Source organism: Perca fluviatilis, chromosome 3, assembly GCF_010015445.1.
Source record: "Perca fluviatilis chromosome 3, GENO_Pfluv_1.0, whole genome shotgun sequence".
Taxonomy (NCBI): Eukaryota; Metazoa; Chordata; class Actinopteri; order Perciformes; family Percidae; genus Perca; species Perca fluviatilis.
In genome coordinates this window covers 10,253,024-10,325,112 of record NC_053114.1, presented here as the reverse complement: position 1 = coordinate 10,325,112, position 72,089 = coordinate 10,253,024, and the positions used below count along the sequence as shown (strand labels likewise).

The 72,089-nt window shown below is 41.3% G+C and overlaps 1 protein-coding gene across 1 annotated transcript; it reads left to right on the top strand.

Annotated features, from left to right (window-relative positions):
• Window positions 1-32,188: 32,188 nt before the first annotated feature.
• snrpa1 (small nuclear ribonucleoprotein polypeptide A') lies at window positions 32,189-65,882 on the top strand. The gene is made up of 9 exons (XM_039795220.1): window positions 32,189-32,398; window positions 34,568-34,715; window positions 42,374-42,452; window positions 43,898-43,944; window positions 50,127-50,229; window positions 50,506-50,585; window positions 51,068-51,143; window positions 65,182-65,275; window positions 65,608-65,882. Exons 1-9 carry the CDS (start codon window positions 32,317-32,319, stop codon window positions 65,760-65,762), a joined length of 864 nt encoding a protein of 287 aa, XP_039651154.1. The 5' UTR covers window positions 32,189-32,316; the 3' UTR covers window positions 65,763-65,882.
• The last annotated feature ends 6,207 nt before the right edge of the window (window positions 65,883-72,089 follow it).

Here is a 72,089-nt window from a genome sequence, read left to right as displayed (position 1 = left end):
AAAGAAGTGTATCGTCCAAATGTCCAAAAATAGAGAAATCCAAAATAGAGCAATCCACAAAAGAAAATCCAACAAAAAGAAATCCGCCTCAGGTTTTCTTTAGTACTTAGTTCAGTTTTAGAGCACAACAAGTAATTGGTCAGTTCCAATACAGTCTTGAAGTCTGCTCGTGGTGCACAGCAATAAACACAAATAAAGACACTTTCAAGGTAAAGTAAAAAGGTTTGTTGACTTACAACGTTTATACCAGTCAGTCAGTCAAGTAGTCAGTGCAGTCAGTCCGTGAATCCAGTCCGGAGTTTAGCAGGAGTTTTGAGTGAAGACTGCTGTCGGTGAGCTGCTGAGAGGTGAAAGTGAAGTGATCCGGAGTTTTAAGGTAGGCCGTTCGTTGATGAGCTGTCAGTGGCGAACAACGTTTTTAAGGGATTAAAACGACCTTAACTGAATCTGCCGCGCAACTGAGCTGTAGCTCCGCTGACCCTGTACACTGCTTCCCCTCCGACACGTTCCACTCAATCCCGCAACCAGGAAGTGCTCTCTGTCTCCTCCCTCTCAAAAACACCGGGGCTCATCATCTGTTTAAGGGGCGGTCCCACTGCACAGCTGATTGAAACTTTTAAAGTTGTCACAGCTTGAAATGATAAATAACCGAACGCATTTTTTCCTCTTTACATTTTGTGAATTCATGATTATTCTGCGGGCCAGACTAAAAGCTTTGGCGGCGGGCAGCCAGTTGACGTTGGCTGCTCTACAGCGACACTAGCGGCTGGCTGACCAAATCGCTCTTCCTGCAACGTGAACGGGGGTAAACACGGGGGATTTGAATGGGACTTATGTATCGATACTCGCGGCTTAAAAATCGATACTTTCTTGGGGGAAAAAATATCGATTTATATCGCAGAATCGATAAAATTGCTCAGCCTTATGTGTCCAGACGTTCCTTGGTTTTCTTCAGCTACTATAGACGTTTTGTCGAGGGGTTAGCTAGCTGGCTGCCGACCTTCACAAAGTTTGCTAATTTGGCAGGGAAGAAAAAATAAGCTTAAAGGGGTGATAGAATGATTATATAGGGTATTTTACACTGTTCCTTAAGGTCTCCTAATGGGGTATGTAACATTGGTTGGGCTGAAAATTGCCCGAATGATATTTTATTAGGCCCTTAACTACCCTGTGAATATGGCTCTATTTGGAACAAGAGCTTTTCTTCCAAATATGGTATGCTGATGAATATTCAGAATTCATCAGCAAACTACATAGAAACACATGGGAGACTCGACAGCAGGTCTCATTGCAAAGTTATACATTGTTTATCGGGCTATTTCGTTATTAAATTCACTTCTGATACTTTTTTAAGCGAGAAATCAACTATATAAAGCTCAAATATGGGCCGTTTTACGAAAATTGATGGCTAATTGCAAATTTGGTAAGACTGTGTGTCGGAGTTTAGCCACTGGTGCTGCCTCGCGCCGCCCCGCCGGTGCTGCCAGCCTGCCTTCCTTCACAGACCCCGGCCTGCTATGAGTGCTTGGAGCTCTGTCGCCCAGCCCACAGCAGGGACTACTAACACACGCTGCCCTGACAGAGCTCCAGGGCCTTCAACTCCACTCTCTTCCTGCTAGCTAAATGGCCCGTTGTGTGAGAGTGAGCTCCGTCCAGCGAGCTTGTTACACCAGCAATCTGTTACCTCATGTTACACACATGTCACGCCACTTATACAAAATCTAACTAAAGGTCTTATAAAGCTAACAACGGTGTCCGATTTCAAGTTAAAGAATATTTGTGAAGACAAAGTGTTTTAGGCTGCGACTGTCCCTTCAATCCTAGCTATGTGTAGCTACAAACCACGGATAGTTAGCTTCCTTTTCGCCTTAATTCCGATTATATTACAGTTTGAATTTCGTACGCCACTTACACAACATCTAACTATATGTCTTATAAAGCTAACAACGGTGTCCGATTTCAATTTAATGAATATTTGTGAAGACAAAGTGTTTCGTTAGCTGTGACTGTCCCTTCAATCCTAGCTACAAATCACGGATAGTTAGCTTTCCTTTTCGCCTATTCGATTATATTACAGTTTGAATTTCCGACCGCCACTTACACAACATCTAACTAAAGGTCTTATAAAGCTAACAACGGTGTCCGATTTCAAGTTAATGAATATTTGTGAATTCCAGAGGAATTCTAAGAGGAGGCTAGCTAGCTCTCATTGATAGAGCTACATCCAGCCGCAGGCGCTATCAATGAGACTCGCGGACAAGCGGCGTTTATTTCCCCAATCGTTTGTTTAAATAACTCAACACATTATAATTACACACATTTAAAAGAGTAACTGGAACCTGTGGTAACAGATTGCTGGTGTAACAAGCTCGCTGACCGTGCTCTCACTCACACATACCGGGCATTTAGCTAGCAGGAAGAGGGGAGCTGCAGGCCCTGGAGCTCTGTCAGAGCCGCAGCGTTTAGTGGTCCATTAGCGGTGTTACCGGTGACTCTGCGCGGGTATGGCTGCCAGCCGTAACGGAGCTCACAGCAGGCCGGGCGGCGAGGCAACAACCCAGGCAGCACCGGCTGCTTAATTCCGACCCACAGTTGGACAAAATTTGCAATTAGCCATCCATTTTTGTAAAACAGCCCATATCTGAGCTTTACATAGTTGATTTCTCGCATAAAAAAGTTTCAGAAGTGAATTTTGTAATGGAATAGCAGAGATCTGCGTGACCTAGCTAGATTCAGAAGACTACCTGATCTCAGGTCAGTTGTGTATGTAAATGTTGGGGCGTGACTGTTCTCTTAAGGTTCCGGATTTTGAGATGCTTACGCAAGCAACTCAGCTTTGTTGAGATTCGCCCGTTTTCAGCGGCAGTTTCAAAATATGAGATTTTCATAGTAAAGGGGTGTCAATGGGATTTTGAGCTTCTATGTATGTCCTCTTTACCCACTGAACTGTCGTTATTCAACTATGGCAGGGTAAAATCGGTTTTGCATTCTATCACCCCTTTAAATGGTTCCACTTGAGGTCAAGGAAAATATTCATGATGCAAATATAATGGTCTCATGACAGCCAATGTAAAAACCAAACACTTATGACAGTTTATTGTAATGTTAACACATAAAGCTAAAGCTTTCTTTAAGTTTCATAATTAGGCCTGCCATGACATATTTCTGACAGGTTATGATGTCTAGGTTATTGTCAAGTTGTCATTACAAAGACATTGACAGGGTATTGTCTTGCTTATGTCAAGTTAACGGAACAAACATCAAACATCACAAATACCACAAAAATCTCAAACATTGCTAACTTAACTTTAAAAGTGTCATAATTTTCTGAATGACATTTAATGGCAATAGTCATAAAGATTCATAAAGACTCCTTCATGTTATGTGCTTTTATTGCTGATGACATATAGTTGCAAATTGTAATGTTTTGCATCCAGAGAACAGGTCGGTAAAGTCGATTGTTTTTGTCAGCACATCTGGTCCTGTGTCAGAATCAGCTTCTGAGTGTGAGCTTGAACTTTTTTCTCCATTTCTTATAGAGGGTGTTGTGTCCTTAACTGGGCATGGTGAAAAAGTTTCAGTAACTATTCTGAGGGACACAGCAATCGTTCATTTTGAGTGATGTGTTGTCTCTCTCTAATGAGTCTGCTGTGGATTTTGGCATGCAGTATCTGGGGGCGCCTTTGCATACTGTGATCCTTGTTGAATCAGATCTGATGACGGGTCCAGTGACTGTGAGGGTTCGCCCCTGTTTTCCAGTTAAGGGAATAGACTTTATTCTGGGAAATGATTTGGCTGGGGGTAAGGTGCTGGTTAAGCCTGAAGTGACCACAGTTTTTGTGATATCTGAGTCTACAGATACACTGGCTCGAAACTATCCTGGTGTGTTTTCTGCCGGTGCTGTAACCCGTGCCATGTCAATGTCTCAAGTTAGGAGTGAAGATGGAATAATATGTCTGCCTGTTTTTTTGCCACTGGGGAGTTAGACCTATCTTTTCCACCTCCGCCACTTCTGCCTGTTAACTTATCAAAAGCATATATAAGCGTATAGGATGGTGAAGTCAGTAAAGTGAACATTGGTGATGTGACTATGGCACGTGAACAGCTGGTGGGTGAGCTTTTTGAACAGGTTATTGTTGACTGTGTTGGTCCTCTTCCTTGTAGCAAATCAGGTAATACATTTCTGTTAACTATCATGTGTGCAAGAACACATTTCCCCGAAGCTATAACCATACATAACATAACTGCTCCTATTGTGATGAAAGTGTTGGTCAAGTTTCCTCTTTGTTTGGGTTGCCTAAGGTTATTCAAATTGACCAAGGCTCAAACTTCTCAAGCAGCTTACAACAGGTCACATTGACTCGAGTGTGTAACATCCTAAGTCCTAGGACGGACTTGAGCGATTTTATCAGACACTCAGATACTGCTTGCAGTTTAAAATACACTGGGATGATGGAGTTCATTTGATGCTGTTTACAGCAAGAGATGTTCAGGAATCCTTAAGTTAAGTTTCTCTCAAATGGTTTTTACTCATTGTGTGGGTGGCCCATTGAAGCTGTTAAAAGAAAAACGTCTGGGTGAAGCGGAGCCCCAGAAATTGCTGGACTATGCGTGTTGTTTTCATTTTAAGTTGCGTTGTGTTTGTGAGTTAGCAAAGGTTAAGAAAGTAGGTTAAGTGACTGTGATTATCTTATTGCTACTCCAGACCGGAATCATAGGCTGTAAAATCTTGTAAATATCTGATAAATCTGACTGGTTATGCATTTTCTTTTAGAATAAAATGTGAAATAAACATTATCATGTAGCTGATGCCTTACAATTGTAATAATGTTGTATTGTTGGTGAGGTATATATTTTTTTCTCTTGTAAATAAAATAAAAAAAATAATAGTCACTAATTTAGGGTGGGGGTGTTATGCGCTTCCCGCCCTGCTCTCTTCTTCCTCTCTGTTCATCTCAGGTGTTCCTGATTCCTGATTGTCAGTGTGGCCCGCCCCTGTATATAAGGAAGGCTGGGAGACAGGGATGGGGTCTCTGAGACTGAAGCAGCTCTGATCACCGTTGTCTTCCATTGTGTTAATATTGTTTGAGGATGGAGGTCTGGTAATCTAGTTTTCACCGCTTTGTTTCTGTTAGTTAGTCACTACTCTTTAGTTTGGGGGGGGGTTCTGGGTCCGATGGCCCTTGACGGGTTGGCTCCGGCTTCTTCCCTTGTTTTGTTCTTTTTGGCCAGACCTCCAGTCTCCCATAGTTTTGGTTTAATCATAATATTTAAGTTAGGAATAAACTTTAATTTACTTTAACTAATCCTCGGGTTTGGTGTCATTCGATATGTTCACGGTCAGATTTATGTTGTTTGTTTGCTGTGGTCGTAACATATTTGGGGGTCATGTCAGTCTTATGCAAACTGTTTTAAATGAATCTACTGGATATCAAAACTAAATTGCAATTCTCTGCTAGATCTAAGATGATTTTAATTCCAAAGGAGCGGAAGCCGTGCGGTGAGTTGTGACATTTTAAACATTTTGGGTAGGTTTTCTCTTTCAGACTGGCTAAGATAAAGAACATTTAATTTTGCATAGTTGAAAACAGAAAATGTACCATATCGATCTAATAATTTACTAGGTGCAGGAAAGAATACGTTTTAAAAACGGAACAATACAGGGATTTAATTTTCATAGTTACCTTAAATGTTCGGCCAGGTTCACGTTCTTTTATGAACAACCCTGCGTTGTTTTTGAAACAAACATTTCTTACGGTTTTTTCCTGATTACTAACATGCATTGTTCAAAATTTAAGTCATATTGTCAAAACTTTTTACACAGTCCGCTAAACAGGAGGCTATGGGGACCAAATTGTGAATCTTTTTTCATTGCTTTCACACAAAAGGCATTCATTGACCACATTTACCTTTTAACTCTTTTCTCATTCACTCCACCACCTTCAAAACACGATATATATGTAGCACATTGTTCAAATGCTAACACACTGCTTTCAAAACTGTTAAAAGCTGGTGTGCATTTGTAATGGAATTGGTATAGTGGTTTCCTTTGTATGTTATTTCCCGCCCCCTACTGGTGATTGTAAGTAGCTGCACTAAAGAGGAAGTGAGGTAACCGTTAGAGAATAGGAGGAGGAAGTGATGTTTAGAAAGTTCCTTTTTCCCATGGCTTCATAGAGGGAGCATCACAGTGTACAAATCCACTTAATCCTGTGCCTTAAAGTCCACAAACCGGCTTCATCCTTTTACAAAATAAGTGATATTTTCCTTAATTAAATCCTGCCAAACACAACAACCTGCCTGTTCCTTGGAGGATATAATGCTGGAGAATATAATGTTAAGCTAGCTGTATAGCTGAAGAATACGTTGCCTGCAACAACCTTTAGTGAGGACAGCATAGTAAAAGGATGACCACCTACTGTGGGAGTTTAAGAAGGATTTCATGATAGACAAGCTACACTGTACTCAGGGCTGGACTGGGACAAAAAATTGGCCCTGGCATTTTTGGCCCAGGCGGCCCACACCCACCGTGTTTGGTCAGACACATTCCCTGCAGACAGTCCTCTTTAAATATGCGTGCATTCTATGATATGAGTTGCCTAGTGTTCTGCGTTCATGTGATCATTTTGGATCCTTCAAGAGGGGTCTAAAGACTTATCTGTTGATTTTACACTTAAATAATGAATTCATTCTTAGAGTTATGATTTGTATATTTATGGTATTTTTATTATTTGTTATTGATATTTGATATTGTATTGCCATTATTGTTATATTACTATTTTGCTTAATATTGGCTTAGCAACTTTAAAACAGTTTACTGTTAATTTTAACTATTGTAAGATTCACATTTTGTCGCTTTGGACATAAGTGTCTGCTAAATACTATAACCATAACTACAACCATAACCCTTCCCAAAAGCTACAATAAAGCTGAGAGTAGTACAGTAGGCCTATATGCCCTGGAAAAGAGCACCAATACAAGAGAAGCTAATTGAGCCATTCAAGGAACACTGATGCTTGTATCAACACTGATTTTATAGATCACACAGACTTTCCAGCTACCCAACAGGCCAACCGCTAGCATTTTCAATGTAAGCTTAAACAGTTAGGTTACCTGACAACCACTAACTTTAATGTTACTGCCAAACTGCTTGTTATCGTTATGATGTGCACACCCACACACACACACCCACACCACACACACACACACACACACACACACAGTTCCTGTTAATTTGCCTACTCACCTACGTCGTCATCTACTCTCTCTTCCATCTTTTTCCTCACTTGCATGGCCCTGTATCGGTCAATCTCCTCCTCCTCGGCTTCTTCGTGTCACGTCATGATGCTGTTTCTGCTTCTCTGTATAGCCAGCCATCTCTCCTCCTCCTCGACTTCAGGTAATGCTGATGTTGAAGCAGCTACTACAGCCCCAAACGTCAGAAATTTTGGCACATTTTGAAGAATCCGCCTGTAGATTTTTAATCTTTTTCTCCTGTAATTTCTCTGCACCTCCCTTGCACTTTAGTGGTCGTTTGTCCATTTTAACGTGGATGCTAAACTTCCAGCATAACTATTTTACAGCTCGTGTCTCACGGCTGGGAGGCGTGGCCATAGTGGGAATCATAAATTTGCGGCCCAGAGTGGGGGTTCCTGGATTTGATTGGGTCAGGCCAGTGCCAATAAAGAAAGTTAACCAATGGGCCGCTGTGAGTTCTTTATGGGCTGGCCTGGCCATAAAATAAAAAAGGCCTATTTATATCGGTGATTCGGCCCAAAAGTGCGTCGGCCCACCGGGAAAATGCCCGGTATGCCAGATGGCCAGTCCCCAGACAGCAAACAGTCATTGAAACTATGTTAAATCAACATTCCGTTGTCAACATTAAGTCATTGAAACATCAAATTCTGATGTTGATTCAACATCATTTTGCACCCTGTTTTAATATTGAAACAACGTTGAAATCCTGTCCATACAACGGAATTTCAATGGTATTTCAATTATCAGGAATATTGAAACAATGTTGAAATTTCAACTGAACTAAGGATCAACGTGATTTCAATGGAATTTCAATCATTATTAAGCCATAGAAAAGTATTGCTAGGCATACGAAAATGTAATGCCCTAAATTAAATAGCCTATAATGAATATCCTGCTTTATCTACAGCCAGGATGTTAAAAAGTGATGGAACATTTGAAAGCTTTTATGCCTATAGCCTAGCCTAAAACACTGACCACACCACACTGTTTAAGGTAAAAACAAATTCATTTTATTAGCCTCTTATTTCATTATTTGTCCTCTTTAGCATAGTTACAGTTCATGGTCCTCTGACGTCTGACTGCTTTGTCGTCCAGTCCATCCTGCCCGGTCTGACGCATAGCGCAGCAACTGTTGCACAGCCTGGGCAAAAGTAAATTGGGTGACAGCGGCTGTCCCCATCTGCTGTGTAAGAGCATCTGAAACAGAAAATACAAGCACAATGCAAAAAATTGCCTTTAAGTTAAACAGAATACCCACATATACACACTTGGAAACAAATTTACTAGGCCTAGTATTTTTCAATGATCAGATATAAGGCAATTTGTCCAGTGTTGTAGGCTAGCCTATCATGTTTTCCATAAATTCAAATCACTTTTCAAAATTGAAGGTTACCTTTTTACTTGCTTCAGTCCCTCCGGCAGGTGATCTCTTTTCTTCCCTCTCCGCCTGGCATTTTCCTCTCTACAAACACATTACAACACAATTAGAGCAACAAATACTGTCACATCCTTGCCAAACATCAGTTCAAAATGGATTTTTAGGCTAAGACTAGCGCTAGCTAACGTTAGCTAGCATTAGCTAACATGACCGAATTCAAAAGTTGTCCTCAGCAAAATCCAAAAGCTATAATGCAACTACAAATGGAAATTCAGTCATATCCAATAATTTCCTTGCCAAAACATTTCCAACTTCATCTGTACCATATTCTAAGACTGTTACTGCTAGCTAACGCTAGCTAATGTTAGCTAACGCTAGCGAATGTTAGCTAACGCTACCTAACGTTAGCTAACGCTAGCTAACATTAGCTATTTTTAAAAGTTGTCTGATGCAGAATCCAAAAGCATGATGGACACTAACCATCATGTTAACGAGTAACAGTATTTGATTTAGTACAATTCATTCATATCGAACATTACATATTAAGCAAGCTTACCTGATCGTATTCGCCCCAAGAGTCCAGAAATGAGATGTGTTCGGTGCAGTACGTTGGTCTACCACCCGATGATCTCTCGGTCAACCAAAAATCAATGGCTTTTCAATCATATTTCCCGGTCAACTATATATCAATGCTTTTTCAATCATATTTCCCGGTCAACTATATATCAATGCATTTTCAATCATATTTCCCGGTCAACTATATATCAATGCATTTTCAATCATATTTCCCGGTCAACTATATATCAATGCATTTTCAATCATATTTCCCGGTCAACTATATTTCGATGGCTTTTCAACAACAGGTCGTTTCCCGGTCAACTCTAAATCAATGACTTTTCAACACATTGGCAATATCGCCCAGTAAACCAAATATCAATGCTTAAAGAGCAATGTGCAGGTTGGACACCCCTATACAGCATAGTGTATATTAATGATAAACAACTATATTTTCAAAACTGGAGGAATATATAACCGCCATAAACGATATTTTGAGATAAAATTGTGATAAAATAACTTCCGCATCTATCTATCACACGGAAGTGACGTAACGCGAGGGAGTCTGGTCAAGTTCATGCTCAAATTACAATGGACGTGGATGAAGAAACCGAGCTCTCCAACGTTGGCGAGCATGCCTATGATGGCACACAGGCCTATAATTATGAGCCTCCTAGAAGAGATAGAGGTCAGGGGGAGATTAGGGGGGAGATCAGGGGGAGGAACAATGGGCAGAAGAGAGAAGTAGAGTTGTGAACCAGTGGCGAATAGGGCAAGTGACTTTGTGAGTTACTGTGTAGTATGGTGGCTAACTCTGGTTCATCTAGGCTAGTACATTTGTGTTATACAAAAAATCTGCTTCAGCAAACATACTTTCGACCATGTTTTAGATTAAACATACATGTAGATTGTCTTAATTTAAGCCAGCAACGTTTTGTCTTGTGATATTCTACAACCTAAGATTTTAACGCTCAGACAGCTGTGGAGTCCATCAGAGCCATGGATGTATTAAGAGAAGCAGGTTAGCACTAGCACATAGTCGTTTTGTTGGCTAGGTGTTTAGTGCGGACATTGTGAGGCTATGGCGTCGGCGGTGGACAGCATGTGTTGTCGAGAGGTGGATGCCTACTGGGCACTAGTTGAGGGTTTAGTCCCGGCCACGGACATTACCTGCCTGACGCTCCATCCCGGCTTTGATGCCTGCTGCCTCAACCCGTTCTCGCTGCAGGTATACCTCAACTTCAGGCAGGAGTATGGCCCTCTCCAAGCCAACAGACCAGAGTATGTTTAGACGAGACTAATTTATAACACTATTATATTATACACTTCTATTATAGTCGTCAGTTTTGTAAACAAATAAACTGTATCAAAAATAATTAATGTACTCTTAAATGGCATAGTAAGATGGCGCCGCTGTGTGTGTCTCGCCGCTTACCTGTGCTGGAATTTTTATTGATTTGCCTGCTTTTACTAATTGTAACTGGAAATGTGTCACCGCTGCTGGTATATGACCGCCTGACTCTTTTAAGTATTCGCAATTCTGTGGAAAAAGTGCCGATCTACAGCTCAGATGGACAGTCAACCATGCCGCCGCCTTTCCTGGCGTCCATTCCGGCCTATCTATGGCGTCAGCCCGGCCTTCGGCTCCACAACAAAGAGGCGGAGTTCGTGTAAGGCTCAGAGCTTACCTGGCATCACCCTACACACGCGATCCGGGCCATCCGTGTCTCGGGTTCTCCGCGGAGTTCATAGCCTGCAATCGGCGGTGTTCTCTGGTACATAGTTACCGATGGCTCCAGTTGACGGTCCCGGATTCCGAATACAAATTTCCCCGCCGGTGGAGCAGGATGCGCTCCAGGCGAGGCTGCGTTCATGGGAATCTCCGCCCACCTCGTCGTGCTTCTCAACAGACTGAGCGGCTCAATTCGCATGGCGCTAATCAACACCAGATCACTCACAAACAAGACTTTTATCCTCAATGACTTTTTAAAGACCAATGCTCTGGACTTTCTTCTGTTGGCCGAAACCTGGCTGAAACCAGGTAATGACAGCGCTCTCGGAGCTCCTCCCCCAGCTGTTCTTTCCTCAACTCTCCGCGAGCGTCAGGTCGAGGTGGGGGGCTGGCCACGCTCTTCAAGGATGAGTACAGATGCAGATTGTTACCTGCACTCTGTTACAATAGTTTCGAACTTCAGCTGTTTGTGGCTGACTTGGATTCTCCTGTGTTGTGTGCAGTTATTTATCGCCCACCAAAACACAACAAGGATTTTATATGTGAGTTTTCGGAGTTTTTAGCTGATGTTGTTCCAAAGTACGACAAGCTCCTGGTTTGTGGGGACTTCAATATTCATGTGTGTTGCCCCTCTAACCCACTTGCTAATGATTTTAAATCACTTTTAATCTCTTTTGGTCTTAATCAGTGTGTGAAAGGGCCGACACATAATCTTGGACACACCCTGGACCTCATTATTACTTATGGGCTTTCAGTTTCACTAAGTGAAATAAAAGAAACTGGCATCTCAGATCATTTCCCCATCAGGTTTTGAGATCAGTGTACCACCACCTGCTAGTAAGCCTGTCTCCTCAGCTTCTGAAGCGCGCTGCATCACCTCCTCTTCAGCTGGAGAGTTTGCTTTGGCATTCTGGGGCTCACAGTTCTGTGTTATGAATGGTCTGGTATCTCCCTCTTATCCAGATAACATTCTCTCTGTGTTTCCACTCCACGTGCACTGAAATTTTAGACTCTATTGCCCCTGTCCGGACTAAATCTATTAAACCTAAGGCTGACCCTTGGCTAAATGACTCCACAAGGGCCCTTAGGCAACACTGCAGGCAAGCTGAACGAAGATGGAAGGACAATTTGCAAGTATCACTGGGTTTATTAAGAGACAGTCTAGCCACATACCAGAAGGCTGTGAAGGTGGCAAAGATGCAACATCTCTCTTCCGTAATAGCTAGCAGTTGCCATGAACCCAGAGTGTTATTTAATACTATTAACTCTGTTGTAAATCCATGCACCTCTGATCCGACAGAGGTTTCAACTAGTACCTGTGAGAAGTTTCTCTTTTATTTTATTGACAAAGTTGCATCGGTCAGGCAAAATGCCAGTGTTAGTTTTAATGTGTTTGTACCTGCTGCTCCTATGCATTCTGCTGTGTTTGAGGAATTTCAGCCAGTTTCTCTGACATTGCTTTCTGAGATCGTGCAACACATGAAACCTACCCACTGTCCGTTAGACATTGTTCCCGCCAGGATAGTGAAGGAGGTTTTTAATGACACCATTGGGCCGAGTCTACTCACTTTTTTAATTCTTAGTCTTAGTCTTAGTTTAGGTTCTGTCCCGGCTGCCTTTAAACATGCTGTGGTCAGGCCCCTACTTAAGAAGCCTAATCTTGACCCTACAGTGTTGACCAATTTTAGACCAGTCTCCCATCTGCCTTTTCTGTCAAAGGTTTTGGAAAAAGTTGTTTATATACAGTTACAAGCCTTTTTGCAACTGAACTGTGTGTTTGAAAAATTTCAATCTGGTTTTAGATCACGTCACAGCACTGAGTCTGCACTGCTTAGAGTGCACAATGATATTGCCCTGTCTGTAGATTCTGGGAATCCGACTGTTTTAGTGCTATTGGACCTCACAGCGGCGTTTGATACGGTAGACCATGCCGTCCTCTCTCGCCTTGATCAGTACGTAGGCATCCGAGGCTCGGCACTTCAGTGGTTTAGCTCCTATTTGGCGAATAGGAGCTTTTCTGTTATGATTGGTGACTGTTCCTCGTCAACCACTCCTCTCTCTTGTGGGGTACCCCAGGGTTCAATTCTTGGCCCAATCCTGTTTTCTTTATATATATTGCCGTTAGGGGCTATAATAGGAAAGCACAACTTATCTTTTCACTGTTATGCAGATGATTTGCAAATTTATTTGCCTATCAAACCAAATGACCGTGTCGCATTAGACTCCCTGCTTAGTTGTATCAATGACATTAAGTTGTGGCTGTCACAAAACTTTCTAAACTTGAACGATAAAAGATAAAACGGAGTGTATCATCTTCAGTACTTCAGGCACGACAAACCGTCCATCCTTGAGTTTTGGAGCACTGGCTTCATATTTTAAGCCAGCTGTCAGAAATTTGAATGCAACATGAAGTTTGACAAACAAATCAGCAATGTTGTTAGAATGAGCTTTTTCCAGCTCCGTCTCCTGGCTAAAGTTAAGCCATTCCTTAACAGGCATGATCTAGAAAAAGCGATCCATGCTTTTATTAGTTCAAGGTTGGATTATTGTAATGCTCTCTATGTTGGTTTGAATCAAACCTCCATCTCACGTCTTCAACTTGTGCAAAATACTGCTGCTCGCTTTTTAACAAATACATCTAGACATGCACACATCACTCCCGTTCTTTTCACCCTACATTGGCTCCCTGTGCGTTTTAGAATAGATTTTAAGATTTTATTTTTTGTTTTTAAGGCCCTTAATGGCCTAGCCCCGGAGTACCTATCCGAGATTTTAACCCTGCGTGAGCACAGCCGGTCTTTGCGGTCTTCTAACCAACTGGTTTTAGAAGTCCCAAGGTCAAGGTACAAACAATGGGGTGATCAGGCTTTTGCGGTTGCTGCCCGAGACTCTGGAACAAGTTACCCCCTGATATTCGCACAATTACAGATGTTGCTCTTTTTAGGTCTAAACTCAAAACCTACCTGTTTAGAATGGCTTTTAATACGCAGTAGTGGTGTGACAATTTCCTCTTTCTGTTTCTAAGTAACCTTTTTATGATTTTATTGTTTTCTACATTTCATTCTTCTTATTGCAACATATGTTGTCTATTCTTAGCTCAAGATGTGAAGCACTTTGGATACCTGTTGGTTGTTTTAAAGCGCTATACAAATAAATTTTGATTGATTGATTGATTTTGACAAATAAATTTTGATGTACATACTGTAACTACTTATATATAGCCATATTCTACTGCTCTTCATACTATTCCTCCTGCACATACAGTACACTTATTCTTACGTTACCGTTTCTGCACTACAATGGTACTGATACCACACTGCACATACCTGTCTATATGGTTCATACTGAATATCCATATTTATTCAGTTTTTCTTATAATATATTCTGTTAATACCCTGCATATATATCAATATTCTTACTACTATGTTACTCCTACTACATTGCATATATCTGTACATGTTCATTACTTACACTTACTTATACATATTTGATTTTGTTTCACTTCTGGTTGGACGCAAACTGCATTTTTTTGTCTTTGTACTTGTACTCTGCACAATGACAATAAAGTATAATCTAATCTAATGTGCTTCATTGATGTTGAGGGATTAGCAGATTTTTAAACTCTGATGTGCATACATACCTTTATGGAATAGAATAACTGAAAATGTTACATCAAATAAGTCTATCACTCTTGATCATATTGACTGTTAACAGGATTATCAATATCAACATTGCACCCATATCATTCTCCAGGCAATTCCGATACACAGCCTACAGGCAGGTAGTCTGATAGACATATGGGTTTCTGGGCAGGGAGATCAGGAAGGTGATACCAGCTTGTGTTGTGGCCGCAATCAGGAGGCAGTTTCCAAAGGAAGGGAGGCAATCAATAAATATATTTTCTTTTCACAAAATGAACACAATCACAAAGTGTCTTGTTGTATAAAATGTATTCATAATTTAATTGATAGTAACTAGGAGTGTTGGGCAAGTTACTTCCAAAATGTAGTTCATTATAGATTACTAGTTATTGTCATTTCAGAGTAATTAGTTATATTACAGTCTCTGAATTGTAATGCTTTACACTACCTTTGCATTACTTTAGTTTGACTTTGCAGGTAGCTTGTGAATTTCACCACCAGATCAATAAAGTCTCATCTTTGTCAACTTTAATACATCATAACAAGAGTTCTCTCAAGACACTTTACAAATAGAGTAGGTATAATTTACACTATAATTTGGAGATGTTACACTATAATTTACAGGGACCCAACAATTCTAGTAATTCCCCCAAGAGCAAGCATTCAGTGTGACAGTGGCGAGGAAAACCTCCCTCTCAGGAAGAAACCTGGGACAGACCCAGGCTCTTGGTAGGCGGTGTCTGACGGTGCCGGTTGGGGGTGTGATGAACAGTGGCAATAACAGTCACAATAAAGATAATTGAACTACGAGTATAAATAGTAGTTGCAGTAGTTCATGGTGTAGCAGGACGTGCATAGCAGGACCACGGCGACAGCTGCAGCCATGATTTAGGGGCCACCCTAGTCCAAGGAAAACTGCTAGGCGAAAAAAAATAAATAAATAAAAGAGTTGCACAACATCACATAGTCAGTGGTCACAACACATACAACCTAATACAGTCCAGTATGAAATGTCTTCTTCCTACCATTAGAAGTAAATGTTTATGTGTCATATACAGCTAATGATAGATACAAGTTACACTACCTGATGAGCTTTGCAGACATCTGATGTTGCACTGTGACCCATGACGAAGCACTAATGGCCCAGGATCCTGTAGAGAGAAGCCCTCTGTCAGGTGCATCTATCCCTTCATTACTGGCTGCACGCTCTGCCAAAATCTGAAAAACACGGAGGTTCAAAATCACTCACAAAAATAGGATACAAGCTTAGTTACCAACTGGATCAGTAATAATAAAAAAAGAGAAATAAAACCAAAGCAGCTCTGACGTGTCAAAACCTATAGTGGCAAAATCTAGGAGATTTCAGCATATTGATTAATATATCATTTTGGACTTTGTAAATTACCAGAGAGTAGCCTACTGGGATACAAAATTGTGCGGGAGAATGGTCTGAATTGAAATGCAGGGGAAACTGGAGTTTTGTGCTAGCTAGCTGCCTGCCAACAGCTCATAGCTAGCTTAATAAAATGCGGGGGAAACGGGGGTGTTTGTGCTAGTTAGCTGCATGCCAACAGCTCATAGCTAGCTTAATAAAATGCGGGGGAAACGGGGGTGTTTGTGCTAGCTAGCTGCATGCCAACAGCTCACAGCTAGCTTAATAAAATGATCGGGAAACGGGGGTGTTTGGGCTAGCTAGCTGCCAACAGCTCACAGCTAGCTTAATAAAATGCGGGGAAAACGGGGTGTTTGGGCTACCTAGCTGCCAACAGCTCACAGCTAGCTTAATAAAATGAGGGGAAAACGGGGGTGTTTGGGCTAGCTAGCTGCCAACAGCTCATAGCTAGCTTAATGCAAACTGCATTGATTTCAAGGCAGACAATTACGAAAACCTGTTCTAAAGCTCAGTCTCTCCCTCTCTCTGTATACTGAAGCCCTGATGCTAGGATTTTGCAGTCAGCGCATTTTTAATCCAGATGAGGGAATGAATTCAGACGCAATTTTAGCTACTCCTGTCATCAAATCATCAGCTACCAAATGTTTGCTAATGCAATAGCCAAGCTAACATGTATGTTACTAGTTGGATGGTGGATTGCCCAATACATACACGCTCAAATCACTTCTTTATTCTGAAATTATTAGACTAAAACATTACGAAATCAGCCAAATTAAGAGTTACAAGAATTAAAAGTAAGACTTACTCTGCTAGGAGCTCTTTTTCGGTGCAGGAATTTCTGCAAGTGCTAGCACTTGGTCCTCCAGTCTTGCCCGCGCCAGATTCAGGTGAAAGCTTTGATGGTGGTGGACTTGATTCCATCGAGTGCACCGAGGGAACAGCATCGGTAATAAGCCTCACATTATCTTTACTCCAAAATCCCATCCGAGACTCCAACAAATCTCCAGGTCTATAACTCTCCGGAGTGAAATGAGCACCACAAACGACCGAGTGTGGTGACAGACGCGGCAGTGAAGTCTGCTCACTTCACCTGCACAAAACGCACCCAAAAACGAAAAACCTTGCTTTTCCTACAAGGAAAATTATGTACACGATTTCCTGACAGGCTGGACTTTGTGCAACCAGCACAAACACAATAATTTACCATTATGACTTACATAAACTTTCTCTATAGCTCTCTCTCTCTCTCACCACTGTAGAGTGAGAAGAAACCTATTGTTTACCTCTGCCTACGTCATATGACGCGTTGCTAGCGGGAAAGGCTATTTCAGAGCCTAGCTTAAAAATGGGCACCCTTTCATCAAAGTTTCTGCTTTAGGGTTTGTGTAACATAGCAATTTCTACTTATGTGTTTTTAAAAGACCTCTTCAGACAACATTAAGTATTAATTCAGTTATGAATTCAACCTGCACATTGCTCTTTAATCAATCATAAAGATAACTACAGATCAATGTTGTTCCAATGTTGTTGCCATCAACATTAATAACGTTAGGTTTCATCGATATTGTAATGGTGATTCAACATTTATTTTGCATTGAAATTTCAATATCAACCATAATGATGATTCCGATGGAAAATCTATATTTATTCAATGTTGGGTTGCTGTCTGGGCGGATCCAGCCCTGACTGCACTTCATCATCATGGCAACCACAGTTAAGTCAGTAGAGGTTTCCGGTGAAGACAAAGTAAAAGGCTCACAAGATGGTAGTGAATTGGGCTCAGTCCTCTCCCACAATCACTCCAGAAAGTCAAGCTCTAGAGTCAGCTTAGAAGCAGCAAGAGCCCGTGCCAAAGCAGAAGCAGCCAAAGCTAGGCAGGCCTTCACATAAAAGGAGAGTGAACTCAAAATTGAGAAAGCTAGGCTGGAAGCCAGCATTGATCGCATCAATCTACAGCGAGAAGCTGAAGCTGCCCATGCAGAAGCTGTAGTTCTGGAGACAGCAGCAGCAGCAGATATAGATGGAATTGACCAGATTGAAAAACTTGAGTTCTTGTCCCTTCAAGAGAGTGCACAAAAAAGAACTGATGACTATGTTACCCACCACGCACTGCAGCCCTTTGCACAGGGATCTAAAGATAAGGATGATCATTACCCCTCACTTCCAGCACTCACAAATCAACCATTCACCGAGACAGCAAGAGAGGAGAGGGAAGTTAATCCCCCCTTACTTTCAGTACACACACCCCATCAAGACTACACTGCTAAGAGTGAGGCCCAGTCACATATCATCAATAGGAGACCGATGTACCAACGCAGGGACACAAAGCCGCCTCACACAGATGTACCACAGTAGACAAATGATGTCAAGCATAGTGCTCTCCCCATCAAGCCATCATGTTCAGCCAACACAAATCATGACACTACAACAGCTGATCTTGCCAAGTTTCTCGCTAAGAACCAGCTGGTTTCCTCAGGTTTGACTAAGTTTGATGACCTACCTGAACATTACCAAGCCTGGAGAGAGACTTTCATCAACACAATTGAAAACCTTGAGGTGTCAGCAAGTGAAGAGATGGATTTGCTAATCAAATGGTTGGGTAAGGAGTCAAGTGAGCAGGCACTCAGAATTAGGTCTGTAAATGTCAGACAACCATCTCTTGGTCTCAAAATGGTTTGGGAGAGATTGAATAAAACATATGGATCTCCAGAAGCAATAGAGAGAGCTCCGTTTAGTAAAATAGAGAACTTTCCCAGGATTCAAAATAGAGACAGTAAAAACTCCAAGAGCTGGCAGATCTACTGATAGAATTAGATGTTGCCAAGACAGATGGGTACTTGCCAGGGCTAGCTTACCTTGACACAGCAAGGGGAGTCCAGCCCATTGTTGAGAAGCTGCCCTTCTATCTCCAAGACAGGTGGATGTCTCACGGGTCCAAATACAAGAGAGACTATGGTGTTGCCTTTCCTCCTTTCTGCTTCTTCAAAGGGTTCATCTGCAGGGAAGCTGAAGAGAGAAACGACCCCAGCTTTAACCTGCCCACTCTCTCTACAACCTCTTACAAGAGAGAGAAGCAAGGTCAAAATAAACCTGTCTCTGTGCATAAAACAAGCATATCATCATCAGATAGAGTATCTAAAACAGAAAATCATGACAGACAATGCCCAATGCATAACAAACCCCATTCACTGAAGAAATGCAGAGGGTTCAGGAAAATGAGCCTTGATGACAGAAATTCTTGAAAGAGAACAATAAATGCTTTCACTGCTGTGCTTCTACTAATCACCAGGCAAAATCTTGTGAAACACCCATCAAATGTACGGAGTGTGACAGCGATAGACACCTTTCTGCTCTTCACCCTGGTCCTGCTCCTCAGTCACAGCCCGGTTCTTCCCCTTCATCAGAGAACAGCGGGGAGAGAGAGGACACAGGGCAGTTAGATGTCACATCCAGGTGTACCAAGGTATGTGGTGAGGGATTTAAAGTCAAATCCTGCTCAAAGATCTGCCTCGTAAATGTGTACCCCAACGGTCATCGCAATCTACAGAGAAAAATGTATGCCATTTTAGATGACCAGAACAACGTGTCATTGGCTAGATCAGAGTTTTTCAACATGTTCAACATCAAAGGAGCAGCAGTAACCTACACACTCAAAACCTGTGCAGGTACAGTGGAAACAGCTGGGAGAAAAGCTCATGATTTCATGGTAGAATCTGTAGATGGGAAAATAAACATCCCACTACCTACACTCACTTAAATAATAAACCCCCCAAAACAAAAAAAAAAAGACCAACCCTCCCTACACTCACTGAATGTAATGAGACCCCCAAACGGCCCCGCCAGATGCTGCATACCAACATCACCACCTAAAGGAGATAGCAAATGAAATCCCACCCCTTGATCCAGTTGCTGACATCCTGCTGCTACTCGGAAGAGACATTGTTAGGGTCCATAAGGTTCGTAAACAGCACAATGGCCCTCACTACGCACCATATGCACAAAAGCTTGACCTTGGGTGGGTTATCATAGGTGATGTATGCATAGGGGGTGCTCACAAGACAAACACAGTGAGTACCATGAAAACCTGTATCCTTGGAAATGGAAGACCAACTTACCTAACTCCATGTGAGAATCGGATACAGGTGAAAGAAATGTACAGTATTAAAGGTAATGACAAGAATCTTCCCCTGCACAAGCCCACACAAAGAGCATCAGTGTCTTTAAACAAAGATAATCTTGGAAAAACAGTCTTCTGCACAACAGAGAATGACAACCTGCTTGCCCACTCAATTGAGGATATAACCTTTGTTCAGGTCATGGAACGGGAGTTCTTCCAAGATGATACAAACAGCTGGGTCGCTCCTCTCCCTTTCCGACACACACGGAGACGTCTCCCTAACAACAGAGACTATGCTTACAAACGGCTGATGTCACTGCGAAGATGTTAGAGAAGAAGCCTGAAATGAAAGTGCACTTCACTGAGTTCATGCAAAAAATGCTTGATAATGGACATGCTGAGCTTGCACCACCACTCAAAGAAGGAATGGAATGTTGGTATCTCCCTACCTTTGGAGTTTACCACCCACAAAAACCAGGGCAGATCCGTGTGGTGTTTGATTCTAGTGCACAGTATGATGGAATCTCACTGAATGAGGTCTTACTTTCTGGGCCAGACCTTAACAACAGCCTCATTGGAGTGCTTCTCAGATTCCGAAGGGAACCTGTGGCAGTGACAGCAGATATTCAAATGCTGGCTGAGTCTAACATTGTGTTACACAAGATAGCCTCAAACCTAAAAAGAAGTGATGAATGCATTTCCAGCAGAGGAAAGAGCAAATGATATCAAAGACCTCAACCTCTCTGTGGATGACCTACCTGTCCAACGCAGCCTTGGGGTTAGCTGGAACATTATGTCAGACACCTTCACTTTCCACGTTCCTGAGAGTCAAAAGCCATTCACACGGCGAGGCGTCCTGTCAACAGTGAACAGTCTGTTTGATCCATTGGGATTCTTAGCTCCAGTTACTATAGAAGGCGGACTGCTCCTCAGAGAGCTTTCGACCCAAGATACAGAATGGGACACATGTCTTCCTGAGGCCAAATTTGAAGATTGGAGAAGATTGCATGAATCACTGTTAGCACTAAAGGAGGTACATATCCCACGCACATATGCATCTTTCTCCGCTTCCAAGGCCCGACACACAGAATTGTGTGTCTTTTCTGATGCCTCTATTAAAGCAATATCGGCAGTGGCTTACCTGAAGATCACAGATGAGCATGGTCACAGTGAAGTAGGCTTTGTCTTTGCTAAATCCAAACTTGCTCCTCAGCCTGAGCTGACAATCCCCAGGTTAGAGTTATGTGCAGCTGTACTGGCTGTTGAGATTGCAGAGCTTGTCATCAGAGAGGTTGATCTGAAAGTGGATGCAGTCAAATTCTACACTGACAGCAAGGCTGTGTTAGGATACATACACAATGAGAAAAGAAGTCTATTTGAGAAATCGTGTACAACGTATCCAACAGTCAACACAGCCAGAGCAGTGGAGTTATGTTCCATCGGAGCTGAACCCAGCCGATCATGGGTCCCGGTCTGTTCCAGCTGCCGATCTTGCAGGCACTACATGGCTGACTGGACCAGCTTTCTTGACCAAGCCAGTCAGTTCAGAGGTCAACGCTGGAAATGAGATGACATACGATCTTGTAGATCCAGATTCAGATGCTGAGATTCGTTCCAAGGTAACATGTCTCACCACACGAGTTACTGCAGGCAAGCTGGGCTCAAAGAGATTTGAGCATTTTTCCAAGTGGAACTCACTCACCAAAGCTGTGGCCCACCTCTGTCACATTGCTCAATGCTTCTCACTCCCATCAGGCAATAGCAGCTGTGTGGGCTGGCACATGTGCAAGAATGGATTGGCAGTTGCTGACATCACTAAAGCAGAGCATGTCATCATAAAATGTGTGCAACATGAAAACTATTCAGAAGAGCTCAAATGCATTATGTCAAACTGCGACCTTCCCAAAACCAGCCCTCTCCACAAACTTCGGCCAGTCATCGACAGTGAAGGCTTGCTGAGAATAGGTGGACGTATTGACCAGGCGCAACTTGAAAGGTGTGAAGCTCACCCTATCATTATCCCAAGCCGTAACCACATAGCAACTCTCCTCGTCCGCCACTATCATGAATGTGTAAAACATCAGGGCAGACATTTCACAGAAGGTGCAATCCGCGCAAGTGGCCTGTGGATAGTAGGAGGAAAACGCCTCATCAGCAGCTGCATTCATAGGTGTGTCACATGCAAAAAGTTGCGAGGGAAAATGGAGCAACAACAAATGTCTGATCTACCTATAGAACGCCTGCATGTCGACCCCCCATTCTCGTATGTCAGACTTGACGTTTTTGGGCCATGGGAAGTCATCACACGTCGTACCAGGGGTGGCCAAGCCAGAGACAAAAGGTGGGCATGTGAACATAACTATGTTCACATGTATGTCCACGCGTGCAATTCACATTGAGGTTATCGAAACCATGACTTCCTCGAGCTTCATAAACGCACTCAGGAGGTTTTTCTCCATCAGAGGCCATGCTAAACAGCTTCGATCAGATTGTGGGACCAATTTTGTTGGAGCAAGTAAGGAGCTGAAAATGGATGCACAAGGTCCCTGTGATTCAAGCATAAAAGACTACCTCCTTCAACAAAGGTGCACCTGGGTTTTCAACCCTCCTCACTCCTCCCATATGGGTGGCACTTGGGAGCGCATGATTGGAGTCGCTCGACGGATTCTAGATTCCATGCTTCTACAAGTTGGACCTTTAAAACTCACTCATGAAGTTTTAAGCACCTTTATGGCAGAAGTCTGTGCCATTGTGAATGCCCGGCCATTAATCCCTGTATCCACCGACCCAGAGGCTCCCCTCATTCTAACCCCTTCCATGCTGCTGACGCAGAAAACAGGGGTATCTCTCGCTCCAGCCAGTAACTTCTCAAAAGGAGATCTGCTTAAGAACCAGTGGAAGAGAGTTCAAGCCTTGGCAGAGACATTCCGGGCTAGGTGGCGACGAGAATATTTGAGCACACTTCAGTGTCGGCAGAAGTGGCAATCACAGAAACCTAATCTCAAAGAAGGAGATGTAATTCTGATGAAGGACAGTCAGACAAAAAGGAATCAGTGGCCAATGGGAATTATTATAAAGGCTATTCCCAGTAAAGATGCACTCGTAAGGAAAGTGGAAGTTAAAGTGACAAGAAATCAGACAGTCAAGATATTCTCTATACCCATTTCTGAGGTGGTCTTGCTTTGCTCCCAGGAGGACAAGAATACTCACCAGCCAAATCACCATGGGAGTCAGTAACAGAGCTACAGTTGAATCAGGTGACATGATGGTGACCACGGGTCACACAGTTCATAGCCTGCTGAGTGCAATCTGGTGAAGTAGCAGCTATTCCCCTGGACAGACTCTGATTTGAAAAGAACTTGGGTTAATATGTATATAGTGGCATATTTCTTAATATGCCAGGCGGGGAGTGTAATGGAATTGGTGTAGTGGTTTCCTTTGTATGTTATTTTCCGCCCCCTACTGGTGATTGTAAGTAGCTGCACTAAAGAGGAAGTGAGGTAACAGTTAGAGAATAGGAGGAGGAAGTGATGTTTAGAAAGTTCCTTTTTCCCATGGCTTCATAGAGGGAGCATCACAGTGTACAAATCCGCTTAATCCTGTGCCTTAAAGTCCACAAACCGGCTTCATCCTTTTACAAAATAAGTGATATTTTCCTTAATTAAATCCTGCCAAACACAACAACCTGCCTGTTCCTTGGAGGATATAATGCTGGAGAATATAATGTTAAGCTAGCTGTATAGCTGAAGAATACGTTGCCTGCAACAACCTTTAGTGAGGACAGCATAGCATTTCTGCAGTAACCATATTGAAATATAGAACATCTTAGAATATTTACAATAAAATGAAGGAATAATCATTCCAAACAACTGATTTCAGCTGAAAGAGAAGGCATGAGATATGGGGCCCTATTTTAACGATCTGAAACGCAAGTATCAAACGTGAAATGCAAATTGCTTTGTGGGTGGATCTCGGACGCTGTTGCTTTTATACCGGCGGGATAAATGACTCTTGCGCCCGATGCAAATCTAAAATGGGTTGGTCTGAAGTAGCTAGGTGTAAACGTGCAAAAAAACAATCAGAGCGTCATCTCACATTCCCTTTAAGAGCAGGCGCGCTTGTTCCATGGCAGATTGCTATTATAACGGAGGATTTGCCTGGCGCACGCCAGCGGGAGTCGCCGAGATGCGGCAAAGTAATAAATGCCCGTCTTGGCCAGGTGGCGATGTTGCTGCGGCCTCTCGGGCGCATCTCCTCAAGTCTGGAGAGGATTGCTGCAGCCATGGAGCGTAGGCCTCCAAACGCACCACCTGCACCTGTTGTGCCCCTTCCTCCTCCCCCCACTCCATCTCCGTCCACCCGCTCCACCAGGAGCACATCGCGCATTGCCACTCCCGGACCAGAATCCACCAGAGTATCCAATCCCACCGTAGTTCAACATCATGTCTCTTTAATTCCTCTAATATTTCCTCATTTATGTCATCAACACATCCATGACTCATGGAAATGTGTAAAACACAACAAGCCACAAAGAATGCTGCGACCTTTTGAGGACTGTACTGTAAAGTGCCTCCTGATCTATCCAAACACCTTAAGAGCATTTTCAGTAATATTTTTCTTTGTAATTATGTATGGTTTGCAAAATGAGAGAAGCAAAGCATATGCGCGTTGTGCACGCTACATTAAGGCCAAGCATGCGCCCCTAAAATAGCATCTGAATAACGCGCTACTGACTTTAGACTATAGTGCCACTGACTTTAGACCAAGTTTTTCCTGGTCAGTGGCGGAATTGTTTTCTGAAACGGCAAAATAGCACCTGGGAACGTTTGCGCCAGAACACGCCTCCTCTTTTCGCTGAACCGCCCCCGAATACAAATACATTCTCTTATTTACCGACGTGCGTCTGTGGAGGGAAAAGTCCACTGTGCGTCGGGTGCAAAATAGGAATCATACATGCGTCGGTGTACAAAGGCAATTGCGCTGAGTGCAAGATAGGGCCCATGATGTTGATGAGAACTTTTTTTTGATTCAACTTTATATTTTTCACAAACAAATTTACTATGTACAGATATCAAAAACATAAAAGATATTAAAGCTAATTTCGCTTTCGTCATTCCTGCATGAACTCTGAATCAGCGATGTACTCAGTTACTAATTAGAACTCTTTTGTGTGCCCCATAAATTGACATAAGTAGTCCCTCATTTCATGATTATTGCTACTGCATTTTACTGGGGGATTCACAACGCAAGCAATCTACAGATGGTTACCTGTCCACAGTACACAGAAGTCACAGGTCTGGTTGAACTTGGCATGTGAGAGAGATAAGCCTGATGTGTGTATGAGCTGTTATCAGTGTGTATCATGACTGATAGCTCTGGGCGATGTTGAGTGCTGTTGTTTGTCTAGCAGGAGTGGTGCTGGACAGGGAGCCAAACACGATGAGTAAAAAACTTAAATCTGTAAATACAGGAAAGGTACAGACAGAAGCCTTGCCAGCCCAGTAGTCCAAAGAGTTTTGTTCGTATTGCAATGATTTTGCTGTACACAATTTACACATATTGCCAACATTAATTTTTAATGCATGAAGTAGTGTGACATTACAGTACTGTGAAAACTTAACTCGAGCTGGTGGATGAGTGTACAACTCATGTTTGACAGAGGGTTGCTTCCAGTGGCTTACTTTAATATTTAACCTTGGCAGCAATTCTACCCGAAATGATGTAAATACAAAGATGTTGTTATTATTATTATTATTATTATTATTATTATTATTATTATTATTATTATTATTATTATTATTATTATCTGATGAGCTGGGTGGTATTTCAGGTAGAAGGTTTAACAAACCCTGACGCCCGTTCCAGAAAGCAGGTTTAGTGAAAACTCTGAGTTGGTTAACCCTGAGATGAGGGTTACTCTGAGTTTTCCGTTTCAGAAAGAGCGGTAACTTCACCTCAGTCAGTTACTATGGTAACTGAGCCTGTGAACCTAACCCGGGGCCTGTTTCACAAAACCAAGATAAGGGATTAAGCTGGGATTTCCCAGTTATCCTGGATGAATTAAGCCTTGACTCGGTTTCACTAAAGCGGAGGCACATAAATCACCATGGAAATTTATTCTGTGCAGCTAGCCTGCTCCCGACCAGCCTGTTCATATATTCAGGTTATCCTGGATGAATTTAGCTTTGACTTGGTTGCACAAAAGCAGGTTGAATTAAACCCAGCCAAGTAACCATGGCAATTTATTCTTTGCAGCTAGCCTGGTCCAGAGCAGGCTAAAAGGCAGGCTAAGATTAATCCTGGAGTCTTATGTGTTAAATCAGCTGCCGCTCTGATCCGAAATAAACATGTTTAACAGTTATTCCATTCTCTTCTGAATGTGTTCTGCTTAATTTTATTAACATGCATTACTTGTCACTATTGCTGTCACGAGTACGGAGGAAATGGGCTTTTCCTCCGCTGCTGTCCCCGTGAAATGTGCCCACGCCCATGCAACTCGGGGAGGCGGGGGGAGGCAGGGGGATCCTCCCACACCGTGCAGCAGACTCTAAAAGCGGACTTTTAGCATCAATAACGATGACAATGGCGCCTGATCAAACGTCCTTTTTTTACCAAATGGGAGTGAGAACGTGTTGGAATGCCACAAAGCTTCTTAATCATTTTATTTTGGGGCTGTCACTTGTCATCTTGGGAGTGAGAAAAAAAAAACATGAATAATAACAGGCTACATTGTTTTACAGATATGCTTACAGTGTGTATTGAAGTCACTTCTTTTTCTAGTTTTTGTCCAGTCATGCTTGTTCTGTATGAACATTAATTGCAGAAAGATATTTAGAATAGACATAGCTTATGGAGATTTGTGCATAAGGTTGTAAAACATATTGTCGCATTATGAATAAGCTTTGAAATTAAGCCTAGTCCTTATAAATCTCACTTTTAAGGCGAAGTAGACTAAATAATACATTTTATTTATATAGTGCTTTACAGGCTAATCAAAGACACTTTACACTAAAACCAGCACATTTAGCGCATTAAAAACAGATATAGCAATAAAACCAACAGATAAAACAAGCATATTAAAGCAATTAAAACGTGGAGTGACTAAGTAAGATTTTTTTTAAATCCATACGTATTCAGTCGGTCCGCTATTGTCTGTGGGGCTTTTTTTTCCGTTTGATAACAGCCGTATTTCCCTTTTTGCATATTATATGTTTCACCTCCTCGTAAATTTCCATTAAAAGCTGCTGCTCAGCGGGTGAAACGTGCTGCACACGTCTTTTCCATTTCTGCATCAGTAAATCTGTGATCGATACCGTGGTCTATTTAAGAAAGCCGTGAACGTGCACTTATCCCAGCTATCTACTCCTGGCTTGACAAAGCTTCACCTTCTGATCCTGGCTCGGCAAACGTGCAACCGATTAAGCCGCGATGAGTGGATCACACTAAGTCAAGCTGCGCTTTTTCATTTATCCTGGATTTCTTTATTCTACTTTTGTGCAACAGGCCCCAGGCTAACAGCCAGGATTTATTTAATCCTGGAGCCTTTTCTGATCACCCAGCAGAGGTTTTACCCTGTTGTTATCAGCCTGGATTAAAATACAACAGGTGCATATTGCTGTTTATTACATGGCTTGCTTGAATTCTAATTTAGAATGCGGTCTGTTATTTTCTTGATAACAGACCGCTTCTAAGGATAACACACCGTTGCCATGCAAAAGCAGAGCGTTGCCATGGATGCAGTTCTGTTCACTCTGGAGGACAGCTATCAATCAATCCACTGAAAGAAGTCCGGATAATTTAGCCTATCAGCTGTGGCAAAAAGTGGGGAAACGTGGAGCAACTTCTGTCCTCAAATTCAAGCAATGACAGCAGATCTGATGACGTCGCTCGCCTAGTATCTTTCTATACCGTCTATGATCGCTAGCTACGCAGTAACAGCCGTAGGGACAACAACGCTAATTAGTTAGCTTACATTGCAACTTGTTTAACGTTAACTTACAGGTGTGTCAACATGCAGCGGCTCTGCAAAAAGGAAACAAGATGAATGAGGACATAAACATCCACATAAATATTCCCAAAGAAGCCATTCACCGTGTCTCACTTCACCATCAACAGAAATGTTCAGTTTAATGTAAATTAGAGCAGCCGATAGCCCGCTAGCTCACTACAACGCTTCAGCTAATGTTGTGTCAATTCCTGCAGTGATTAAAACAGCATCTGGGTCATTTGTCCACCACGGCAACACCCCATAAAATATACGGCAGCTGGTGTTGAGTAATAGACGAAGGATTGCATTAAAAAGCTATATGTCAATGAAAAAGCTACAGAGTTTTTACGTTGCTATGGACGCAGGATTACAACCGTAGAGACGGAACGGACTATTTTCTCTAGTGGAAGCAATACAATCGTATTTAAATCAATAAACTCCCTTTTAAATCAATATTTTGTCAAGTTATTAGTCAAATTATTGATTTATTTGGTAAGTAGCCATGTAATAAGCGCTGATACAGGCTGATACAGTCCTGATCACCCTGTCGGGGTTGTATTCACTATAACAACCGCCTCGCTCTACATTATCCCTTACTTAGTTGTGACCATTATTTTTTTTAAATAATTATTCATGTGACAGTCATTGTTACTGTTATATTGCTGTATGAAGACTGCTGTTCACATATTGTTGTTAGAAGTTTGTTACTAAGGGCAATACATACAATGCTTTACATTTCTATAGTTGACCAATGCCCTTGAATTATTTTAGTTGATTAATTTTGTTTTAAATTCTTTAACAATAAGGATCATGTTTGTTCCTCTTCCATGTACATTGTATTTGGCATTTTTAGCACACAATTTGTGCTGGGAATATAATTTGGGAGGATTGAACAATTTTAAGAACATATTCTTATTGTACAATCCTCCCAAATTATAGTCTTAGTTCACTGGACCAGTAACTATCTAGTGATGTAGGCTACTGTACATTCATGTAACAACAGGGAGAGGACACCTCAATGGTTTTTGACCTTATATATTGCTGGGGGGAAATAACTGATGAATATACTCTGTTCCATTCATGTTTACAGGCCCCTGGGGCCTGTTTCACAAAAGCAGAATATATAAATCCAGGATAACTGATAAAGTGAGGCTTGACCTAGTCTAATCTGTGCATCCTGGCTTGGTGCGTTTCACGAAGGCCAAGCCAGGCTGAGGAGGAGCGACTAGGTCGAGCCAGCTGAAGTAATTCAGATAGATGCGCGTCCACGGCTTTCCTCAAAAGACCGCAAGGTTGATCACAGATTTACTGATGCCAAAATGGAGAATACGCGTTGTACATACTTTATACAGAATGAGCAGCAGCTTCTTGTGGAAGTATGATGACGTGAAACACATTATTTGTATAAAAAGAAAAGAAACGGCCACTGTAATGAAACAGCGAGAGAAATCGAGGCAGACGATCACGGACCGACTGAATGCGTAATTGTAACCTAAATATATACATTTACTGACCACTGCTCTGAATTGAAGCCGTCATAATCATTTCATTCAAGGATTAGGCTAATAATTTTAACAAATTAACAGTTGTACTCTTTGCCTTAAAAGTAAGCAGAAGATAATGTTACTCAGGAAATTTACAATGAAGATCAATTTTCTACAACGCTAGAATATGATGCGTAAATATCTCTTTCACTCTGTTCCTCCCTCTCTCTCATGGGCTAAAATATAAGTTTCCTAAGTCATATTAACTTCCACTGCTCGCTTTTAATGCAAAGTGTACAACTGTTCGTTCTTGCAAATGACAGTGACTCATTGAATGGTTTCAGTTAAGAGCAGTATTTCATAAATGTATATTTTTAGACTATCATTCAGTCGGTCCGCTATTATCTGCCACGCTTTTTCTCGCGTTTCATTTTTTTTTTTTTAGAGAGGCCGAGTTTCCTTCTCTTCATATTATATGCCTTGCTCCCTGTATATATGGACATAGAAAATAAAGACACTGAAGAAATTGGACTCTAAAATCTAGAAGCTATGAAGATAATTAAGTGATAAATTCCATGCACACTGTAAACATGAATGGAACAGAGTATATTCATCAGTTATTTCCCCCCAAATATAAGGTCAAAAACCATTCAGGTGTCCTCTCCCTGTTGTTACATGAATGTACAGTAGCCTATATCACTAGATAGTTACTGGTCCAGTGAACTAAGACTATAATTTGGGAGGATTGTACAATTAGGATATGTTCTTAAATTGTACAATCCTCCCAAATTATATTCCCAGTTTACTGGACAACATAAATTGTGTGCTAAGAATGCCAAATACAATGCACATGGAAGTGGAACAAACATGATCCTTATTGTTAAAGAATTAAAAAAAAATTAATCAACTAAAATAATTCAAGGTGCATTGGTCAACTATAGAAATGTACAGCATTGTATGTATTGCCCTTAGTAAAAGACTTCATTTAAAACACATTTGAAATTTTATCAGCCTTTTCTAATTATCTCAACAACTGCCATAATATATTCATCAAACTTATAACAACAATATGAACAGCAGTCTTCATACAGCAATATAACAGTAACAATGACTGTCACATGAATAATTATAAATAAAAAAATATTGGTCACAACTTTAAATAATAACAGTACTTAAATAAACAGCAATATGCACCTGTTGTATTTTAATCCAGGCTGATAATAACAATAGGGTAAAACCACTGCTGGGTGATCAGAAAAGGCTCCAGGATTAAATAAATCCTGACTGTTAGCCTGGTCAGGAGCAGGCTAGCTGTACAGAATAAATCTCCATGGTGATTTATGTGCCTCCGCTTTTGTGAAACCGAATCAAGGCGTTCCAGGATAACTGGGAAATCCCGGCTTAATCCCTTATCTTGGTTTTGTGAAACAGGCCCCAGGTTAGGAAATTAACTAACAATGTAAAGATCAACAAGCCACTGACAGATATGTTCATATTTGATTCATTCAATAAATTATTATTTTGTGTCTTAAATCCACCAGCCGTTTTCATATTATACCAACATCATCATCCTGAGCCTTTTTGGTAAGGTTCCTAGAAAATCTCAGCCCAGAGTAATTAATTTATAGTACTAATTATTATTCTCCCCAAAACAAGTTTCCTTTTTATTTATTTTTTTATTTTTAAGAACTATACAAAAAAAGTTGCAACTTTTTTGCAACAACTCATGTGTTATGATCCACATTCACCAGTGTTTTTTTGTTGTTGTGGTGCGCGTAGGCTACTCCTGATTTTGTCAATCCTATCATCTCTTATATGCAGTGGCGTAACGAGCCAACACCAGACCCCTATGCAGTATTATCAAGGCAGGCCCCCCTACTACAGCACGTGATGACGGCGCAATGTCCACAGGTAGGCTACCATGAATAGGACAGGAGAGGATCATAGAGACACAGCAAGTATTGTTTTTCACCTTTTATGAGGAAAAAAAAAACTGGCTGGTAAAAAGTCACTTTGGCAGATGGACTTAAAAATCCACCTGCCAAAGTGGCTGGTGGTCAAAAAAGTTAACTTCATGCCCTGGTCTCATGTATTTTATTTTTGTATCCTGGACAGCACTTTTGATCCACTGTGTTTTATAAGTGCTACATGATCTGCAGCTTCTAGATAATCAAGAATACCGTGATTGAGAAGTTACAAATGTCATTTGGTTATCTGATTAGTTAAAACAATAAAAAAAAAACATAAATATACTTTGAAAAAAAAATACACAAAATAAAAGCTTGTTTTCTTCCTTTCCCGCCAATCAACTGATTTAATTAAGAGATTTCATTTTACTGTCTCATCTCATGTCTGTTTAGTTCCTCACTTTTATCTGTAATTGCAGAAGTTAGATCTTTTTAATAGTAATAATAATAATAATAATAATACTTTTATTATATGTGTGTATTTATATTTGACATATGTGTTATATTTACAAACATATTAGCATATTTTATATTCAGATGATGAATGTCGACCCTGACCCCTGCACTGTAATGTGGTGCTCCCCTGCCTTGCAACAAGAGTTTAACGTTTTTTTTTGTCCTCCATCCGCTGGTGGGCGCTAGGACAAAATAAAGCCGGAGCACACGGAGTGGTCGAAGGAAGCTTTTGTTCCGGTCGGACAGCAGCGTGTTTTGTTTGCAGCATTCCACGCACATCCGTGATTGCACGCCTCAGAACATTTAGTTGCAAAAATAATTTTCGCTAACCTCTGTTCTTTACCTCAACATGGTGAAACTATCTGCGGAGCTAATTGAGCAAGCTGCTCAATATACCAACCCTGTGAGAGACAGAGAGCTGGATTTACGAGGTTAGTTCACTCCCTATACGACAGCATAACGTTAGTTGGATATGTAGCTAGTTAGCTTGCCCAGGTTTTACGCGGGCCTCACGCCCTAACAATTCTAAAACGTTTTAAGTGTTTGTATCTTCTGATATGGACAGCAAAATGTATTGTAGCAATAGGTTACAATGAATACACTAGCAATGTAACGTTAGCTATTACACAACACAAAGTTAGGTAAGTTAACGTCTGACAGCAGCCGAACTTTAACTAACGTAACGTTACCATAACCACTTTATTAGCATCAGCTTTGCAAGTTAAAGTTTAAGCGATACTAACACAGTAGCATCCCCATGTAAGTGCTGCTGTTTAGCCAAAGAATTTAATGAATTTAGCTGAAAGACCGGTCAATTTTCATTAAGTTGTCAGTGTGGCGTTCTCAAAGTACAAGAGAACCTGGCCTAGCCAATGTTAGCAGCGCTTGCTGACATGGCTTCCGGTTTTGTACTTTAAAAAAAAAAATGTATTGATCATTTATTCAGAACATAGATATACAAACAAACAAGGCACAATCACAGATCCATCTCAAAAAAACAAAGCTATTGCCTCGCGTCGAGCATATAAAACAAAACCTTGGAGCTTATACCTTACAAAACATAAGGAATGATATAAAAGAAAATAAATGAAGAGAAGGTGCTATCTCAAATTAAATTAAGTTTCAAATAAATAGATCAATTCAAGGGCTTTTTTTTTTATCTTTAACACGTTTCAATGACTTGCACAAAAGATTGAACTCCTTCTTCCAATGGATCAGGGAGAGTTTGGTCTTAAAGTATCTACATTTATGTATAAAATGTTTTCCTAGCAGCACCAAGTTGAGAACAAAATCTACCTTATCTTCAACAAAAACACCAAACTTTATATTCTTCACTGTCAGAGGTGGTATCTCAATTTCCCTGGTCTGTAACCAGCTCTGCAGATTTCTCCAGAAAGACTGCACCGACTCACACAGAAAAAAAAACATGTTCTAAATTCTCTTTCTTTTTCACAAAAAACAGTTATTAGTATCAAAATTGAATCTCAATCTTACAAATTCGTTTGTTGGGTAGATTTCATTTAAAATTTTAAAGTTGACCTCTTTTACCTTTTGGGAGAAGAGGAAATTAGATATAATTTTTCCTTATTTTCTTAAGGGAAAAAATTCCAATAATTAACCCTGACAAGGCACACCTGTGAAGTGAAAACCATTTCAGGTGACTACCTCATGAAGCTCATTGAGAGAACACCAAGGGTTTGCAGCGCTATCAAAAAAGCAAAGGGTGGCTACTTTGAGGAATCTAAAATATAAGACATTTTTTCAGTTATTTCACACTTTTTTTGTAAAGTACATAATTCCGTATGTGTTCATTCATAGTTTTGATGCCTTCAGAGAGAATCTACAATGTAAATAGTCATGAAAATAAAGAACTCATTGAATGAGAAGGTGTGTCCAAACTTTTGGCCTGTACTGTATTTGAATACATAAATAAATAACATCACTTTTACAAAATTCATATTCGTTCATATTAGGCCTGCAAGATAAATCGTTATAAAATCGCGATCTCGAGTCACCCCTGTTCGCGGTTTTATTTTTAAATGACTTTTATTTGATTTTTTTCAATTAATTTATTGAAAGCATTTGATATTGATTATGTTAAGATATGTTCAAGGACTTCAGATAGAGCCTGTATCAGGGCCATATTTAGTTCAATGTGTTATGTCACTATTTTTGGTAGCCTACCGTACTTAAATGGCCAGTATTGACTTTATTTTTCTTTATTCATTGAAGCCTCTGTTTACAGGCTGGTGGGAATGCGCAATGTGCTATAGATGCAAAAACAAATCTGTTTGCTACTGCCAATTTGTTTTGTCATGTGTGCAATAAACATTACACTTTGTGAGAAAAAAATAGTTGCAGAGAATCGTGATATCAATTCTAAGCTAATCGTGCAGGCCTAGTTCATATTCATCTGAGCGCAGTAGAAAACCTGTAGTCCATGGCACCTCTTGAAAAATATAACTACATGTCGCGGTGACGTACGTTGCTCGGCTTAGAGCTATTAGAGCTTTCTGAACTGTCTTTGAAATAGATCAAATAGATTATACAAATCTTTGGAGACAATACTCAATGAATTTTCATGTTTTTTCATCTCTCAGGTTATAAAATCCCAGTGCTTGAAAATCTCGGAGCTACTCTGGACCAGTTTGACACTATTGACTTCTCTGATAATGAAGTCAGAAAACTGGACGGCTTTCCTCTGCTCAAAAGACTGAAAACATTGCTAATGAACAACAACAGGATTTGGTAAGTTGTAGCTATCACCCTGAATGGAAATATAATGCAATACTGGCCTCCATCCTGCTTTTTACTGTTTACTAACCTTGCTTTCTGGTGCTTTTTGTGACGTTGAATGTGACACGCCAGAAAAAAACACAGAAATGCATATTCTAGTGGTAATGGGAAAGGTGTCTATCGCCTTTTATAGAACCCGGATATACACACACATTTTTGTATATGTATAATGTTTAAGCCTTAATTACAGGTCCAAATTTGACCTCCAATTCAAAGTCGCTTACAGGCCTTTTCCTGGCTCAGAATGGGCGTTTAGTGGGGAAACATTAAGTGCGGAGTCTGGGGGTCCTCCCCCAAGAAATTTTGAGTGACAAGACTCAGATTTCCTGCATTCTGATACATTTTTAGGAACCAATTTATGGTAAAAAAATTTCTTTTATTTATGTCAAGGAAAACACAAAATTCTGTTGGCAGGGAACAATTACAAATCAAAAGAATATAATGGAATATAATAATGCAGTAAGAGAAGGGGGGGTTTCGCATCCGGGACCTGGTGCCAGATCTGACTACACTTGACCCCAAAGTCCAGTTTGTTAAATTAATATGAACAGGGCAACTATGGTAACTTTTCCCCCCAAGGCTTACCTTTTGACTGCATCACCTTTTTGAAGTGACTTACATAAGGTAACTGCTATTACTGTTGTAACTAATTTGTACAATAATGTTATAAATGCAAAATGTTATGAAGTGTAATGTTTTCTATTTTGAAAATTTTTATTGATAAATGTCGTGTCTTTCGTCGCAGTTTGTCACTTTGCCTAAGATTGAGTGACAAGTGTGCATGTCTGTTTATTTGGTTGCCGTGACTTTGCGAGTGATGACGCCGTGTCACCGTTCCAGTTGCTCACCCTAAAGGGGGGAGAGAGCGGATGACAGTTTGCTTGAGTTCAATAGAGCAGACAGCTCTGCAGAGTCGTGTAATTACAACTTTATGACTTTTTATAAACAGTCAGGAGCGGCGGTGCACCGCTGCTACATGTACATAGCAGAAACCCTGTTGTGCGTCTGCCCTATTTCTGATACCGTGGCGGCAGAAATTTTGAAAAATCAACATAGAGGAAACACTGGAACCTGAAAAGGAGCATAATATGATCACTTTAAGTATAGCTTTTAATAATATCTATCTATCTATCTATCTATCTATCTATCTATCTATATCTTGATAATCAGAGGCTGGCTACTTGCAGTTATAATTGAAGAGTGTGTACTGTATCTATTAGAATACACTCCCTATGATTTCATTAATGACTCTTAAGACAGCTGATCAGTTTCCTACACTCAGTGTGGGACAGTCTTGTGTCACTCATTTGTTATTTTTTTGTTTTTTTTCTTTCAACTTTCTGTCACTGTTTTGGTGTGGAGGGGGCACGGATAGTGTTGCACGATATTGTCAAAATGTGATATTGCGACTAAAGTAATGTGAAAACGCATCAAAATAGATTTACAGAAGGTTGACATGTCAATGAACGTTGGCTGGATTGGAAGATGTAAAATTATTATGGATTAAACGGGGACAAACCCTACGAGTTGCCTCTTGTAAAGTCTGCAAAAAAGACGTGCAGCTTTTCACAATCGGCGAGTCTGCGCTCTGGAGTCACATGAAGTAAGTTTCAAGTAATCCTACTGAAGTAGCCTACTGTACACGTTAGCGCCTATTTGTTTACGCTAGTAACTTCTAGCTAGGTATTCACAGGCTAGCTAAGTGACAGAGTACTTGGTGTGATAATGTAATGTTAGTATTGCATGTCCGTTATGGCACGTTCATTTGTGGAATATGCAGTGAACATAGCCAAAGTTACATCACAATAACTGTAATGTTACTACCCGCAAATTAAAACCTGCAAACGTTAGCCCGGTGCATAACAACAATTGTTGGTTGCTGAAAAGAAATCGTGTCAGATGGAGTGTCATACAAGTAGCCTACTGTAAGGTTGAGGATGGCCTTATGCACTATTTGCACTGCTCTATTCCAGTAGATAAATGTATGTCTTGGCAATGAAAAGCTATTTTTTTTTTTTTCAATTTAATATAGACTTTTTATTCAGTCAGTCTTCTGGGTTAAAATGGAATTACAGGTTGTTGTTGCACTGTCTCAGATTTAGTTAAAACCTTGTCTATATCAAGAATGTGTCCCAAAACCAAGGCCTGTAAAATATTTGTTCAAATCCTATGTCTTCATATTTTTAGCCCTTGAAATAACTTGAAAATCACATTATCTGGGAAGCAGTATTTGGACATTAATTTATAGGCAGCCCAAACTGTGTAGGTTGGAAGACAAACATGTCAATATGACTGAACCATTACAAATTAGTATGGCATGCCCTAGATTTGGAAAAAAGTGTGAAAGGACATTAAGGGTAGCATAAACTTTGAGCAAAATCTAAGAGGGCGCACCACCTTTTTTCCTGGATTTTGACACACAATGACCCAGCTGCATGTCATTTGGCTCAAATCCTCCCACTCAGTGCTCCTCTCCATAGCTGTCTTGCTGTATGTTATGTTAGGAACCATGAAGAGAAGGTGATAATTCAGGGTTAGTGAAGTGAACCTGTCCAGTGACTCAGGCAGATTAGATAGCTTAGACAGTGATACATTTTGAAAAATAAAACTTGTGTTTTGCTTAAATATCTGATCCTTCTGCTATTACGAAACACAATGTTGGCTGTTTATAGTATTATGTCTTTTAATGTGACAAAAACACTAAATAATAATTTTGACTATGTATTGGTATATATTTGATGTGGTATTTAAATGGTGGCTGGAGAAAGTAAAATGGACCTTGAAACGTGGGCTTGAATTTGACCTTGGAAAATGTGTAGAACCCTGGATATTGCAAAAACAATATTGAGTCCAGGGTTTCCTGCAACACTTTGCAGTTTAGGCGGGCGCCTTAACAACACGCTTATGCCGCCTTTAAAGTGATGGTTCGGAGTAATTTCACCCTAGGGTCCTTCGCACCATGACCTCGAGCCAAACCCCCCAAGTTTGGTCAAAACTTGGAAAAAATAAAACCATGTATTCAAACTAAAAATAAGTGTACCAATTTTTCTTTGAGTTTGAATAAAATTTAGATTCAATTCTGGAATTATTTAGAATAAATTTTCATTTTTCACTTTTATATTTCTTTTCAGTTTCACATTTCATGTTTTCAGATTCAAAACTTATTTTTTTACGGCTTCAAATCTTTTTTTTCGGTTTCAGATCTGTTTTTCACTTTCAGATCATTTTTTTTCGGTTTCAGACTTTTGGCCCTGATTTTGCGTAGGTGGCGTGGCTTCAACTCAGAGGGGCGGGCATTGGTGACAGCCCCAACAAAGAAGGCAGAAGACTCCAGTGTCATGTTGCCTTCAGGAAATGGTGTTACTGTGAGAACTATGACTGAATGCATTCTATCCACTATATGTGCTTTTTACTTAACAAACTGATGCCAGTGACAAAGTTCCATTTAAAAATTGTTTTGGACAACACATGGTACCAATTACACTATAAGAGCAATAAACTGTGCCAGATTGTGCAGTTCAGCAGGAACAATGACTTCTCCCACTTCCATGTACGACTTTGAAAGTAGCACCACAGTATTCACTCGGCAGTCAGCGTAGCCTCTGCTCCGCCATGGCAACCTGCTTACGTACAGGTAGGACATGTGAAAGATATTAGCCTTTTTGAATAGATACTTTGGGACATTATCCCCGCAGTGGCATTTTTTTGTCATTAACACATAAAGGGAAAATAGGTGGACAGCTGGAAATGAAGGATCACTAGCACTAAAGTTAGCATTAACTAACGTTAGCTTCACACTAGCTGATGTTTTTACACTAATTTCAGTGTCCAGCTCAATTTTTTTTACTTTAACGTGTAGTGCTCTTTGTTAACCTCTGTTTGTCAGAATGACCATAACTCGACAGTGGCTGCCTGTAGCCGTACAGAGCCTTATAAATGTAAAACATTATAAGATAACTAACATTGCTAAGTTAATAGTGTTACCTTTTCATGGTTAGTTTAAACAACATCCTGGTCCGCTTTGTTAATCAATCAATCAAAGCTTTTATTACGGACAAACGCGGTCCAGAAAACAGACAGTAGACCTACAAATACAAAAAGACGTTAGTATATTCTGATACAGTTAGGCTGTGGTAGAAGCCAAACCTAGAAGTTTGCCCACTTGGCATATTTTGTAAGGCATAACGGTCATGCTGTTACATGTAATGTTATGTGTGTAAAACATACTTTATCAGGCCAGAGCATTAATGTAAAGTCATATTTGTCTACTCTGTAAAAAGAGACCTTCTTCACTGCAGCCACTGTCGAGTTATGGTCATTCTGACAAACAGAGGTTTACAAAGACCACTACACGTTAAAGTAAAAAAAACTTGCTTTCAGCTAGACACTGAAATTAGTGTAAAAACCCCAGCTAGTGTGAAGCTAACGTTAGTTAATGCTAACTTTAGTGCTGGCGATGCTTGAATGCCAGCTTTGTCCAGCTGTCCGCCTATTTTTCCTTTGTGTTAATCACAAAAAAAAATGCCACTGCGGAGATAATGTCGCAAAGTATCTATTCAAAAATGCTAATATCTTTCACATGTCTTACCTGTGGGCTGGTGCCAGTGAATACTGTGGTGCTATAAGTAGAGATGGCCCGATACCACTTTTTTGCTTCCCGATACCGATTCCGATACCTGAACTTGTGTATCGGCCGATACCGAGTACCGATCCGATACCAGTGTGTCATATAATTTATTATGTTTTAACAGCTGTATCCCTGTATGGATGTGATATTATTTCTATCAGGTTAAACTCTTTGTGAAACATGAACAAACACAAACAATGAATGCCCCAGAACTTTCTTTTATTCTCCAGTTTGACAGTCAGTTATAACGGAAAAGAACATAAATAAACTACTTTAATGTAGATTTTCTTTAGGGCTTTATTACGTGGTATCGGATCGGTGCATGAACTCCAGTACTTCCCGATACCGATACCAGCATTTTAGGCAGTATCGGCGCCGATACCGATACTGGTATCGGTATCGGAACATCTCTAGCTATAAGTCATACATGGAAGTGGGAGAAGTCATTGTTCCTGCTGAACTGCACAATCTGGCACAGTTTATTGCTCTTATAGTGTAATTGGTACCATGTGTTGTCCAAAACAATTTTTTTAAATGGAACTTTGTCACTGGTATCAGTTTAAGTAAAAAGTATGTATGTATGTATGTATGTATGTACAGGGCTCCACACTAACTTTTTGCCTTGGTTGCACTGGTGCGCCTAACTTTTTTTTATTTAGGTGCACCAGCACAAAATTTAGGTGCACCCAAAATTTTCCTTGCATCGCCGTAACGCTGAATGGCGATACACGATATATAGCTCTGTATTTTTTTACAAAGTGGGCTAAATTTTCAGTTTTAAGTCAAAGCCACTTTTCACAGATTGTGATTAAAATAAAATGCAAAGACAGGGTTTTCTTTACCAGTTTGAAAATATACAGCTGCAACACATGTAAATGAAAGTTATCTAAAATAAATAGCCTGAGAAAGCTCCTTCATAAGCTTTCAACAACAACTGACAGACTGATTAAAAGAGAGAGAGGACACCCGGATAGCTCAGTTGGTAAATATAGAGGTTTGACTCCGACCTGCAGCCCTTTCCTATATGACAGGCATGAAAACGGGTCAGGGGTGAAAAAGGTGAGAAGGATATTACCCCTCTAGGGGGGTCCGGGGGCATGCCCCCCCCAGAAGAAAATTTTAAATATTCCATATTTTAAAGCATCAATCTGATGCATTTTGAAATGCATTTTTTGCATTCAAGTTAATTTGACTGGCAAAACAGTTAAAGTCCTTCTGACATTACACAATAATAAGTCATAATTTTTAAAGACTAAAAAGTTTTGGATACATTTGTACTTCTTCCAACCATATATTAAATAAAGAGTCAATGTGGATTTACATATAGCAATAATATCATAATCCTACAATGAATCATTGTGAAAACTAAAATGTACTACTTTGGCCAGGTCATCATCAAAAAAGCAAATTAGTACATTCATGATTTTGTCCATGCTGATATTAGCTGCTTTATTTACATTTATTAAAAACGTGGCATTGTTTATCTTTTCATATAGCTAGACGTCTAAACTCTGGGACAAGGCCGTTATGTTTAAATACCTGCCATGCTGATTCCAAACAGACAGCTTTATCAAGGCAGTTTGGGCTTCAGATAGCTTTTACAAATCATGATCCGCTATGAACGTGCACACTCGTATAGTTTGTATCACGGTCGGTCAGTAAAGGAACAGTCGCAGTCTTATCAGTAGCGGTCGTTGCCGGTAACGTACTCGTATTACAGAGTGCACGGACCGAAGCTTTATGACTAGCAAGCCATGTCTTACCGCTGCCGGCGTCTTCCTTGAACATGCGCTGCAGAAGGTTGGTGGAACTCGTTTCATTGGTTGGTGGAAGTTCGATGATTGGTCAAATCCATAGAAAGTATGGTTAAATCCAGCGCATTAAAACAAATCCCATGTGGACTTTTTAATTTATTTATTTTTCTAAAATAGTCATACGGCACCAGGCCCGAGTACTTACACCCCCCCTCTCCTCCCTTAAACATTTTCTCATCAAATCTACACGATTCACGTAGGTCACCTATTTTTGGTTTCAAACGGCGAATTTCGCGCAAGGTGAGTGATTTTCATGTTCGTACATGTCATCCCCCACTCTCTCTCCCCTTTCATGTCTTCAGCTTTCCTATCAAAATAAAGGCCGAAATCTTAAAAAAAAAAAAAAAAATAAACTACCGAAAGACAGGGGGAGTGCGATGGACTGAAGCGTATGCTAGGCTACTCGGAAAGTGACGGCTGACTCATTAGCAGCGTTACACCAGTCTTGTGTAGGCTATGAAACATTAACATTAAACCATATTGATATAAACAACATCGCTCCGTTAGTGGAGAGGCAGCGGATGCGAGGACATTAGGTGCACCGGTGCGACCTAGGAAAAATCTTAGTCGCACCCTTACAAATTTTGGTCACATTTGCGACCAAATTGGTCGCACTCTCGAGCCCTGTGCTTGAGTGAGTGAAGCTATGGGCTTTGTCTCAGTGCTGTTTGTTTTGGAGAAGAGTTGTCAGGCGAAGTGGAAGAGAGCGTGTCACGGAGGATAATGGGAGCAATGCCAGTAAAACTGTTTAGCAATAGTTTAATGAGCTTAAAATTGCACATTGCAACGGTCATTTTGAAAAGCTGGTTATTTAGTAATTATAAATTTTATACAATGTTCAAAGTCAATGGGTTTGGGCAACTGAAATTAAATGACAGTCATAACAGAGAGAAAGTACTGAATTCCAGTGACTGGCATCTGTTCAAATGTGAACGGTACCCAACCCTACCTGCATTTAATGCAGGCCTGCTTTGAGTCTCGTCAAGAAGCACACGCTGCTGACACTGGGTAATATACAATAGATAATAGTTGCTTTTTCTGAGATGGTACAAACTACCGTCGATGATGTCAGACTTAATGAAGTACTGCCTTTGTTTAAATTGGTCTCCGTATGCTTGGCCAGCCAGAATATGGCTGCATGCTTGTAACTTCATGAAATTTTTCTCCAGTCGCATAGGTGAGAACCTGGAGCAATCTCTGCAGAGTCTGACAGAACTGGTTCTCACAAGCAACAACATTCAGGAGCTGGTGAGTACATTTTAGCAGCAGTAAGTACAATAGAACCATCTGGAAATGTTACAGATGTTTATATGATCAAACTGGTAAAGACAAAGTTTACTGTTTTGTTGAAATACCAGAGAAATGGATATTCTTCTACAGTCTTGCGCAAAACAATTACAACCCTTCTATAATTCTTACCTCTGTAAAGATTATTGTAATTTTTGTTGATTGAAATTGATTATCATTTTGGAGTTTTGTCCACGATGAATTGATTATTAGAAACTTGGGTTGTGCATCGTTTCGTAACGATTCTGATTCCAATTCTGATTCTTTTCGATTCCGGTTCTTAACGATTCTTGATTCCAATTCTTTGAGTGGTGGAGTTGAAACGGGTCACATGCTTATTTCACAAATAAGAGGAAAGTTTTATTTTGATTCAAAGGTGGGTTGCAGTTTGACAGGGCTTTTTCAATGTAAAATAAAGCCACACTAGAGTGCCGCTTACTGTGCTCCATGGCTGCAACACAACAAGCGCCTGGCCACTACAAAAACCAAAACTTGCGCATGTTAAATTTGGAACCCGTGATCAGATTTGAAACCAAATCCTCCAAACGATTCCAATAAAGAAACTATTCCGATGGAATCGTAATTTTTGAAACTATTCCAAATAGGAATCGGTTCTCGATGCCCAACCCTATTAGAAACTACATGTACTACAGACCTGCCAACATGTATGCATTTTTCGTACTTGGCACGCATTTTGACCTTTTAAGTACGCTTATACGATTCGCTGCTCTCTAGGTACGCATTTTGTTTCATCTCGCATTTCGGCTGTTTCAGTTTCTATGCAATCTACATCTATGGCATTGATTCTGCCGCTGAGCCACAGCGTGTAAGTGGAGTGAAAAGCTTTCGGCCAATCAGAGCGCTGCATTTAACCCTCCGCCCACCTGCCCCTTCTAGCCAAATGCTTCGCGCGTTCAATTCAATTGAGTGCCTCAAGCAGGCCAGGTTGGCCGGATAATGGCTAACTGTAGGCTTGCATGCCATGGCTGAACTGCCTCAAAAAATGGGGCGGGTTTAAAAAACATGGACTCCTCAGAAGAGGTAATTATCTTCACTCAAGTGAAGTTTCTGCGTGGGAAAGTCACCGGACGACACAATCTAGTGAACATAGCCATACTGAGAAATACAGAGTGTGTTGTGTGGAGCTCATAGTCTTAATTAGCTTTGTAGCAACTCATTTGGCTATGGCTTGAATGCGACGGACGTTCATTAATATCATAAAGTTACGCACTAAAGCTTTAAATTTCACAGGTGTTCAACTTCTCTGGTATTTCACTGTATTTTGTTGCTCATGTTAATTTTACTCATCCCCCTTTGACTGGGTTTACTGTGACCTCAGGTGGTGGTATATAATCAACACTTAACCATAGTGTGTGTTTCTGAAGCATTATTCTCTTCATGTGTAGGGTGACTTGGACCCACTGGCCTCAGTGAAGACATTGACTCTTCTCAGGTACGAATCAACACTCAAAGATAGGGCTGTAACGATATGCAATATGAAACCGAAATCGCAACACTCAGATCCACGAATCTGTGTAGCGGTGTGAGAAGGCAGAATCGCGACGCACCCCTTCCAACTCCCAGAGTTATCGACCTCGGCCAATAAGTAGGGCGTTTGTTAAATAGGCGTAAAGTGGTCTCCCCATGGATGGAAGGGTCTTCCTCACAATTCCGAACAAATTACAAGACTTAGCGCGAGCTCCGCTCACTTGTCTCATCCATCTTGTGTCGCGAGCAATGCTGAAGAAACTGGCCGCCACTTCTTGAACTGAGCTCTGACTGATAGCTTGCTAGCTAACACTCGCTAGCTCAGCCTTTTACCGATAATAGGTGCTTTCCGACCAAGTAGTTACAGGAACGTAGTTATAGGAAAAGTCCACTTCTAAGCAGATCTACTAACTACTCTTCCCCCAAAACCGGAGGGATTTTTGACCAATTTGGGGATTTTTAAGTTCCTCTGGCCAAAGTTCCTCTAACTCTTTCAGCTCCTACTTCAGGGCAGGGTCTTTTTTCTGTTCCCTTTTCCACATAGGAACCTAGGTCAACAAGGTTCGGTTTTCCAGTACAGACTGACAACGGGACAATTTCAACAATTTTCGCTATCTTATTCATCACTAAATTCACTTCTGACATTTTAGGCGAGAAATGAACTGTTTAGATTTCGAATATATAGGCCGTCTTGGGAAAATTGATGCCCAATTGACAATTTGCTTCAAAGTTTTCGGAGTTGAGAAGCTCCATGAAGTGAGGAGACAGCCAGCTAGCGCCTGCCCCGGCTGCTATCTTGTCGCTTGGCCAGTCATGCTCAAAGACCCCGCTGTAAGCTGGAGGTCTCTCAGACCGGTTCGTAAATAAGAGCCTTTAATTTCGCTGTTGACTGTTCGTTTGTTTAAATATCACAACACATGCCCATCATAAGATTAAGGGGAACCTGTGGTTAGCTGCCTTTTTGGAGTTAAATTCCACAAGCGTGCCCTGAGATACCAGTTTCTCTTCGGGAGACTTGTTTAATGTGTGTGTGTGTGTGTGTGTGTGTGTGTGTGTGTGTGTGTGTGTGTGTGTGTGTGTGTGTGTGTGTGTGTGTGTGTGTGTGTGTGTGTGTGTGTGTGTGTGTGTGTGTGTGTGTGTGTGTGTGTGTGTGTACAAAAGTTTGGACACACCTTCTCATTCAATGCGTTTTCTTTCATGACTATTTACATTGTAGATTCTCACTGAAGGCATCAAAACTATGAATGAACACATATGGAATTATGTACTTAACAAAAAGTGTGAAATAACTGAAAACATGTCTTGTATTTTAGATTCCTCAAAGTAGCCACCCTTTGCTTTTTTGATAGCGCTGCAAACCCTTGGTGTTCTCTCAATGAGCTTCATGAGGTAGTCACCTGAAATGATTTTCACTTCACAGGTGTGCCTTGTCAGGGTTAATTAGTGGAATTTTTTCCCTTATTAATGGGGTTGGGACCATCAGCTGTGTTGTGCAGAAGTCAGGTTGATACACAGCCGACAGCCGTATTGGACAACTGTTAGAATTCATATTATGGCAAGAACCAATCAGCTAAGTAAAGAGAAACGGGTGGCCATTATTACTTTAACAAATGAAGGTCAGTCAGTCCGGAAAATTGTGAAAACTTGTAATGTGTCCCCAAGTGCAGTCGCAAAAACCATCAAGCGCTACAACTAGGGCTGGACCCGAATATTCGTTCGGTGGGTTGGTATTCGATTTTAAAATTTAACATTCGAATATTCGTTGTTTTTTTTTTTTGGTTTATTTATTTTCTGCATTTATCTCTCGTTCACACTCCAGTCCAGTTGGTGGCGGTAATGCACATTTAAGTTGGTTTGCCAACCGCCAATAAACTACAAAGAAGAATAAGAAGAGACTGTCGGTACCATTGACATATATAAAATGGACCAATAGACCCGTTGCTCTGGACGGAGACCAGTGAAGGCTATTAGAAGTACTTTTCCGGTGATGGCCAGCTTTACTGCACAGCCTCCAACTGACAGACAACGTAAATGTGACGTGAGCAACGTGTCTGAAAGTTGTAAGTTTTCTGGTAGCTGTGCCAAGAGAAATCTCAATCATTCCCAATCTTACAGAGATGGAGAGTGTAGGTATATGTAAGGAGATAAAATAAGCACAGGCTAATTATTGCTAACTAAAATGCTAGTTAACATTAGTAATTAAACCTAAACAGCTAACGTAAGTCGAAACTGCCTGCGAGCTTCTCCTGTACTATACGGTAATTCCTCTACTGTGCGACAGTAAGTCTCGTGGTTATGACACAATCGTTAGCCTATTTTTACAAAAACGTCTGCTATGGAGCCATAACGTGAGGTACAAGGTAATGGAGCCTTTTATACATTGTCGTGTTTCTTTAGAAATAAACAACAGACAAATAGTCTTTAAACGCTTCAGATGTAAAGTTATTCACTGTCAAGTGACGTAAAAAAAAAAAGGTGGTCAGCGGAATGCTAACGGGAGGTGATGGCCAGGTAGCCACAAAATGGCGCCATAGATGGCTCGAGTTCTGAAGCAAAGCTTACCCCCTTGGTCGGTACACGATGACGCCCACTTCGAGCATTTAGCAAGCTGGGCAGAGAAGCTAGCGGTGATATAACAGTGCGGAAATGGAAAACTGTTTCCCATTTTTCCGTTGTGATTCGGCCAGAAACTTCAACATTGTGAGGCGAAGAGATCGTTTTGGAATATAAAGCTTGGATATTACATTTCCTTGGACTCTTGGGGATTTATGAAAATCAAGTTTTGGTCAAAATACCACTTTGTTGCTGACAGGACAACGACAACAGGTATGCATGCACTCTCGGCTGCGCAGATTACGGCTGAGTTGTTTTATTTTCTTTTACTTTGTAACAGTTGTGTACATGGCTGTATATTTTGAAGATTTAATGCTTTAAAGTTATAAAAACGCTCATGAGTGGAAGTTTTATCGAGGTTACAGCGGCACCGCCCAGTCACAAAGTGTCCCGTGCGACGGAGGGTGATCCTTGAGAGGTTAAAAGTGTATTAATTCTGAACGCGTCTGGCCTGTCTATCTATATTGCACCAAATACGACACTGCACTCCCTTTGTGAAGTCGTTTGGATGAAAGGTTCTCAAAATAATCAACATGCCGACAAACAGACAGACACACAGAGATTCCTGCCTTTATTAGAGATAATATGTTCAGCCCCCTCTCTCCGAAGCTTCGAATATTCGATGCTCATTACTACCGAAGCTTCGAAGCTCAAAAAATGGTATTCGCACCAGCCCTAGCTACAACGAAACTGGCTCGCATAAGGACCGCCCCAGGAAAGGAAAACCAAGAGTCACCTCTGCTGCTGAGGATAAGTTCATCCGAGTCACCAGCCTAAGAAATCGCAAGTTAACAGCAGCTCAGATTAGAGACCAGATGAATGCCACACTTAGTTCTAGCAGCAGACACATCTCTAGAACAACTGTTAAGAGGAGACTGCGCGAATCAGGCCGTCATGGTCAAATAGCTGCTAGGAAACCACTGCTAAGGAGAGGCAACAAGCAGAAGAGATTTGTTTGGGCCAAGAAACGCAAGGAATGGACATTAGACCAGTGGAAATCTGTGCTTTGGTCTGATGTGTCCAAATTTGAGATCTTTGGTTCCAACCGCTGTGTCTTTGTGCGACACAGAAAAGGTGAACAGATGGATTCTACATGCCTGGTTCCCACTGTGAAGCATGGAGGAGGTGGTGTGATGGTGTGGGGGTGCTTTGCTGGTGACACTGTTGGGGATTTATTCAAAATTGAAGGCATACTGAACGAGCATGGCTACCACAGCATCCTGCAGTGACATGCCATCCCATCCGGTTTGCGTTTAGTTGGACCATCATTTATTTTTCAACAGAACAATGACCCCAAACACACCTCCAGGCTGTGTAAGGGCTATTTGACCAAGAAGGAGAGTGATGGAGTGCTGCGCCAGATGACCTGGCCTCCACAGTCACCGGACCTGAACCCAATCGAGATGGTTTGGGGTGAGCTGGACTGCAGAGTAAAGGCAAAAGGGCCAACAAGTGCTAAGCATCTCTGGGAACTCCTTCAAGACTGTTGGAAAACCATTTCAGGCGACTACCTCTTGAAGCTCATCAAGAGAATGCCAAGAGTGTGCAAAGCAGTAATCAGAGCAAAGGGTGGCTACTTTGAGGAATCTAAATATAAGACATGTTTTCAGTTATTTCACACTTTTTTGTTAAGTACATAATTCCATATGTTCATTCATAGTTTCGATGCCTTCAGTGAGAATCTACAATGTAAATAGTCATGAAAATAAAGGAAACTCATTGAATGAGAAGGTGTGTCCAAACTTGTGTGTGTGTGTGTGTGTGTGTGTGTGTGTGTGTGTGTATATATGTATGTGTATATATGTATGTGTATATATGTGTGTGTATATATGTGTGTGTATATGTATATATATATATGTGTATATGTGTGTGCGTGTGTGTGTATATATGTGTGTATATATATATGTGTGTGTATATATGTGTATATATATGTATATATGTATGTGTGTGTATATGTGGATGTGTGTATATATGTGTGTGTGTGTGCATGTATATATACATATGTATGTATGTATATGTGTGTATGTGTGTGTGTGTATGTGTATAGTTAGTTAGTTAGTGTGTGTACATACATACTCTTAAAGATGCAGTAGTTAAGTCTTTCTGTCATATTTGCTGAAACTGACCCTGTGTTCCAGTAGAACTACATTAATTATGTAATATAAAAAAAAAATCCAGCTCTTCTGGCACCACCTACAGCCTGTAGTGCGATTGGCAAAATTCCACCGGTCCCGGTTGATTTTCTCCAATCAGGGCCACGGGGGGTTCTATCTGCCTGTCAATAACTGCTCAGGCACGTACACACATATATAGCGTTCTTCCCTCCCCCTTCCCCGCGCACAAGCTGCAGAAAGATTTCCCAAAACTCGGGTGAATATCCCGGGGTGAATATCCCCATGAATGATTTATCTTTCACTTGGTTATTAGAAGTCAAAAGTCCACAAAGCTATGTTGGTGAGCATGTTTGCACAGTGGTCTGTCTGATATGATGCTGAAATGGCTAACATTAGGTTGCTAGTTAGCATCGTTTTACTGTTGGTGAGTAAAGTTAACATTGTGTTGGTGTTTAGTTATTAAAAATGTTGTCTGACATGTCGTTAGTTCTGTCACACTCCCTTGTGTGGGAGGGGCTTAGGAGACGGTTTGGGCTGCAGCAGAAAGGGGGGAGGGACTGAGAAGTTCAAATTTGTTGGCAAAGTCCTGGATCTTCACAATCTTACCTACAGCAGCTTTAATTTAACATATGGTTGGAAGAGGTAAAAATGTATCCAAAACTTTTACCTCTTAAAAATTATTACTTTTATTGTGTAATGTAAGAAGGACTTAACTGTTTTGCCAATCAAATTAACTTTAATGAGTGCATATTGAAACGTGTTCTGATTTTAACGCTATAGATAGACCGTTGCTGTGCTTGCATCACTCCCTTACCCCTCCTATGGCCACTTGGCCAGCACAAATGCAAATGGGGAAAAACTGTTTTTGGGGAGAGTAGTTAGTAGATCTGCTTAGAAGTGGACTTTTCCTATAACTACGTTCCTGTAACTACTTGGTTGGAAAGCGGCTATTGAACTCAGCAGAGAGTTCCTTCTTCATTGGTGATGGTTTGGCCCGCTCCCTATGATTTGGCCACGCCCCCTTTTACAACTAATGAACTGTATGATGAAGAGTCTTGAGTGAGGGATCATTGAACTCAGCAGGGAGTTCCCTTTTCATTGGTGACGATTTGTAGTGTCGGAGTGCCGCGCAAATGCACGGTCGCAACGAGCGGCGTCTGCCAGTAACCCTGATGCGCACAGAGGCGCGAGTGCCCATCCAATGCTACTTGCAGCTTTAATATTGTTCTTTGGTGTTCAGTTTATACAGGTTTTTCAAATGTTATTTAATAAAAATATATTTTTTCTTCTCAAAATCTTTTTTTTCTTCCTTCCAACACCCCTGTGGGTTTGGTGTATCGTTACAGCCCTACTCAAAGGTAATTTGTTCGCACTGCGGAATTATAATCATGCATGTTTGTAATAATCACTGAATCTCCAGCTTGTTAAGGAATCCAGTGACAAACAAGAAGCATTACAGGCTCTATGTCATCAACAAAATCCCACAGATCCGTGTGCTTGACTTCCAGAAGGTAAAGCTCAAGGTAAGTGCAACGCAGCAGGTATATTGGGCCAATTTTTGAAAGTCCCAATTAAATATGAGAACGTCTTCAGTAAACCTGTATAGTATTTCAAGGCCCGGCATGAGCTGTGAATCATGGATCATACTTATTGGTAATCAAAGATAAACAGTAGTACGGATGTTAACAATGTGTTAAACTTGTCTAAACCGGAGTTAATGTCCTGTTACCCCACCTTGGATGAAAACTCAGTTTATACTTGATATGGGTTTTCACTTTAACTGTGTGATATCGTCATAGGAACGCCAGGAAGCAGAGAAAATGTTCAAGGGCAAACGAGGTGCTCAGCTTGCAAAGGATATTGCCAGGCGAACAAAAACGTAAGATGAAAGTCCATGTTAGACAGCAGCTCCTCAGAATCACTGGATCCTGGCTGACACAGGATTAAACAACGTAAAAAAAATACACCCAACTGTCCCCACTAGTCATATACAGTTTATCTGTTTACATCAAACACGGTGATAGACAACCCTGTTTTTCCTTTTTCGCAATGTGCAGTCTTCTATGACAAAATTCCTCAAGGTTGAAACATTTAAAATGATTTCAGTGTATTTCACAATGCAAGACAATCCATTAAAAATTCTGGGATCTGCATCAAAAGCTAACTGGGCCTTAACTGTACCGTTTAAACCCAAAGTCAGAAACTTTCACCACAGTGTTGCTCAGGACTGCTGTCTCTGGACAATGTATCAGTTTATGTGACTCAAGAACAGATGCTATACAAGAGATTGACTACATTGGTTGAGAGGTCAGAGAAGCCCATGCGTGTCCATGTTGTCTTAATGAGGTGTGTTCCTTTCAGATTCACTCCTGGAGTGGCAGCACAGCTTGAGAAAAAGAGGACAGGGCCATCTCAAGCAGACGTGGAAGCCATCAAGGTTCACTTTGTTTTGTGTTTGTGCGCTGAGCTTATAATTTCCATCTCTCATCATTCAAAATGGGAAATGGGATGTTAGGAATTTAACAAAAAACTAAACCTGAATAGATACATTTTAAGGTTCAATCCCTATCTTTCAGTTTCTCAGAGGGTGGAGTTTACTATATGAACTTGGTGGTTGTATATGATGGGACGTGGTAACCCCTGTCTCTGTTCAAATATGGTCCCTGGATTCAGATGTCAATGTCCTTTGACCTCTTCTCAGTGGATGTGAGTGGTTTTGGTTGGTGTTCAGACAGCCAAGGAGCATTCTTGACCAGAAACAGGTTACAATCACCTAGTGCTGGTATTTCCAAATGATCTCACAGGATATTGATTGGATTAAATTATGATCTGATCTGAAATCGGAGTAATTTCACCCTAGGGTCCTTTGCACCATGATCTCGAGCCAAACACCCCCCCAGAAGCTTTTTTCACCTGGGTCGAACATTGGGAGCGTTAGCGTAGAGTAGCGTTATCAGCTGAATAGCTTAGCGCAGAGGCTAATGGATCCGAAGTGTCTCTTAACATTACCCCACTAATAATGCCCGAAATGATACCAAACGTCAACAGTAGTACAAATAGGTTATGCACTCATAAAACGATGGATTGTAAAATTTGTAAGTACACCAGAAGTTTATGTAAATAACACTTGCCTGCCTGCTGGCTTCTGCTCTCTGCTGCTGCTGCTGCTGCTGTTACTACCGGGCAGTAAGAGTGCTTAGGGACATCTACAAATTACAACACCGAAAAGAGATGCAACAAAAATATTTATTTATTTAATGATTAAATAAGGTAATGTCTCCAAAACTTACCTCAATTATTACTTGTCTCCTGCTAGTTATACTACAGCACTTACTTTAAAAAATAAGTTAAATTAAAAAATATTTTTGTTGCATCTCTTTCGGTGTTGTAATTTGTAGATGTCCCTAAGCCTCGTCTTACAGCAGCAACAACAACAGCGGAGAGCAGAAGCCAGCAGGCAAGTGTTATTTACATAACCTTCTGGTGTACTTACAAACTTTACAATCCATCGTTTTATGAGTGCATAACCTATATATACTAGTGTAGACCTTTGGTATCATTTCGGGCATTATTAGTGGGGTAATGTTAAGAGACACTTCGGATCCATAAGCCTCTGCGCTAAGCTATTCAGCGGCTAACGCTACTCTACGCTAACTCTCCCAATGTTAGACCCAGGTGAAAAAAGCTTCTGGGGGGGTGTTTGGCTCGAGGTCATGGTGCAAAGGACCCTAGGGTGAAATTACTCCGAACCATCACTTTAAGTACTCCTGCCTGGTATGGGATTTCTGTCCTATGATTATTTTAGAAAACGATCCAACTTTCAAGTTTTTCAGCAGTCTGTACACATGTTGCATACTATAAGAGATTCCTGTATAGACAGTAGGGCTGTTGGAACGAATTCTGAAAGTCGCATATAATTCGAATAGTAAAAAAATCATTACTATTAGGTCTGTCACAATAACAAATTTTGCTGGACGATAAATTGTCCCAGAAATTATTGCGATAAATGATATGGTCGTTGAGAGACCATTTGCATCTAATATAATGCGGGTACACCTTTTCAAAGATCAATACACTTTTATTTCTAAAGAATAGTTTTGCCGTTTGTGACACGTGGCTATGTTCTCAGACTACAGACTCTGTACTACATTTTACAATTATTTAACACTAAATATTAAATTTAAATAATTAATAAATTAAATCTCTATATGGTTATCTGCCACATGGCGAGTAAATGTTTGTACCAAAATAGTTCCTTTTTTTTCAGTCCTCATTTTGGCGAAGGTGCAGCTTCTGCTCCTCTGCAGGTCGGAGCTTCGTTGGGGCGGGCACACACACACACACTCCGCGGACAGCTGTAGACTTGTACCGGTTAATGTTCTGTTCATTGTCGGACACATGCAGCACCCCCCCCCGCCTGGAGTCCCACCCCCACACAAAGACCATGCGACTGACAAGAGGGTTCACACCTCGTTACACTAAGGAACTGAGAGTGGTCCTCCAGACTCTCTTTGGTAGAGAGAGACGAGGAAAACAAACAAGCATGGAAATGGAATTTATTGCGGCTGGAAAAATTATCGAGCTAATTTTTTGTATCGTGCGATTAATTGATTTATTGACTATCGTGACAGGCCAAAATACTATTCAAATGTGATTTCTTTTTTTCTTTTTAGGGGTCCAAGCCCGAGTCTGGAAGAACCGGCGGTAGCTGAGCTACGCCGTTCGCACAGCAGGGCTGTGGAACCCTATTGTTTTTGTAAATCATCATCATCATCATCATCATCATCATCATCATTTTCATTTTTCTTCTCCGCCTAAAACTCCGACTACAGCCTAAACCGTACATGGTGGGGGTTGCCATTTTCAGGACTGGTCCGAAACTTCACAAGGACCTCAGGTGCAGCAATTGACCCACTTCCACCACTAGGTGGCGCTATAGCAGGAAAAACGGCCCTGTAACTCCCACACCGTACACCAGACATTCAAAAACCATACTTCTACGCATTCCCTGGATCCAACTGAAGCCTTTTTTTGTGTACATAACTATGAAAACGCCAACTTTGCCATATCTCGGCCAAAATAAATGCCATCAACGCCAAACTTTAGATTCTTGTTTGCCATGACCCTCTGAAGGTCCCTCACGCGTTTTTAAAATTAGTAACTAGGGGGCGCTACAAGTACAAAAAATTTATATCTCATGAAAGGCTCATCTAATTTTTACAAAATTTGATGGTTACCATCTAGGGGCACTCCTGAGGCCAACCCTAGAGTGGGGTACTGAGGGGTCAAAGTGGGCGTGGCCTATGGGACCCAAGTCTAAATTTACTACTTACACTAATGTGAACAACTTTAAATTTACAGGGTAGATAGACAATGGGTCATGGACCACACCTACCAAAAATTACACATGTGGACCACTAGGTGGCGCTATGTTTTTTTTGCCTTTACCTCCCACATTGCACATTAGAAAACCTTAATCCACGTCTTCCTTGAATCCAACTGAATCACATGATATAGGTCAAGCCCATTTCCGCTCAAAAGTTTGTAGCAATAACTTTTTCGAACTCGTCTTAGGCCTTGCAACAGATCTGCACGAAACCTGGTAGATAGCATCTCCAGATTAAAGTTAAAGTATGGGCATTTGACGACCAAACAAATTTTCCTAGCTAGCTACCACACGCATCATATCTCGGCCAAATTAAATGTTATCAGCAAAGAACTTAAGATCCTTATTCATCATGCCACTACGATGCTCTGTACCGAATTTGGCGAATATCGGCCTTTAGGGGGCGCTATAAGCAACGTTTATTTGTTTCGACTAATAAGTCAATGCATTTAAATGGGAAAATTGCAATATCTCTGCCACCGTAAATGCTATCAACACTAAAGTTGTGATGCTCGGAGGCATGCCGCTCGGAGGCTCTGTACCAAATTTGGCGAAGATCGGCCATAAGGGGGCGCTATAATCAATTTTTATTTGTTTTGGCCAATAAGTCAATGCATTTAAATGGGAAATTTGCAATTGCAAAATCTCTGCCACAGTAAATGCAATCAACACAAAACTTTTGTTTGGGCCTTTTTACCCCTTCTGAGGTCGAGCATGTTGTATACAACGCCAAACGGCACTTCTGATTCATAACTTTATAATTATAAATAGTAGAAACTTAGGGTCTTTTGGAGCTAAAGCTAACAAATGTTTATTTTTGCACTGGATGACTCCAAATACGTAGAACTGTAGCTGTGATGCTCGTTCGGCATGCCCCTCTGAGGCTATGTACCAAATTTGGCGAAGATCGGCCATTAGGGGGCGCTGTATCTAACATAGACCAGTCTTTGCCCTTCTACTCAATGTTAATGGGATATTTGCAACGGCAGAGTACCGCAGACCTAGCCTGGCTCCGCCCTCCTACGTACTTCGGCTCAATTTTCATTTCGGTTCAGTACTCCGTCTGGGTTTGCGGTATATTCTTGGGTTTTCTCAACCAAAGTTTTTGGCGGTCCAATCAGCGAACAGAGGGAGTAGCTGAAAATGATGACGTTGAGGCCGTGCGCTAGAGTTGCGGCGGAGAAAGATGCGAGCGAAGCCATTCGGTCCGTTGTGGCAACGCTGCTGAATATCCAGAAGTCAAAGCCCGAGGAAGAACGATCTTTGCTGAGTTTTGTTGGTGGCCATTATGTTGTGGCCCTCCTCCACACGGGCTTCGGGAAAAGTTTGATTTTCCTGCTCGGTCTGTTAGTGGTGAAGGAGTTGGCTAATGCTAGGTGCTATTGCTAATAGCCTTGCATGATAGCCTTGACAGTCTCCCCTCTTGTTGCACATGTGCACGACATACGTCATGACCAAACGTTAGCGATTGGTTATGGCAGATCCAGAGTGGCTCTGGGCAGATCCAATAGTTTTAAACTTCAACAGAGTAGCCTTCAAGGAAGTTAACGCTTGTCAATGGAGAGAGACCAGACTCTCTGTACAAATGAAATGTGCGAGAGTCTGGTAGGACCAGGCTACCGCAGACCTTGCGGATCACACCTCTCAATATTCACCAACATTTGCCTCCCCACGTAACGCTTTGGGTTCCGCTTTGGCGTGCTCCCCGGGTCATCGGGGTCGAGTGGCGCACTTCCCCGGGGTTGCGGGGGCGCCTGGCATCGGAGGCTTGGGCCCCGTCATAACTGCTTGCAGTTCTAGTTTTATTTTATTTTTTTATTTTATAAACAGGTTGGCTAACGTTAGCTAATCTCCCTCTCGTGTCTGATGAACAATAATTAATAACGGGAGTGAGAAACACAAGGCATTGTGAGCTAACCTTACCTACCAAGGAACTTTAACCCAAAATGCTTATGTTATCAATAGTGAGCTCGTTCTGGTTTCGCGAGTTATAGGAGCTTAGCTGGGAGCTTCATGGAGACAGCTAAAGTTAATGTTAGCTACCCTACAGCTGTCAGTTAACTTTGACTTTATATATTACCTTCTACTAGCTGTATTCTCAGTAATGTGACAATCTGCAAGAAACCGGTTGCTTATAAATCACAAATAGTAGTGGCAGCTAGGGTTGGGCGATTTCCCCTAAATTGGCAGTTGACGATGTTTACAGTAAAACGTCGTGATGGACGATGATATCGTCGTTTTGTTGGGGGGGTTCTTTTTAACATATTTGTTTTTACTACTATGGGCTAACTATTAACATAGAAACAATCTGACACATTTAAATGCCCTCTGTAAATAGACAATATTAAATGCTGGCGCTGGTAGGGGCAGTAAATAACAACTTGACCTACTTTCACTTAACTACAGTGCCGTAAAGTCTGGACTCAATCGGATGTCCGTGATCTGCTTAACGACAGGAAAGTGGAACGTTTGCCTTTAACAGAGCGACAGTAATAACCTAATATACCATTACGGAGGTTAAACTACATTATCGGTTATATTAGCACTGAATAACGCATTCAATAAACAGAAACATAACTCTGCATGAACAGATGCGCAGTATTAGCTCATACATTAAATAGCACCCTTGTGAATTAGCCTACTTTGGCTAACGTACATTCATAAATCCTACATAACATCGTCATCAGACTTACTTATTCATGCACGCACACAGTAGTATCCACAAAGTTAGTCCAATGAGGGGATAAAAGAAAGGGTGCTAGCCGCTTCCAGCGTTAACCTCTTTTTCTTCTCGCCGAGACAGCTTTTGCCGAGGCGCAGAGCATGGTTACCGCATGCTGATACGTTACTAGTCCAGGTAGAGCGAGCTACTATACTGACAGGGAGAGAGAGAGACTGTATCACTACAAATAAGTTGCACGTAGCTTGTTGCTAGTTTAAGACCGACGCAGTTGTCAATTTCCCGTTCACTAGGATTAGCGTTTGTCTGACAGGGTGGGGGGCGTGGCATCACGATGGTGGCTGTCCATTGTGATGCCGGTCAACGTGTGTTGCTTTCCATACGGCCACGATGATGGCTTGTTGATCTTGACATTGTTAGTTAATTGCCCATTTTTTTTTTTTTTTCACACTCTCTCTTTTTTTCTCTCTCTCTCTCTTTTTTTTTTTTTTTTTCTTTCTTTTTTTTTTTTTTTTTTTTTTTTTTTCTCTCTTTTTTTTTTTTTTTTTCCACCCCCACCCTCCTGGGCTGGGACACATTCATACGGTTTGATTAAGTACTCATTGGACTTTAACTTATCATTGCACTTACAATAAAGTAGCTGTCCTCAATTTAGGTCATCCTGTACGTCTCATCTGCGGTTTTTCCTGCATCTACCATGTTTGAGTGTGTGTGAGTGCGCGTCAGTCGCTGGGAGAACGGAGCAGCAGACCCGCCCGCTGCAGAGAGCTGACAGAATTGAAACGGCGAAAAATCGTTACAGCGTACATTGATGTAAAAATGTATACATGTTGGCAGGACGGTCTGAAAAGTCTTTCGCTCTCCGTTGGTAAATGTGAGATGTTCGAGTCACACACGTCTTGTCTTCATAACAGAAACAAGGAAATGAATTTGACCCGTTCTCACTCCCGCTTGGTCAGTGGGTGCATGTGGGACTGCTGGGATTGTCGCGAGTAATGAAAATGCAATAGGGGGCCCCGGGTGTCAATGGCCCAATCCCAAAGTCCAGACTCATGGACTTTGGTGCGCGTTCTCGCGAAATTCGTAAGGGCTTAGGGTTGTCCCAATGTGTAATTTCAAAGGGCGTGAGGGTTTGAGTACACACTTACCGAGCCCTTTCCGTGAGTCTGCATCGATGCAGACTTCACCAAAGGGAATTACCCACAGTTCAAAGCGTTGTGACGTTTACTGCAGAGACGATAGGGAAATCCGGAAATTACGAAGGTAAACAACAGCACGACACACGACCCCGGAACGGACCAACCTGTTGTCCAGCTTGTAAAACGAGAGTTTGGAATCAGGTAGCCGTCTCCTGAGCCTTGGCCGTGTGGAAAGCAACACACTTAAAATGAAAATTCCCAAACCGGCAAGTGTCAGCAACATCTTTGTTATTAAACGTCGCCAAGGTAACATGTGATCTCGTGAAGTGCTGTCCCAATCCCATTTATACAGTGCCTTGCGAAAGTATTCGGCCCCCTTGAACTTTTCGACCTTTTGCCACATTTCAGGCCTCAAACATAAAGATATAAAACTGTAATTTTTTGTGAAGAATCAACAACAAGTGGGACACAATCATGAAGTGGAAAGAAATTTATTGGATATTTCAAACCTTTTAAACAAATAAAAAACTGAAATATTGGGCGTGCAAAATTATTCAGGCCCCCTTAAGTTAATACTTTGTAGCCACCTTTTGCTGCGCATTACAGCTGTAAGTCGCTTGGGGTATGTCTCTATCAGTTTTGCACATCGAGAGACTGACATTTTTGCCCATTCCTCCTTGCAAAACAGCTCGAGCTCAGTGAGGTTGGATGGAGCGTTTGTGAACAGCAGTTTTCAGTTCTTTCCACAGATTCTCGATTGATTCAGGTCTGGACTTTGACTTGGCCATTCTAACACCTGGATATGTTTATTTGTGAACCATTCCATTGTAGATTTTGCTTTATGTTTTGGATCATTGTCTTGTTGGAAGACAAATCTCCGTCCCAGTCTCAGGTCTTTTGCAGACTCCATCAGGTTTTCTTCCAGAATGGTCCTGTATTTGGCTCCATCCATCTTCCCATCAATTTTAACCATCTTCCCTGTCCCTGCTGAAGAAAAGCAGGCCCAAACCATGATGCTGCCACCACCATGTTTGACAGTGGGGATGGTGTGTTCAGGGTGATGAGCTGTGTTGCTTTACGCCAAACATAACGTTTTGCATTGTTGCCAAAAAGTTCGATTTTGGTTTCATCTGACCACAGCACCTTCTTCCACATGTTTGGTGTGTCTCCCAGGTGGCTTTTGGCAAACTTTAAACGACACTTTTTATGGATATCTTTAAGAAATGGCTTTCTTCTTGCCACTCTTCCATAAAGGCCAGATTTGTGCAGTATACGACTGATTGTTGTCCTATGGACAGAGTCTCCCAGCTCAGCTGTAGATCTCTGCAGTTCATCCAGAGTGATCATGGGCCTCTTGGCTGCATCTCTGATCAGTCTTCTCATTGTATGAGCTGAAAGTTTAGAGGGAACGGCCGGGTCTTCGTAGATTTGTAGTGGTCTGATACTCCTTCCATTTCAATATTATCGCTTGCACAGTGCTCCTTGGGATGTTTAAAGCTTGGGAAATCTTTTTGTATCCAAATCCGGCTTTAAACTTCTCCACAACAGTATCTCGGACCTGCCTGGTGTGTTCCTTGTTCTTCATGATGCTCTGGGGCTACACTACGGACCTCTGAGACTATCACAGAGTAGGTGCATTTATACGGAGACTTGATTACACACAGCTGGATTCTATTTATCATCATTAGTCATTTAGGTCAACATTGGATCATTCAGAGATCCTCACTGAACTTCTGGAGAGTTTGCTGCACTGAAAGTAAAGGGGCTGAATAATTTTGCACGCCCACTTTTTCAGTTTTTTATTTGTTAAAAAAGTTTGAAATAGCCAATGAATTTCGTTCCACTTCATAATTGGGACCCACTTGTTGTTGATTCTTCACAAAAAATTACAGTTTTATATCTTTATGTTTGAGGCCTGAAATGTGGCAAAAGGTCGAAACGTTCAAGGGGGCCGAATACTTTCGCAAGGCACTGTACCTACGTGAGCCCATGTGGCCTCACACACTCGCTCACTTAGAACCTGAGATCAATTAAGTCTGTGAGTCCTTAGTCCTTAGTCCTCAGGGCTCACTTTGGGATTGGGCCAATGTCTTCCAGTGATGTGGGCCCCTGATTAGCTACCTGCCAATGTGACAGTGTTACCCGCCAATTGCAAAATTCACCCGCATTTGGCTGGTGGTCGGGTGTTAATTTCAGGCCCTGGCCATGACGTAGGACCCCTTCAAGGCCAAGCTGATGTTGGAAGTCCTTCTAGTGGACAGAATGTGTAACAACAAGCACATGGTGATAGTGGCATTGACAATACATAAGCCTGAGTAGTGTAGTACATATTTATAACTGGCTGCATTTGATCATTTAATATTCAAATATTAATTGAATATTTTAAAAAAAATAACTAAATCTGAATGGTATTATAAAGGAAGACTGACAGCTCCAATAGACGGGCACATAACGTTGGCTAGCTGACGTTAGCTTCACTTCAGCATAGCTAAATCGTAGATTAAAACGCCGTGTATAGGTTTGTCTTTCAATCTATGATGGAATTCCAACTAATTTCCCTTTTTAAAGGAATATTTCACCGCTGGAAAGCTTAATATATCTTTAAATTGGGTCACTTATGTAGTAGAAATGTGAAAAAAAAATTTTAATTGTTGCCTTCTAGGCCGAGAAAAGCCAGAAAATGTGTTTTGGTCTTATATGGATGAAAAACACCAAATCCCAGAATGCACCTGCTTCGTTGCTTTGAGTCCACTCCCAAGCCACGCCTACCGCTTGACAGACAGACACATTCAACTCAACTCAAATGTGTTTTATTGTCATTTCAACCATATACACGAAACGACGTTTCATCGTGACTCAAGTGGTGTTACACATTTAAAATATATAAAAACGACATTATATAAAAACGACATACGAAACAAGCTACATTTCAGGGCTCAACATAAAAAAAAATCCCCACTGGCCCCCGGGGCCAGTAGAGTTTTGCTGGCCCCTTCTACATTTTTACTGGCCCTGAAATAAATATCATAGGTGTGATTGGCAAAGGACAAAAAAACGCAGGAAAATATACATCGCACCTACTATGAAGCTTCAGAAAATGGTTATAACCCAGCTAGCCACTGCCACTGTATGTTGTGCCATAAACGTTTTTCACGGCAGACATTGACATGTCATAGTAGGAAAAGCACAGGTGTATTCAAAACCATTACTGATGGCTGCATTCCACTTAGGAGAGACCCTGGTATTAAACCATTACTGATGGCTGCTTTCCACTTAGGAGAGGTCCTGGTATTAAACCATTACTGATGGCTGCATTCCACTTAGGAGAGACCCTGGTATTAAACCATTACTGATGGCTGTATTCCACTTAGGAGAGGCCCTGGTATTAAACCATTAATGATGGCTGTATTCCACTTAGGAGAGGCCCTGGTATTAAACCATTAATGATGGCTGCATTCCACTTAGGAGAGGTCCTGGTATTAAACCATTAATGATGGCTGCATTCCACTTAGGAGAGGTCCTGGTATTAAACCATTAATGATGGTTGCATTCCACTTAGGAGAGGTCCTGGTATTAAACCATTAATGATGGCTGCATTCCACTTAGGAGAGGTCCTGGTATTAAACCATTAATGATGGCTGCATTCCACTTAGGAGAGGTCCTGGTATTGTGCATGCTGACTCACTGAAATATCTTCCTGGGACACTTGATGGAATTGAGCCATCGTTAAGGTTATCAGTTTCAGCTGTGCTTTTCCTACTATGACAAGTCAACATGTCTGCTGTAAAAATGGTCCATTAGCAGTAAAGCTAGACCAGGGGTCATCAACTACATTTTTCCAAGGGCCAGAATTTTTTTAAGCAGACACTCCAGGTGCCAGACTTTCAAATAAAGAAAATAAAATTATACCCTATAACGCTCTCCTTGTTTGATATTTTCACTTTCTTACTAAATTAATGCTATATATTTTTTCACATACATGTATTAGTGTAAGCAACCCCCTAAAAACATGGAAAATCCATAATGATAACTAGATAGGCTACTTAACTAGAAAATGATCTCAGATTAGGGGGCAGTTCACTGAGGAGTGATGGTTAAAGTCTTGATTACTGAAACGTAATCAGTGTCCTGATTGGTGGAGAATGCTGCATAAAGAAAAAGGCCTGTTGTCAGGTAAACATGTCACTGTCACAGAGCCTGAAGTGAAAAGTTGTGGAAAACAGCAGCTTTAATGATGAATGGACTGATAAGCAGGCTAGCATTCATCCTGTAGGCCTCATTTGAAATAAGACAATGTTGTTGCTAAATGACACAACCAGCAACATCATCAAGAATGAAGAACGCAACGTCATTCACGTGCATATTAAGTAGCCACATGTATTTGTTTTGGTCTTATAATACATCCATAGGTTTACCGCTTCAGCGGAGAGGATGGCTCGTTTAGACAGCAGCTACATTTACAAGAGTTTGTCCAAAGTTCAAGATTGGTTGCAAATTAAGATAAACCGTTAGACTACAAACTGACATCTTTCATTTTAGCTTGTTTGTAAAGTCACTATTTGCAGAGTAGAGCTGTGTTTGCACAGCACGGGGAGGGCGAGTGGACAAGCGACAGAGCAGACTGAAATATCGCTTTCTACATGATTATGCCTGTACAACAGGTAGGTGGGTTATTGATAAGTATTGACTCTTTAATCATGGAGGTTTTATTGTAGGCTAGGCTACTTACAGTAACGAGTGTAACGTTAGTTCATCTGCGCCATCGGCGGTAAATAATCCTCGGTAACGTTTCCATTCAGTTACATGTGCTGCGTGAACGCACACACCTCGGCCCTGCTGTGTGTGTGCGCGCAGCGCGGACATCGCTGTTCTGAATCCAATCTATCTTCCAAAATGCAACACTTGTATCCAAATGAATTGTTTATAAATTACCTGAGGTGAAAATGTGAAATGTTAACATTTACACGCTTCGTGCCACTCTGTATGACGTTGGTACTGGCCCGTGCGGGCCAGTGACTGGCCAATCAACCAGCCCGACATACGTTTTTACTGGCCCCGGGCCATCGGGCCGTTGCTTGTGTCGAGCCCTGTACATTTAGTACACACACTTTATAGGCTCCGTAAAGTTCAGCTAACACATACTAGCATTAGCACTTGGTGGGCTGTAAACACCGAGCATAAACACAGCCGAGAATTAGCGTGCAATGTAGAATGGTCGGCATTTAACAGTCAAACTCCACCAGCAGTTAGCAGTTAAATGGATACAAATCACCACATTTCTGCACCACACTGTGTTAACGCAGCCCACCTCTTTTACCCGGCGACAGAGCATCTCTAGCTCGGAGGGCTAGCAGGCCTGGTAGCTGGACAGTCCGGTACACTATTCAGGCATGTTTCCACAACAACAAAAACACAGCAGTCTCTGAACTCACGTTGGGAGTTTCGTTGAAGTTGGATGTAGTCCAGTTTGTGGTCTAAATGAGCGGACACTTGCAAGCAGGATCCGTAAAGTTCAGCTAACGCATACTAGCATTGGTGTAGCTAAACACAGCCGTGAATTAGCGTGGAATGTCGAATGGTCGGCATTTAACAGTCACAAGCTCCACCAGCAGTAAGCAGTAGCTAGTTGGATTTTATTTCTACACCAGTCAGTTTAACACAGCCCACCTCCACGGGCCGGCAAGAGCAGCCTGGTAGCTGGATAGTCCCGGTGCCGGTACACTGTTGTTCAGGCATGTTTCCACAAAAACAAAAACACAGCCGTCTCTGAACTCAGGTTGGGAGTTTCGTTGAAGGAGGATGTAGTCCAGCTTGTTGTTTAATGAGCAGACACTTGCAAGCAGGATGGATGGGACAGGTGAACAGCTAGCGTTAGCTTTCCACCTAGCCGATGAGGATGTCCCCTAGCCGGCTAGCGGCATTGAGCGACACCGCTGGTCTCCGTGCAGGCGAATCTCACGTAGTGTGCCGAGTATTCCATCTGTAATAACGTTTCCTGCATATTCTCCGATCTGTACTGATGTATCCCGGTGGTACACACGTCCGGTAGTTTGAATGCAGATAATTGTTGTAAATGTTTTCTGCTGAAAACCGAGAGCCTGTTTAGCGAAGCTTCAAGATGGCTGACAGTCGTTTTCATTCGGAAGATCTCTGCCAGACTCGGCAGTCCAACCCCCTGTGGGCGTGTTGAAAACATGCGGAAGTAGATCCTACTAACTGGCTGTAGTCCTTGCCTCTGGCCCAAAAATCTTCCGATGACGCAAAAATCGCCATTTTAAGTCATCGGAAGATTTTTTTCCAGGCCCCAAATGCAGAGATCTCTCGTCTCAGGGGGACATGAGGGAGGGAAGCACGTTCATTCAGAAATACTATCGGGTTTCTACTGATACAAAGCTGAATGCTAAATCGGTGAAGTATCCCTTTAAGGTTGAACCATAGACCGTAACATACATCAACAAAGCCCGCTAGCTGGCTAACCTGCTAGCTACCTAACCTAGAAGTCAGCACAGTGAAGTTTGTTGCTGTTTGCATGACCTAGGCTTAATTAGCGAACACCCTCGTTTTTAGTAGGTGAGACATGATTGGTTGCCATTGGTATAGTCTTACTAATGCTATACATTATACAAAGGTATACTTTGTAGATTTGGACGAGAAAGCTTTGCTACCACTTGCACCTTACATAAAATAGTCTGGCCTTTGCTTTTCTGTTCCGATCCAGGAGCTGGGACTCGAGTTCTGGAAATCCCTATCTGGTCATATCTGGATCACCATGATCCAACTTGCCAATGTTTTAAAATACTGGGACAAAGTTACTGAGAAAAGGGAGATTTCATTTTCCAGATCATTCTGATCCAGTTTTGAAATACCGGGCCCCTAATGACTCCACCCACTGATTTTAAAATAAAAATTAAATTGAGATGAGGTTGAAAGAAAAAGCCTGTGGTGAACCTTGACTGAATGCATATTTTGGTTTGGTTTTTAAGTTTAAAGAATGCACACTTATGCATAACTTTAAAATTTGTCGTTTTTCATTCCTGATATGTTGGTTAAAATGTGCCTTTTGAAGCATGTTCCTATTGGCATATGCTGTGATATAATCAACTCGAAGTAATGTTAATGCAACCACTTTGGAGATTAAGCACCACTGATGTATTAAAATAACCTGGATGAAGATTCAGATCTTTAGCCTGCTGAATGAAAATTGATCTCTGAAAATCTTCAATAATTCAACAGACCATGTTAGCTTAGAGATTGTGCGTTTGTATTTCAGAATGCTATCGCTAATGCTTCATCGTTGGCAGAGGTGGAGAGGTTGAAAGGGATGCTGCAGGCTGGTCAGATCCCAGGACGAGATCTGAGACAAGGTCAGTGCTGACAAAATACCACTTGATTAATACAGTCAAACCTGGTTGATTAATTGATTTGTTGAGGCTGATGAATCATTTTTGATTTGCATTAAGACATTTGGCCAGAATGCCTCACATTGCCTTGTGAAAGAACTGTACTGAGGCAACAATATTGCGAGCCAACAACAGTAGAAGTTTCTAAATGTGAATGGTTACCCAAAGCCTGATATCTCACTGTCCTCTGTGCCTTGGAGTGCCAATATATATATATATATATAAATATAAATAAATAAATAAATAAATAAATTTTGTTTTTTTTAAACATTGGATTTGGTCATTTGTACAATCAGGTCCAGCTGATATGGTAGAGGAGGAAGAAGAAGAGGACGACACTGCACAGATGGAGTCACATATGGGTGGAGGTCCTGGAGAAGAGATGAATGAGGGTGACCAGGAGGAGGATGAAGAAGACATGGATGAAGAGCCACAAGTTAATGGCTCCTGAGTTCCTGGAAATAAGTTGTTGTTTTTTTGTATTTTCTGTGTAGATTTCTTGTGTTGGACATACATCTTACCAGGGCTGTTTTATTTTGTATAACGACATACATTAAACTGATTTCTTATATTGCTGTGTGGGACCAATTTCTTTAAGCAGTTGGCATTCTCAGCTAATTGCAGTCCACCTATATAGTCTGCTTGTTAATGTCCTATGTTTTAGAAGGGTATCACACTTCCATACAGTTGGGTGGAGTCCCAAGAGATGGATTAAAAAGTGGAAACAATCTAAATTATAAAGGCTAGGACCTCATTACTTTTAGTAACTATTACAGGGCATACTTCATAGAACACTAGATTTTACAAAAGAGTAATCTGACATGAGCATGCATCCACTGAGCAGAAAAACTAGTGTGAGCCACTGCACAGTGACAGACTTATCCAGCGAGCTAACACAGTAGCACTGAGCAGTAACGGTAAACTATAGATTAAAAGAACTTCATGAATGAAAAACAATGTTCTTCCACTCAAACACCCAATGGCCATACAAACACTCATGTCTATTCACTCAAATTGGGCAAAAGAACGTAAAGAGTGGGGCCCCCTTTCCTACTTCCGAATCCTACACCCCTTACTTCCAGCACCCTTGCTCGGACCACACCAGTTTTCAGAGTTGATTCTCTGGTCTCTAGGTTGATTTTCAAACACCAGGGGCCTCATGTATAAACATTGCGTACGCACGAAAAGCTTGCGTACGCTGGTTTTCACGGACACTTTGTGATGTATAAAAAATTAACGACGTGAGAATGTGCGGGCTGTCACGCAAACTGTTGAGCAGTCGTGAGAATGTGCGGGCCGTCCGCAAAGTCCTTTTCTGGCTCTGTAACGTAGCGAATTCTAACTGAAAAGTTCCGAAAATCACTAAACATTACAAAATAAAGTTTCCACTACAGTTACTGGCATACGTCTGTAACGTTGTCTATGAAAAACAATTTTACACAACTGTTGAATGTGCAGGCTACTTAATCTCTGTTAAACATGAGGACGGAAAATGATTGGTAAATCCACTTAGAAAATACTTTCAGTCATCCTCTGTATTTCCCATAGAAGAAATATCTTACTCGTGGAAAATTACACGGAAAATGCAGTAGTGTCTGTGAGTCTTTAGTTGCTGAGGCTCAGACATCCATGGCGCACAGGAGGCGGGACGCACGGATCCATCTCCCCAGGAACCAGAGATGGCAAAAGTACTCACTTCCCGTACTTAAGTAGAAGTACAGATACTTGTGTTAAAAAATACTCTGGTAAAAGTAGAAGTACTGATTTAACTTCTTTACTTAAGTAAAAGTAACAAAGTACAGGCTTTGAAATGTACTTAAAGTATAAAAGTAAAAGTAGCCTTGCGAATGACAACCACTTTTTATGCAAAGCTACCTGGACCACACGTTACTAGAATGCAAGATGAGAAACTTCAGTGGACATAAAAACCAGGCTCTTTATATGCCATTGTCTACATTTTAAATGGATGTCTGCCAAACATCACATATATGATTATTGTGACAGAGACTGACTCCAGCTTAATAAGATTCTGACTGAGTAGCAAGATATGAATTCAATTGTGATTCTGTGAGAATTCACAGATCCAGTTTCTCTTTTTTAATTGTCCCCTTAACATTTAAAGGAATCTACATGTATGTGTGTGTGCTCAAATATAGAAATAAAATAAAGGATACAATATGAATTACTAAACATAGATTAATTAAGAAGTTCCCCATACTTTTAGAGTTACACAGCACATTGGCCAGGAGTCATGCCTCCCTTGTGCCCCCTAGCCTATCTCAAACATCTCTCTCAGATAAGGCCAGGGATGATTGGGAATGTCTTGCTGCTTGTCTGCCTAATCTCTGGGATCTCTGTTTTCTTCATTTTCAATCATGTCGCCGTCCATACTACTAGTGCTAACGTTACCACCATCAAGCTGCAATGATTTGCGCCAGTAAATGCAGAATTGCGGCGAATCTGTCGAAGTCGTCTTGTAGTGGTGCGTTACATGCACGTAGCCTACAGTATATTCCCATCCAATTAGATTGAATTCGGTATTGATCCGCGTGAAAATAATAATACGGTAACTCCAGTGAAATTATTTGAAACTTGTTAGTGAGGACTAGATTAGGACCGTATTTAAAGCTGATGCTGGTTTCCAACCGCCCCCCTCCCCAGGTGTGTCTGGTAAAACACGGACAACTTCTCTCTCTTTTGATGCTTTACAAGCAACGTGAAACCTAGCTAACAGGTGAAGAACACAAACAACTAGCTAACCTACTTTAACTGTGCAGGGACTATAGACCAATACAACAACAGGCTTAAATGAACTGACAACATAAATTATACGACTTACAGTTCTCAAGGACGCACACACACGATCTCAACTGATTATCCTCCGGACAGCAGTCTCTTCTTTTTTCTCACTTTTTTCGTGTGACGCTACCGCGCGCATGTGAGGAGCGCCGCGGTCCGCTTATTCTCCGCATAATACACCTCTTGTACAAAACTAAAGTAACGAGCCAATTTTTAAAATGTAAGGAGTAGAAAGTACCGATATTCGTGTTAAAATGTAAGGAGTAAAAGTAAAAAGTCGCCACAAAAAAAAATAGTAAAGTAAAGTAGAAATATCCGAAAAATCTACTTAAGTACAGTAACGAAGTATTTGTACTTCGTTACTTCCCATCTCTGCCAGGAACAAACGCTGTGTCGGGGGGACTAACTCTTGTGATGTGTCATTAATCCTGTGGATGATTTTAGGCTATAAAGTGAACAAGGTGTACCCGGTCCATCAAACAGTGGGTCGTCTTGACTGTCTTAATTCTGCACATATTTCTGTTACTGTAGTCCTATTTACTATTTCATTATTTCATCCATGCGTGGCACAGCGGATCTGTGCTCTCGTCACCTGCCGTGGAGACGCTGGCCTCACTAACATCTCCTCCTCTGAGTCAGGTCTCCCTCGCGCTGGACTCAGTTTCACTGAGCTACTAACGGTTAATAAATAAAATAAATGGCATTACATCAGTGAGTTCAAACTGCTTATTAGGCGTAATTTGGACTGACACTGAGATGCATGTTCTGGAAGTGGTGTGGCGCTGCCACTATTCTCTTGCTTTCCACTTCGACATTAAACTTTATTTTTTTATTATTCTGCCATGGTTCACCGCCCGGTTACCATTTGCCATTCTGGGCATTTTCTTTTATTGCTTATCCAGGATGACAAACCTCCAAACAGAAAAAAAATTTCTCGCCTCCACCTCCGCGATCAGCACCTCAACCTCAGTCAGTGAAGTTTTTTTTTTTTTTTCGTCTGCAGCGGGATAACCCCTTGTGATTGGACAAAGAATGACGTCGGGGGTGCATTTATAGTAATTTCCATATTCATTTATGGGAGGAGGCAAGGCAGGGTCAGTCAGTCATTCATGTGCGCTCAATTTCACGTGGATTGTCATGTATAAAGGAAAGGTGTGCAGGACCTGGCTTACGACCGGTTTTATACATGTGAATATTTATTTATATTTATTTAATATTTCAGTCTTTTATACATGAGGCCCCAGGGGGCATGTATAAACATGCGTACGCACGAAAAGCTTGCGTACGCTGGTTTTCACGGACACTATGGCCCTCATTTATGAAACGTGCGTACGACCTAAAACAGGCGTACGACGGGCGTACGCCAATTCCTACACAAAGCTCAGCATTTATCAATTTGGACGTGAGCGTAGGCTGCGATCAAATCTCACGTCTGGTCTGAACTTGTGTACGCAAGTTTTCGATTCAGTGTGGACTTAATGATAATGAGTTTAACAGGAGAAGGAGAAGTCATCAGTTGATCACGTATCAGCAATGGCAGATCTGGCTCTTTTAGAAGACCTCTATGCGCCGGTCTGCAACATTGTTTTAGCGTGTGGGGTTCTGCACAACATCGCACAGGAAAACACGGTGCCATAAATGTAGCGATGGAGCCAGATGACCCGATGCCCAGAGAGAAGTGTCCAGAACAGCCCCAACTGGGGGCTATACGAAGGAGACAGGATATTATTCCTCACTTTTAAAAGGTAGCCTATAGTGTTATGTTTGGCAATGATATTCAATACAGGAAACATGACGATGCACAACATTTTTATTTATTCTTCAGGTTTTTGTTTCTCTTTCAAGTGAATGATTTATTTCTGCCATTGACCGAGTTATTTCGGCTTGTTTTTCCAGCCCCTCTGCTGTCAGGAGACAGGGTCGAGGTGGTGGTCCAGCACGGGGGGTGGAGGACACGCACTCTCCCTCAGCTGTTGCCTCGTTCTGACTCATGAAAAAAAACAGGAGTGAAATAAAAGACACTGCATAAACTCCGCTACCGTGTGTTTATTTAATTATAGGTACACCTACATGTAGGCCTAATAGATTGCAATAGAAGCCTGTATATTACTATTAGGACTATAGAAAAATGTGTCAAGGATGTATACATTAAATAGGCTAAACTTCAGCTGGAGTCCGATTTACTACGGCAACACTGTTGACCGCATCAGTGATCTCCTTCCATTCCGAATTCTTTCTACAGCCTTTAATACCAGTTTTCAGGCTGACAAATAGTACACACGTTAGTGCAAATGAACCTGAGATATCATGGTTTCAATCTCCACCTCTGAAAAGTTCCGCTTCTCAGCCGGATTACGTCTCGCCATGTCGTAAATTGTAGGGGCGAGGCCTCAAAATCGAGAATATATTGGGGCGTGACATTTAAATGACGATCGTTTCCAGCCGCCGCATTTATCAATGTACGACCATTCTTACGCTCTGATTAGTGTGATACGAACTTTTCATGAATCCCACGTGAAGCCTGTCGTAAGATGATTTCTGCGCTCATATCTGCGCTGGTTTCTACGTTAGGTTGATAAATGAGGGCCATTGTCCGCTACAGAAGCGCAGGAGGAGGGGATGGCCCAACTGCATGGAATACAGAATAGCATCAAATACCCTACCACTGGATAGCTGCAGAAAACTGTGTAAATAACTAAATATCTGTCTTTAAAACTGCATATATCATCAAATGTCAAAGTCTGAAAATACAGCCGTTAAGCTCTCGCGCAATCGTTACCCTTAATGTCCTCGTTATCAGTCCGAACTTTAATACGGTTTGCGACAAAACCTGCATGAAGAAAAGTGTGTTTGCCTATTACACTTTATTTCATCTTCAAATTGTATCTCGGGGTGACGGATACCACTAGTTGATGATGTGATTTTGGCAAGGTGTTAACAATCACAAATTGTTGTAAACATATAAATACTGCGGTGAACCCGTGCGTAATGCTGCATGATGGCACTGCTGGCCCTGCAGGAAGTCTACGCTAATGGAAGAATCGGGAGAAAAAGAGACTTCAGGGACCATGACGATGACTGGCTAATATGCCGATTTAGATTTTCTAAAGCTGAGCTCTTGGATCTATGTACTGAATTGGGTCCAGTAGAGAGGGCAACGTGCCGGAACCGTGCCATCCCGGTCTAAATACAGGTCCTCGCCACTCTGGGGGAAACCGGCTGTTTCCAGAGGGAAATGTCAGACAGCTAAGTGTTTTTTTTAATAAATATTATATATAATCTTTGTTGTAGCTTTACGCACATACTACTTTAGTATTACTGTTCGTGGGTTAGACTGCTATTAATGTATTTAATAATACACACGGAGGCAAGGCTTCAAGTACGAGCACGTCTTTACTTGTACATGACTCCAACCAACAGAGGGCAGTAAACACTTCCCGAGCACACTGTAACAACACTGACAGTGCAACGTAGTCGAGCACCGAGTGCTCGATCTAATATACCACATCCCTCTTTTCCAAGACTGGAAAGTGGTGCATGAAATCAGCTACCTAAACTTTTAGCCATCAACTCAGGTGTATCAACATTAAACATACCACTTGTCAACTTGCATATTTCAATGATCAATAAAGCACGTTTTCCATGAAACAATGGCTTCCAATTAATCACAGCAACCACTTTTCTGTTCAGCGTTCTGTTGGGTAAGAGATATAAACATTTTGAACATTCATAAAACATTTCAAGTTGAACACTTCTTTACCCCCCTACTTTCAACTGTAGGTGTGTGTTACTCTTAGTGTCTATTTTTTTTATTTTATTTATTTTATTTATTTATTTATTTATTTATTTATTTATTTATTTATTTATTTTTAAACCCCTCAAGGCACACTTATGGAATAACAACATGAGATGTCCGTGAGATCAGTCTCTGTACCTGGCAGGGCGTCTGACCGCCCTACCAGCTCTGGTGTAGCATGTA

Bases quoted from the DNA above. Each gene is read 5' to 3' on its own strand.
- snrpa1 (XM_039795220.1), top strand. From the start codon at position 32,317: ATGGTGAAACTATCTGCGGAGCTAATTGAGCAAGCTGCTCAATATACC. The intron at 32,399-34,567 runs GTTAGTTCACTC...TTCATCTCTCAG, and splicing joins CAGAGAGCTGGATTTACGAG to GTTATAAAATCCCAGTGCTT. The intron at 50,230-50,505 runs GTAAGTGCAACG...ATATCGTCATAG, and splicing joins TCCAGAAGGTAAAGCTCAAG to GAACGCCAGGAAGCAGAGAA.